The sequence below is a fragment of the Uloborus diversus genome, chromosome 9, assembly GCF_026930045.1.
Source record: "Uloborus diversus isolate 005 chromosome 9, Udiv.v.3.1, whole genome shotgun sequence".
NCBI lineage: Eukaryota > Metazoa > Arthropoda > Arachnida > Araneae > Uloboridae > Uloborus > Uloborus diversus.
The window spans coordinates 44,916,666-44,988,754 of NC_072739.1; the positions used below are offsets into that span (position 1 = coordinate 44,916,666).

Sequence of the window (72,089 nt, forward strand, 5' to 3'; positions counted from 1 at the left end):
CCTGCACACTTGAAAACGTCCCAGCATGGTTAGGGAGCGCTCTCCCAGAAATTTCAAAACTGAAGTTCAAAAAACCCATGTGTAGGCTTTGATGGCGGTAAGAAAAAGGATAGGATCATAAATCTTCCACGTATTACTTTTACAAAGTAGAAATGAACGACTAGTGTCATTCTATCATGGGAACATCAACAACGGCCCCTGGTTGACATCAGCCAATGCTTCTGACGTGTTAACCATCTCCGTCACTTACGAACGAGAGGGAGCGATGCAACTATATATATATATATATATATATATATATACAGGGGCGGACTGGCCAGGTCGGCTAGTCGGGGATCCCCGACTGGGCCACTTGAAGCAAATTTTTATTGAACTTAATACATTTAATTCACATCTAATATTTTTAAAGCGTAATAATAGAAGAAAAAATGAAATTTGTTCACTCTATGGGAAAAAAAGTATTTAGAAGCAGGAAGCAGGTTAATTTTTCTGCCATCCTTAGCAGGAGTCAAAGTAAATAGCCGAAGTCCACATGGTGCGAATGTTTTCCTCTCTTTGTCAACATTTCCTCCAGTTTTTAGAGCTCTGGGGTCCATGGCTCCCACATTGAGGAATCGGGAGGGGCCAGAGAAATTAAGGTCCAACATGGCCTGTAAAAGGGCCCGGGACGAAAGAAGAGCTTTCAAAATCTTATATTAGTACGTCTATTCCCAACGATTAGCCTGCACCACTAGACAAAGCGACCCCGACCCTGCTATAAATGTGTGGGCCATGCTTTGGGGTGTTGATACATTTACAAGGTTGGGGGGGGGGGAGGAGAAACATCTGTTGGCCCGGTTCCGAGCCTGAAGGGGGCCAGAGATTTTTTAAATGAGGGGTGAAATATACAGTAGCGACGTAGTGGTTAACAAAATGGAGTGGGGCCCGTAAAAGTCATTAATAACGGGCCTCAAAAATTTCTGTACACGCCCCTGGCCTAATATTCACTGGTTGCGTCAGATTCAAATAAATGCTGTCAGTTGGCAATCGATTGCATTAGTCTAATGTAATTTATCGCTACACGAGTATTTTTATCTCAGAATCGCATCGGGAAAGCAAGTCTGCACTACGATAAACTGAATCTGAACCAGGACAAAATTTCAACTTAGAAGGGCGATTTCCTGAACATAGGCGGATTTAGGCCTGGGTTTCAGGGGGGGGGGGGCAAGAGTTTTTTTTTTGAGCAACATTAGTTGTAATCAGGGCCAGATTTGGACTTAACGGGATCCCAGGGTTGCCAACCTTGGAGAAACAATTTGAGGAACATCGTGCTGATTTTGTGGAGTAATTTTAAATTTTGCGGAGCACAGGGCCGTATCCAGAGGGGGGGGGGGGGCCTGACGGGCCCGCCCCCCCCCGAAACCCAAAATGTTTTGTACCGTAAAACAGAAGGTTTTTTTATTTATTTATTTATTTTTTTTAAATTCCTAATGTCAAAAAAGGAAAATAAGTTTTTTTTTAATTCTTAATTTTGCTACTATTCAAAATTTATAATATTTTGAAGAAATACAGAAAAAGCAGTTCTAGTGCTCATTAAGCCGCAAGGCACACTTGAAATTTAGACCTTTAATTAGGACTTCCTGCTCTCTTTCCCAATTCAATTCAGGGCAGTCCAGCGTTAAGGCAGGCCCTTTGTGAGTTCGTTGTTTTTCAAGTTTACCAAACTGACTTCTGTGCACTTCCTCCTCCAGGGGCGTGCACAGAAATTTTGGGGCTGTCACAAATGTCTTTTTTGGGCCCCCTCCATATTGTTTACCCATATTTTCAACCCCAGGTTTAAAAATATTGGGTCCCATTTAAGCTCGGGCCCGGGCCAACAGGTGTCCTTTCTCCCCTCTGTGCACGATCCTACCCTCCTCCCCCTATAACTCTTATAAAACTTACACTGTACTGATTTCGATCTGGGGACTCCCCAAAGACTGTGCCCCTATTTTCCGATTAGGCGAGTATCTTGTTACCAAGATGTGCCAAATTCAGCTCCTTGATACATCCTGAGTAAAAAAATGCAAAAATCACGATTCTCGCGTTTTTGTAGCATAATTTTCAAGATCATTTTTGTGACTGATATGTTTCATGTCTTGCATTTATTTAGTGCCGAATTCAGTATCATGGAAGTTCTTTTGTTATTGCTTGTTTTTTTTTCTTACCTCTACTGCATACTGTTAATACCTTAAGTATGAGAAAAAAAATAACACTTACTCTACTCTCTTTCACTTTCTGCACTACTTGTGATTGAAAAAAAAAGTTTGTTTCGAGAAATATTTCGTTGCATTTATTTTTTAACTTAAAACGGGTGTGTCTTACAAAGTTATAATCATTTTGTAAGACTGTACAATCAACTTCTGAAAAGTGTAAATAAAGAGCTTCAAATAATTTCAACTGTTCGAGAGTCTTTGAAAATTATTTAAGTTTTTGAAATTCCTTGAAAAGTTCTTCAATTTTGTATCTTATCAAGAAAATAAAGTATGAATTGTCCAAATGGCTAGAATATTACTCTTCTGTTCTTATTTTCTGAATGTCTACACCATTTCTTTTAAACTATTTTGTAGAATTTTCATACTGTAGGGCATTAAATGAAAAAAAAAAAAAAAGGGGGGAGTAGGGTTAGTGATCAAAAACAAACTTCACTAAAAGTCGATATGAGCAGATGACTGGGTGCTTCTCTTTTCTCCTCTCTCGCTTTTCCTCTCTGTCCATTAATTTCCTTTATTTGTCGAGCAAGCAATTTTTATTTTGTTTCTCCAGGGAAAAACTCCCGGACCCCCTGAAATTATGGATGTTCTACATCCGACTTAAAGGGACACTCTCCTGTTATCCTTACCACTACAAGGTGAATAAGAAAAATAATAAGAAATCAAAATAAAATAACAACAGTCCAAACAGTGGAATCATTAAAAATAGAGACAAAAAGTCTTCTATGTTAACATTTTTATGAGTTTGGTGTGTCTATGTATATTATATGTGTGTGGGTGTGTGTTAGGGCAATGTGCTAATCCGGGCCCCTCCCGAAAAAAATTTCTGGATACGGCCTTGGCGGAGCAGTTCCAGAATTTTGTATAAAAATCAATAAAATTAACTAAAACCACTTATTTGATTTTTTTAGAGCTTTAATAATTATTTTAAGCACTAGTATGAAAATAATTATTTCTAAATTAATAAAACAGCTTTATACACAATTTCAATCCTTGAATATAAGCATCTTTAATTCCCCATATTTACATGTTTTTTATGATGAAATAGCAAAATTTAAGCTGGAAAACTTCGGCAGGGAAATGCGGAGCAAAAGAACTTCTTTGCGGAGCCGCAGAGTTTCGCCAGTTTTGAGCAGCAACTCCGCAAAATGCGGGAGTCCCGATGGTATTTCAGGTATAAGGTCCCTTTGTATAAAGTCACGATAGTATTAAGTCTACAATTGAGGACTTTGATGCCCAAACTTTTCCTTTTTTTAAAAAATTCATTTTTGCGTGCGGAGAATTGGTTGATCCGATTGGTGCAACAACGGGTCACAAATGTAAGATTATACCTTTGCTTTGTAGTAAATAATGTGGGAAAGTTATTAGCCTTTCGATCGGACACTAATGTTATTTATTGGTCTGACCAAAAATGAGTGAGTCTGGACTTACCTGGTTCTTGGTTTTGGCATCAAGGCCCAAGAAGGAAATTGTGTATTACAGATTTAAAATGGTCCGGGACACATTTTGAAAAGAAAAATGGTATTAAACAACTAAGAGTTTTGAAATTTTTTGCACTGATTCACCATCAGTTTGATTCGCAAAATCATAACATAAATATTTAAAAAATATTCAAATTTAGTTATTGTTTTCTAAAAAAATGGGGTTGCTTTAAATTGCTAAAACTCAAAATATTCTTGGTCAATTTTCAAATTTGTTTCAAAGAACTATCACAAATATTTAAGTTTTAATTTTCATTCGACAATTTAAAAAATATTAATTCAATAAAAAAATAGAAAATATTTGAAGAAAAATTCAAAAATACTTCTTTTTTTTTAAATCATATTTTTTTAAGTAATGAATTTTTTTTTTTTTTCGAATTCACCGTATAAAAATTAAAGTAAACTGTTTGAAAAAGATATCCCCCAAATTTAATTACTTTATCAGTTCTTGACTTATAAGAGTTTGAATGCGAAAAATTGCATCATGGAGAGAAACGCGTTTGAAGTTTTAAAGTTAAATATAATATTAGTTTAAAGAAAGCAACAAAAATAATTTTATTTTTCGTCCTAATTAAGATAGCTTAGAATTTCACTTATAAAAAATTTCATTTGAGAGCTTCGTGACCCTTTTATTTGCAGTATAGCCAAAAATTGATTTCAGTATGAGAAATAAATGCCCAGAGAGAACTAGTGCTTCTTCCAGACCAAAAAAGGGGCAGTCCGCTTTCAGATAAAAGTTATAAAAGGGTCGAGAAGCTTTGTTGAATAAGAAAGACGCTTCTTTTACTTTTTGGTATACTAGGTACATACAAAGTTGCAAGTGTTTTCAATAGTAATTATTTTTAACATATTAAAAAGCTTTTTGATGTTTAGTTTTAAAGGTAATGCAAAAAACATTAAGATATATTCTAATCAGATTCTTGTGGATAAATGATTGAAACGAAAGAATGACGTTTCGAGGACAGAGTAGAGAGTTAGCTTAAAAGCGGAAGGGCACGATGCCCTTCTAAAAAATCTTGGGGGAAACCTTTCTTTTTTCTTTTCAATGTTTCCAAACATATTATAAGATTATATTTTAAAAATTTCGAAGGAGAGTCGGCAGATTTCGTATAGTAACGAAATGTAGTTTAAAATTGGGTCAAAGTATGTTTCAGTTTTTAAATACTTCCAAATGAGATCACTGACCCTCAGATTCTCTCAAACGTGACCAAAGTTAGTTTTGCGTTTTTTAATAGTTCAAAGTCTAAACGTTTTTGTAGAGAGCTCCCTATGCTGTTCCATTAATTTTACTAAGAGTAGCCTAAAATTGCATTTCTAAAACTACCCATTTCGGAGAATTTCTGGGAAGAGTCCCCGACATTCTATTGTAAACAAAGATAGACTAAAATGGATTTCAATTTTGAAAAAAAAAAAAGTTAAGAAAACAAAATTGTGGGGGAACCCCTTGTTTTCCCTCTCCTTTAACGCTACCGAAAATTGTAAAATTGCCTTTTTGACATCAACTTTGAAAATATCGCTTGGACGGGAACTAGAACCCCGTGCCCCGATTCTTTTCTTAGGCCTATATAGATCAACCAATTTAAAAAAATTTCCGGGGGGATTTACTGGGTTCCTCATTTTTTTCCTCGTGTCCTTCCTATGTTGTCACTATAGAAGCCTAAAGACGTGCCGTTTCAGGCTTATAACCATAAGTATCCTTTCAAGGCACATAACAAATCTGTCAGTGTTAGCTATATTTTACGTTTCGCAATTTTCTATTTTGGAACTTTAAATCTTGATTTAGGAACTTAAAGAAAAATAGGAACTAGTAGTAGTTTAATGTCTTTGCTCGACTAATTTACAAAAGTGGGCCAAAATATTCTTTTGGCGACTGGGCAAAGTCAGCCAGTCCGCCCCTGTATATATATCTTTCAGCTGATAAATTTCCCCGACACATAAAAATGTCTTGCTCACACTCACAACATAAATTTATAAAGTTTTCTTTTTTTTTTTTTTTTTAAATTGGAATTCACGGGTGCAGAATACGTCCGATGCGGCAATTTAGGATCGGGGGAAACTTTGCAGATGATTTTTTTTTTAATTTTCCGATTTTTTTTCCTCAAGTGTCTTATGAATGCATTTTCTTTTGCATCACCACTCTTTATAATTTCATTAACTATTTGATGATAAATATTAGGAGATTTTAATTAAAAACATGTATTCACTTAATTTACTTTTTAGATACCTAGTTCTACAAACTACCAGTTCATTCTATTAGTTTTAAAGATGCAATTTTTTTTTTCCAAAATTATCTATTCCTATAGTAATAGGAATGAATTGTTATCTGAAACATAAAACATATTGTAAAACTTTTTGTTAAATTTTCACGTAGATTGGGGATATGTTGGCAGTAAAAACATTTTCTGCACCCCTGTATATATTATGAATACTAGAAAACCATCGCAGACTAGAGATGTGCGGCGACAAAAAGATGATTCATTTCTTTTCTGCACTTTTTTTTTTGTGATGAAGACTAAAAAAAAAAAAAAAAAAAAATCACTTTTCATGAGATAAACTCTCGATTATTCATACACCTTTGCTCTTTTATATGCTATATTTGTATATTATACTTTTTTTTTTCTTTGAACATGTGAAAATATTCAGAAGTCACTTTATTTAATGCTTAAAAAGTAAAAATTTGCAAAACTAGACAGGGTCCCCATTACCATCCGAAAGTTCCTTAGCAGTAAACTGGAAGCTAGTTAAGCAGGGTCCGGCGTTGGTTTGCTTGTTGCATTCAACCAATCATAATCCTTTGCATTAATGTAATTTTTGATGGAGAAATCAATAACAGTCAATCAGTAAGCAATTAGCACTATGCAGGTGTTTCAATGTAAAACCAATAAAGAAGCTGAAGGTTACAAATCGAATTAAACATGTGGCTAATTGTGACTGAGTAAATGTTATTACATACTTTTGAGAAATGGATTTAGTTAGTGTTCTGAAATTCGCCCGGGGAACCACAAAATAGGTTATTCAGATTTTTAAACTTAATTTTCACCTACAAGGTGCTTAACATTAAATTGACAGTTATCAGAGGCTCATAGCTCCGATTCTACAAAACAATTTTGAATAAAACTTCAAATATATATATATTTAGCGGGATTAGGGTAGAGGGAAAAAAATCAAAATTGTATAAACGCTAAATCAGTGGTTCTCAAACTTTTTCAACTCGCAGTCGACTTTGAAGAATTATAATTTTCTCACGGCACCCTAAGCCTATCCTTATTATATAAGGTAAGTGCGTCAAATAAGGACACACTATGGTTGCTCCAAAAATTTAAGCTTAAATTTTGTTTTTCATCAGTTTTAACAATGAAAGGCGATTTGGAAAATGGGTCAAATAAGGTCAGCCCTGAGTAAGTATTACTTCACACAAAGTAAAAAAAAAAAAAACTGCCAGAAAATACTATTAAACAAAAAAAAAAAAAAAAGAAAAGAAAAAGTCTTTAAACTTATTATAATACATATTAAATCACAGTGTTGCCACTCAATTTTGGAAACAAAATTCCCTGTGCTTTCCTTCTATGCAACATTACAAACAAGTGTACACTGCTATTCAACAAAGAACATTAATATCCTGATAGTTTCATCACGGTGTGGGGGAGGGGGGAATACTAATGATATCTCAGAAAGTTTCTTATCTATTTCCGTAAAACTTTTTGTGCATGTTTGTCTGACTTAATTTTATGATCTGAACCTAAATTTATTTATTTTTTTAAAATTATTAATTTCTTTGTGAAATTTTATAAGTTAATATCAAAGTTTTGGGTGAAAATATTTTTTTTTTAATATTAACTTTTATTCTTAGTTAAAATTTAGGTTCAGATCATAAAAATAAATCAGACAAACATGCATGAAAAGTTTTACGGAAATACATAAGATACTAAAATATCATGCACGCAAAACGAGAAACTGGCACCTGAGAAAAAGCGGCTTAAACAGCTTCTGTAAACATAAATCTCTATAGGAAAAGTTATGCATTTTCCCGATAACTTAAAAAGTTTTCTGCGTATGGTAACAAATAAAGTATAAAATTGTTCAGAGTTAATTTATGCATAACATATATATTTTTTCCAGAAAATTTTGAAGGTTAAGAGTCCTTAGACCCCTTAAGCAGTTGGCACAAAAAATGAAACCTTGTTCCTCTTTAGGATTTATTTGTTTGATAAATTAATTAAAACCATTTAAATATTAAAGGTTTCCTTGCTTCAGAGAAGCCTGGATTCAAAATTTTCATTATGATTACTATTAACATTACTGTTGCACGGTAACAAAATTTGTAACAATGGGTTTTGGATTTAAACATTTAATGGGGAAATTAAATGAAATTTGCAGTTTTCCATTGTAACCGAAATAATAATTTTATTTTAGAATTTTAATTTTTCAACGTTAAGTTGTACCTTAAGATTAAGCAAATCATTTAGTGAAATCCCGAAGTCTCTTAACACCAAAAATGCATCCGGCTAATAAATATTCTTTCCGAAGCAATTGCCTCACTAAACATGAAAATCACCATAAAAAGTTAAGCTCTAGTTTTAAAGATATAGAGCCAACTAGGGTAGTGATATCTCACTAATGCTCTTTTTTTCTAGGCAGATAGAAGCACCCCCATGGGACTGATTGTCTTCTAAATTTCGACCCTTGGTTTGAATAGAAAATCTCACTACATAAAACCAAATTCGACTTCAAAAAATTTAAATTCTGCGAAGAGAAATGCCACGAATGAGCCTCTAGTAGAGCCCTCCATTTCCGATTCTACCAATTCTCATTCTGCTGGGAATAATGAAGAACTTCATGAAAGCTGTGAATGAGAAAGGGAAATTTTTAAGAATATAAATTGAAGCTAAGGAGAGAATTTTTAAGGGCCCTTCAAATATAATTTTTGAAAAAAAAAAAATTGAAAGGAAAGAAAAAAAAAATCTAAGAAGCCTTCAAGGGTGTATTACAAGAATAAGGCTTGCCCCATAGACTAATAATAAGAGTAGACCGAGCTATGGCAACCCTTTTGCTGCTCATAAACCAAACCATGTGACTGGTGGATATCCTAGCAACAGCGGGCGTTGAGCGTAGCAGACGATCAACGCTCGCGAGAAATAAAATAAATAGAATTGATGGAACACGGAAGAATGATCTTTTATGGAGTCCGATTTGTAAATTTGTTATTCTAAGATGTAAATATTTTGTTAATATAGTGAGTTTTTCGTTTAGATAGTACTGTGCACTTTCTTTAGTCAATTTCAATAACTCTTTTAGCAATTAAAGATGCAAGCGCCGAAAAAGAATCGGCAAACGGTAAGATTTTTACCTAGAATTTCAATTTAAGATACCGATTAGTACATTTTTGCATTAACGCAAAACGTTTACGCCATTCCGTTCACGCCAACGCTGACTTAGCACTTCCAAATGAAATAAAAGTTACTGAAAACTGTGATCAAAAACCAATTACTAATGTCAAAATAATGCAAAACTAAAAGAAAAACAGTTCAATCTCTACACCTGGGGGGGGGGGGGACTTATAATGAAAACACATTACGTATTAAAATTTCATGTCGAGTTCCAAACTAGAGATAATGTTGCCATCTAGCAACCATGCTGCCAAAGTTTTCGCCAAGCCTTTCCACCAGTCACATGATGTATCCATGAACCAATTTTTTCATCAGCAAGTCTGAGAAAGCTCGGTCTACTCTTATTATTAGTCTATGGCTTGCCCAAATGAAAAGTGGACAGGTGTGATAACATCAGAATGAATGATTCCATTACAGCGCGACTGCACAAGTGGGGAATATGGAGCAAAGGGAAATGTTCAAATATTTACTCTGCTTTTAGCTCCACCTGCCTAGTAAGATTCTAACTATGTAGTAACACATGTAGTCTATTCCAGTCAAAAAAAAAATTACCTCGAAAAATCAAATAATATGATACAACAAGCAAATTTCAAAAATTGATACTCATATTGTAATACTTTGTTGTAGGTCAAAAATTATTTTTGTTATTAAATGATAAAGTTATTGTTACTCATACTTTAAATATTCAGACCAACTAATATACCGTGCAGAATATACGGAATAGTTTGAACACCTTTCAAATGCTTTGTACAGTTAGTCAAGTGCATCCGGAGCAAAGCGAAAAATAGTCCATTTCATTTACTTATTCAAACTTTATAAAATCATTTACATATTAGATAATTAGTTGTTCCATTTTGTCTCTCACATTCATTTATTCACTTATTTTCTTCTCCATTTGCTATTTTACTCATTCATTTAATTTTTCTCATGTATTAACTTATTTATATATTTGTTTCATTCCTTCTTTTATTTACTCATTCTACCAAAAATATCTTTAACAATCGAATAGAAAATATTTCATTCGAAAAATATTTTATATTTCACTTTACCCCATGAAAAAATAAGGGAAAAATTTCCACATTTTTTTAAAGGCACAAATTTACTGTCAAAAATAAAAAATGTTTCAGTGCAAGTTCTATTATAAAATATAGTGTTCTTTCTTTATGTACCGTAATTTTCAAAACAAATTTCCAATTTGTTCATTCTGAAAAAAGTAAGTGATCTTAACCATTTCACTTTGCCTCACATTCCCCTATAAAAAAGGATGGTATGAGCAGGGGCGTGTACAGGAATTTTTGGGCTCATCACAAATGATTTTTATGGGCCCAAAGTTGTACCATCCATAGATGCGTCCAGATCAGAACAACAGCGGTAGTACAGTTTCTGGTTGCGGAAGGTGAGAGTAATGAGGAAATCTATCTGCAAATGGTAGCAGTGTATGGCGACCACTGTTTAGTTCGTACGCCTGTAAACAAGGGGTGTGAGTTTTGGAGAAGGGCGGCAAACAACATCGGATTTACTTTTTCAAATTTACTTTCTGCTATGCTGTCAGCAAAAAAATTCTCAACTTTTGATCTGACATCACGTCAGCCGTGAAGAGCAAAAAACACGTGATTGACTGTTGGGTGTTTAGACACTAGGGATTTACGATTGCTCACCAGTTATTTATCACATTTAAAAACGGGAATTGCTTTCCCGGATTGTTTGAATCAGCAAGTAAAATTTAAGTATTTTTGAAACATTCCAGCTTTTATGAATCTCTCCAAGAACATTAAAAATAATTGCTTTGCCAGTACTGCTGAGACCGGGCCACGCAAACATCGCGATCATCAATGATTCCATTGGCTTCATTAATGAAATGATAGGAGCTAATCAAAGGATTAAGACCCATGAAATCAGTGACAAACTCAACCTGAGTAAAGGAATGGTTCACGCTATCCTCCACAAACATCTGCGTTACAATACCCTAAACAAATGCCTTTGGGCAGTTTTGGAAAAATAAACATTGTTAACATTTATTGCACATAATTTTTTTTTTTTCCCCATTTGAAACAATGTGTGGTTGTGCACCTTTCTCCAGTGGGCTCTTGTGTATCTTGAAAAGAAGAGCTAATAAACAAATCTGCTACCATATTCGTTATTCTAGACTCAAAATTAATTGGAATTGACTTTTCAAAACCAGGAAGCAGACAAAAGGTTCTTTTTTGTTGTGTAGTGTTATCAAAATGTGATGTTGTGAGTACAAACTGCAAAAAAATATATTATCACAAAATATGTTTTGAGATTACAAGGAGAATTTTTATCAGAATGTTACTCACAAAATTTGTGTCTAAATGTAGGTAAATCTTTTCTTCTTAAATGGTCTTGTTTTAGAAAAAGTTTTGATAATACACTGAAGCACCGTTTAAACGTTTTGGAAGGGACTATATGAAAAAGACGATGAAATGAAAAAAAAAAAAACGTACAATAGGTATACGTCAATGCATACTAGACTTTGTAGGAACAAATTAAAAAAACATATAAACAGTGCTTCACAGTATTTGATATAAATGTTTAACTGTTTTTAAAATTATACATTTTTCTTTAATTTTTACATGTTTTCATTAAATTTGAGTAAAAATAGATGCATGATTTAAAATTATCTACAGCTCTATATGAAAAGTAAAAGCTCCAAAGCAATAGTTTAGTACAATGTTTCAACAGTGATTATAAAATGATTCTTGAAAAAACCTCACAACAGCCCGGGCTTTTCATCTTGGGGGGAGAGGGCGGGTTTAAAAAAATGGGCATTTGATCATAAACCCAGGAGAGCTGGACTTGTATGAAAAAATGTTTTTCTTCAAATCCTGATTCGGGCACAAATACATTGAAATCTCTATTCAAAGGGACTGGGACCAGAAAAATGTTATGAGACAAGGTGTCCCTCAAAAAAAAAAAAGAAGTTTTACTGTATCTTCATTTTGTAATTTATCAGCAAAATCAGTCAATGCACATTAGCCACACCAGTCAATTTCAAAGATAATCACGCTCGGGAAGTTACTGACATAATATCAACATACTTTATTGCATGTCGTTGCTATTAGTGGAGATGTAATTATGAAGTGAAATTAATTTTTTTTTTTAACCTTTGAACTGACTTAAAATGACCAGGGGGGCGCTATAAAGATTTCTGGAGGGATTTAAAATTTTTTCTTTAAATTTATTTATTGACTTTTTTAAATTTAAACTATTGATTTTATTTTTTAATTTTTTGTGTGTATCTATATGTGTATATTATTGGCGTAGCAGAAACTTTTATAACAAAATAATAATTATTATTATTAAAAATAAATAATATTTTTTAAAAAGAACAAAATAAAAAGGGCTGAAAATAAAAAGTGAAGGGCAAAATGGTCGAGAAAAATGGGGGGGGGGGGGGGGAGGTTAACACCCTTGTCAATGATTAAATTCTATGTGTAGAGGGTGCACATGGTTTACACTCATTTCACCAATTTTGACTAACTCCATTTGAGTACTCTGTTTTGAATGTGCACATTGGATTCGATAACTGATTATGACTAATTATTATAAATCGATTGTGTGATAGTGTAGTGAGGACACGCTTGGGATTCACATAAATCCTCTGACTTGAGTCTCTCTGGTGTTTTGAAGGTAACACCATTGAGTCTGAAATGTTAAAATCCAATTCAAACAAAATAACCACAACAACACATTTAACACCAATGTATAAATAATCCTTACACACACATTTCATCTTATATTTATTTCTTTTTTCATCGACATAAGAAGCCCTAACCTTGCTTCATCTGTAATGGTAGCTGTTGGTTCAGGTGCCATAAAGTTCAAAAGATATGGATGAACATCATACCTGAAATGTCAATGCAAGTTTTATTTGAAAGTTAAATTTAAGAAAAGAAAAAATGTCTTTAAATATGTGTAATTTACCTAAGCTTTCGCCCTTTGCTAGCTTTGGTATCCACTTTTTTTCTTATTTTGTTTCTTATTTTCTGAATTTCCATTTGTTTCCTATTATGAAAGTATGAATGCTTCAAAAATTTTAAAGTAAAACTAATAAATATAAAAAACACAGGAAATAAAAGGATTTTGAAATAAAATTGACATTTTTAAAATGAAATTTGAGGTAATTTGGTAATTACAGGATTCCCACTCCAAAATGGAAATCAAAATTAAAGCACCCTACTTTTTCTCCAACTAGAGATTCTTTGTTTTCTCGGTTGATCACAGTATTTTCATAGTTTATGCATTATCGTCTCTTTATACCTGGTTCCTGAAGATCCCAGTAACAAATGGGAAAATACAGAGTATAAATTTTAATGAAACTTAAAAACTAGGACAACAGTGTAAACGAATATTGAGACCAAAGAGCAAAGTTTAAGCTTAGTGCAGTTAGGTGAAGTGAAATGAAAGGATTTGAAAACCATCTACAGTGGTTTTGTGAAGCATCTTGTGATTCTGGATTTTGTAGAGCAGTCCAATATTGCGTTTAAAGATTATTTTTAAAAACAGACCCATGTTTGTGTTTGCATTTTGATAATTTAAAACACCAGCATAAAAATAATTATTAGGATTCAATTAATAAAATTAACTAAATCAAACTCTGAGCACAAAGAACTTTAATTTTTCATAATCCACACATATGTGATTATAATTTCAGAAAAAAAAATAACACAAAAGAAAAAGACTGAATAATATTGAAAGTCTTAAAGTTAGTTAAAATTTCAAAAGACTTTTAATTATTGTTAAAAAAAATACAATAATACAAGGGAAAGGAACAAAAAAAAAAAAAAAAAAGTACATGAGTCTGCAAATTTTTTTACAGCAAAATTGGGAACTTATGCAATGGCTTAAAAATGCTTCTTTGATGAATTTTGGCAAGAAATGCGAAGCAAATCAACTTCGTTGTCGAGTTTCAGTTTTTGCAAAAGGAAACAGAAAATGGGAACAGAGAAAGCTTTTTGAAAACACAGTAGAAATTTTCATTAAGGGACGGTAAGGGGACAATATAGTTTGTTCGTTAAATTAGGTTTTGAGCTGGGTTCAAAAGTTCTTTCGCATAAAAGCTAAAATTGGAGGAAAATTTTTAACAAAATGCTGAAATGTTACATGTTCTCATATCTTTTAAATGTCATCTCCAGTTGAGAATTAAACCCAAATTTCATCCATGATATCTTGTTTTTTTTAAAAATGAACTAGGGGACTCTGCCCCCTGTTTGCTAACGCTCACCAACCCCCCAAGATTGCTTTGCAATCTTATTTGATTCGCAAAGGTTTAAATTGTCAGTTAGAAAGAAACAGATTAAAACGCATTAAAAGCTCCCTTTAAATCAAAAAGCACCCCTTCCCTGGGTTTCAAAATAACTTGTACCAACTTGCAGAGCCGTAAGGGCTAAGGGGCTCCTGAGCATTGCAAAACTGCAGTTTTGTATATTTATGGTCTCCGTAATATATAATGCTTTTTAGCCTGGGGCTTGAAGAGTTGAGCCTAAGATTTTCTGTTAAAATCGAAACCCTTAAATTTTGTGAATAAGGGAAAGAAGAAACATGCAAATCAAAAGTACATAAATATGGCAAAGCCAAATAAAACATCAATACTTTTAATGGATTATTCGAACTTAAATTTAATAGCTTGTAACTCGACTATAGGTCGAGTTAGATCTGGAGTTAAAAAAAAAAAGGCGCTCTTTTCAGTAGTGTCAAAAAGAAAACTGTAAGACAATTCCTTTGCTTTTTACTGATAGATTATATGAAGAAAGTAGTGCCTAAATTTTAAATAAAGGAACATTATATAAAAATATTAAATAAAGGGACAATTCCTTCACTTTTTATTGATTTATTCAATGAAGAAAGTTGTGCCTAAATTTCAGCTAAGCCTAAAAAAAGTTAGAGCTAAAAACGCAAATAACTCCCGGCGTAATTAAGTTAGAGCACTGAAACAAATTGGGTAGAACGAAGAAAATTCCGCTCTTTCCAACGATATATAATATTAATATATGCAATATGTGCAAGTAATCTTTCACCCCAGGGGCGGCAAATAGGGGGTTCAAGAGGGGGCGATCGCACCCCCAAACTTTTTGAATAAAATGATAGAAAATGGGTGAATTCAATTTGTGTAAGTTAGAAATCAATGTTCATTTTTAAAAATCTCGCTGATTCTAAGTAACTATTTGATAAAACTCGACACATTCCCAAACTAGAAAAAGTGTTTTTCGTTACTTGGATGATGACTTAAAAATTCATGAAGTATTTTTCGGCCTTTTTAGAACATAGGAAGTTGATAGAGAACCATGGTTAATTTTAACTGAAGAAGACATTTCCTCATATAGGCCAAATATTTCATACTTGTGTGCCAAGTGTAACAATGGTATGTCCAATATGAGAGGCTCGTTCAAAGTGGTGTGGCTGCAAGGTTTTCACAAGAAAATTCCTTGATATTTTACATTCACTTTCACGCTCATTTTTTTAGTGTATATTTAATGAGTGTTCATCCTTTCGTCTGCTAGAAACACGTTTCAGCTGCTCAATGCATTATATGCTTTCATAGAAACTTCTCAAAAATGTATGTGATTATTGAATTAAAAAAACCATATTAACGAATACCTTTTATGGGCTCTGTAATAATGCAATCTCGGAGTAACACAAGATGGTCTTCAAAAGTTAAAACCATAAAAACATTTCTCGATAACTTCAAAGCAGTGATTTGACGACTAGAAGAATTATTTTAAAACAATTGTTTCAATGGTGAAAAAGCTTATATCATCATTTAGCATGCATGTATGACTTCATTTGAATTTTTATTCAATTTGTATTGGGGAAAGTTTTTGAAAAATGCTTTACTCTATCAAAACATCTTCAGTTCGCTACCCTTAATTTTCAGACTATTCAAGGCACAGTTCAATCTACAATTGATCTGTGCACCATACTACCATAGTTCAATCTACAATTGAAACTGAAAATTATGTTTTACGTAGATGTATATTTCAATCAAGCGTGAAACTTTTCAAAAAAATTCTTCCTCCGAGCCAATTTTAAAAAGACGCAAAAAAGCAAAAAAAAGTGACAAAAATCTGCATATAATGTGAAGTCAAACATTAATTTTTCAATATTTTGTATGAAGTAATACAGGGTTCATACCCTTTAGGCAGAAAAAAATTCAAGCACTTTTCAAGTACTTTTCAAGGTAAAAAATTTTGTTTTCAAGGCAATATCATAAATTTGTACTAAAAATATTGTATGCAGAGTTCATTTACTACAAACACATAGAAATAAGGCAATAATACAAAAAAGTATAGGAAAACAAAATTGCTTTTTCTACAACGAGAGACACTTTGGTGAAAAATCTACTGCGTTGAAAGTTCTTCTGAAAATGTTTGAAAAGTTTGGTCATAAAGAGAAGCAGATACCAAGAGGTTTAATTTTGAGGTTTTTCAAAGGTTGCAGCAGTCAGAGGTTTGTATATTTTCTAGAATCAGCAAATTAATACTTTTAAAAAAAAAACTTTCATAAGTGCTTCAGGGTTCATACCCTTTAGGCAGAAAAAAATTCAAGCACTTTTCAAGTACTTTTCAAGGTAAAAAATTTTGTTTTCAAGGCAATATCATAAATTTGTACTAAAAATATTGTATGCAGATTTCATTTACTACAAACACATAGAAATAAGGCAATAATACAAGAAAAGTATAGGAAATCAAAATTGTTTTTTCTACAACAAGAGACGCTTTGATGAAAGATCTACTGCGTTGAAAGTCTTTCTGAAAATGTTTGAAAAGTTCGATCATAAAGAGAAGCAGATACCAAGAGGTTTAATTTTGAGGTTTTTCAAAGGTTGCAGCAGTCAGAGGTTTGTATATTTTCCAGAATCAGCAAATTAATACTTTAAAAAAAACCTTTCATAAGTGCTTTTAACTTTTATGGGAAGAAACTAAAATACCCAAGTTCAATGGCATTGCCAGAGAGGAGTTTTTGAAGTCACTCCCCCCCCCCCCCCCCGGTTTCAACATTTCCAATATCTATACAGTGGTTTATTACAATATAAGGGTGGTTAGGACAAAAACACTACCCAGAAAGTTATTTCAGTTTGCACTATTAAGTTCTAAAAATATTAGGTTTGCAAATCATTTATAAGTATGCAAATCAATTATTCGTATGTATTTATTAGCTGTTCAGCCAATAAGGCATTTCAACTGTCCTCGAGTAAATTTAAAAATTAGGAAGTAAGAAAAGTTTATGAAAGTCCACAGTCCAGTCTCTACACCTCAAAATATACAAAAGCAGCTTAAGCAGTGATAAATACTCTGAATGCAAACTTGAGCCTATTCAGCTTTCATTGATTAACTTGCAATAGACAATAAATGTGCAAGTTCAGATTTATAGAGCCATATTTCGAAATTGAAAAGATTCAAAAGAAGTTGACATGTATGATGACAAAAGTAGTTTTATTTTGGGAAAAAATGGGCTATTGTTGAAATTAGAATTTAAATTTAGAAAGGCAATAATATTCAGGTGTAATTGTGATTTGTGAGTTCATAAAAAATTACCTGAAAGTTTCAAAGAGCAAAATGGGGCGGGGGGGGGGGGATAATTTTTAAAACTAAGACCCCTATTACTTGAATATACATATGTACAACAATAACTTTTGCTATGCATACAATTCATAAAATAGTTTATTAAGTCAAAATATTCTGCATAGAAATACCATGCCCAGTGCCTGTTGATAACCAGCAACAGGCACTGGGCCTAGCTAGGCTGGTACTGGTCAATTTATTAGATCCAAATGAAGATGAAAGACCCTCCTTAAGCTATCTACCCCTTTGCTGATTAAAGCCTCTTTCAGTAAGCTCCAAGTACCCACAACCATAATAAAGTAGTAATTTTGAACATTTGAGGAAAAGGGGAAAATTGGAGATATAAGGAGGTAAAAGCATAAAAACGAACACTACTGGATTTCAAGTGAATAATCATAACACAACCACCCCTGTTAAACACCTTATTTATTTTAGCAGACATAAAAAAATGATGTACTTATAAATAAAATTATATAAATCAACTTTATATTTAAAATACAAACTTTAAGTTAATTTGTTAGGTGCTCAACTGCTGAAATTTAAGTTTTTTTTTTTTTAAATCTGTTATGGCCAAAAATTAGTTAAAGATAATCATTCAAAATTACAAAAATAAATAAGCAAATAATTAAACAAGACCAAGGTAATAAATTCTTTAACTCTTTAGTTATTAAAATAAAAAAATAAAATAAGCTAATCTGATGTAGCAGTGTCAAAATAACTACTAATTGCCAAAAATATAAAAATATTTACAAAATGCAAAAGGATTGAAATCTCAAACAAGGGAAGCAAATTTTCGCGAATTAAGTTTAATGTTGTCATGTTTCCCATAAAATAAACTTATATTTTACTGAAATTAAACATAAAATATGCTAATCTACGGTAGCAAATATGAAAATAACATCCGATTAGTGAATATATTTAAATATTTGCAAGATGCAAAAAGATTGAAATTTCAAACACGAGAAGCAATTTTTCGCAAAGTCTGAGTTCGTTCGACGTGGCATGTTTCCCATGAAATAAATTTATTTGTTTTTCATTAAAATTAAACAAAAAATATACTAATCTAAGGTAGCATATGCGAAACTAACATTTGATTAGCCAAAATATTTAAATATTTGCAGGATGCAAAAAGATTGAAATTTCAAACACAAGAGCAATTTTCCGCGAAACCCGAGTAAGTTCAATGTTGTCATGGTTTCGAAATTAATTTCTTTGTTAATTAATGAAATTAAACAAAAAATAAACTAATCTAAGGTACCATATGTCAAAATATCTTTCGGTTGTAAAAAACATCAAAATATTTACAAGATGCAAAAGGATTGAAATCCCAAACACGGAAGCAATTTTTCGCGATGTTGCATACTGAACACATGTTCAGAAAATCGCATTGATGAAATACTTTTTTAAAACTTCTAAGCACAATTCGTTGATTTTTGAGAGAATTTAAGCACTAAGAAACTTTTTCAAGGTTTTAAAACTTTTTTAAGGTTTTCAAGCACTTGAAAATGAACTTTCTTTTTTCAAGCACTTTTCAAGGTTTTTCAAGGGCGTACGAACCCTGTAATAGATTCAGTTTCGAATGAAATTAACACAAGATTTGATGATAATTATTTTTCTGTATGGTTGGCTCTATATTATCTGGATTGGATTTTAAAAACGAAAAAAATAAAATATTTCAATTATGAGTAAAATTTATAGCATGAGGCAAGGCAAATTACAAGTAATATACTGACAAGGTCGGTTCTCACATCCAGAGACTGCAGTTTCGTCCTTGCTATGAACTCATCAGTCTGGAATAGTGCATAACAGAGCTGGAGGCAGATGAGAATAGATTATTCAAAGATGAAAAATTAAGCACCTCACAATTTTTGAAGTTGTCTGGGTGATTTTGAAGAGCAAGATGTAAAAAGTGTTTTCATATACTTTCCCCATGGTTTAGCTGGATATTTTCCCCATGGAGACCGATTTCAGGACAGATTAGAGTCATTAAAGTTTGAAATTTTTAATGACTTATTTATTAATGACCGGAGAAGAAATGTTGTTGCATTTTTAAAATGAAAAAAGTACTAAAAGCAATGAAGTTATAATTTCTAGGGGGGGGGGGCGAGCCCCCACTTGCCCCCCTATGGGCGCCCTTGGCTAGTAGAGAAAGATTTTTTTATGTCTCAGGAGGATAGAAAATTATTTTCGAAGCACAATGGGTAAAAAATTCAAACGAAGTCATACATGCTAAAGGGCATGAGCATTTTCACCATCTTCTCTATTTAGCTCTACTGGCAAAACAACATGACACTGGGCACTGATACATTAGTAACACAATTCCCTGCTCTTTCGAATTCCAAAATTCATACAATAAAACTTTTCCAAAAGGTATTAAAACTTTAGTATCGAGATCTTTTGTATGATAACTTATTAGAAAATGAATCAAAATTTTAATTGTTTCTAAACACATTTCTAACACAATAAAAGGTTTAATGTGAATAAAACGCTAATTTTTATTCATATCAAACCAATTTTATGACCACTTCCCGTTAGCTAATGTGTGTTTGAGACTGCACTGTGGTAATACATGTTTAAGAAATTCGACCCCCCAAATGAAATGCTGAAATGCCGCCCCTGTTTCACCCCCTTATTCTGGAATTTACGTGAAAATTGGGCCCAAACTGGAATAAAATGAACCCTAGGCAATTTATGCAAAATTTGAGCTTAAAAATTTATTACAAAAAAAAAAAAAAACTAATTTGAATTTTAAAAAATAAAACCCCAGGTGCACACCCCCGAGGCTTGAAGTAATTTTGTACAAATTTTCAAGGCTGTAGCTGCTATGGGGTCTCCTGGACGCTTGTCCGCCACCGACTTCCTTCCAGAATTTCTTTGAAACCTTACTTTTACTTACTATAAAGCGAAAATAAAAATTTTTGGATTATGCTTACGATTGAGAAAACACGTGTATGGTTTTTAAAAATTATAAGTCCCTTCCTCCTAGTTACGCATTTATCGAGGGGACATGTTGCGAGTTTAGAATAAGTACTGTCGAATTTTATAGTAATTTAATTATCTTTGCTGAAATTTAAAAAGTATTAAGTTGTTGAATGTTACCTGTTCAAAGTAACACTCATGATATATGTAGAAGAATTTTTCGTTGTAATAAATTCTATGGGTGCTTTTAAAAATTTAATTATGTCTCTTGTTACCTTGACAAAAAATACATTACTGCCTAACTGTATATTTCTATACTTAAATAATACTAAATAAATCGGTAACACATATGAGAGAGGATTAAAGTACTCTTCACATTGAATTATACATTTCAATATACAACATATAAGGAATAAATACATCCATTTTTACACTCACACATACTAAGGAGAAACAAATATGGCTTCTCAAACACTGTAGCTAACTACGATAAAGAAATATTTTGCACATAAAAAATATTTAATTCTCTGGAGTAACACTCATGAATTGCACTAAAGGACACAAACTGCATTGAAATTTTAAAATGTTAGATGAGCAGTTCAGTAAAATTAGTTTCAGCTCTGTTTAACCCACCGATGGTCCGGGGTCATGCGTAAGATACATGAAAGTCTTCCCCCATAAAAAATTTTTTTGGAGTAACTTGCCATCTAAACCAAGTGCCCTACCTTCTATCAATGCCTAGCTACTGCCCTGCGCCTCCAACTGTTTGACAATGAAAATTTAGCATGAGAAAAATACAGCTGGCTTTTTGTTTAACAACTTTTAAGGGACCACAAAAAATCGTCCTTAAATGGAATGCTTTTAAAACCATAGAGGACCATCTGGACCCGTGAAAAGCCGTCATTAAACAGAGAGCCAACTGTAAGTATAAAATGCTTTTGAAACATGATGACTAGGGCGTGATAAGATGTTCAAAATTATCAAAGAGTTAACAAACAAATATTACTTTTTTCTTTAATGCACAAAAAATGAAAAAGCTGCCTGAAAGCGTACAAAAAAAGATAAAGTTTATGCAAAATTTCTGGTCAAGACAAGGAAATTTCCATTACTAGCTAACTAAAGTAATTGATAAATGCTTATTAATTTAAATATTTACATCCATGAAAAAGGCAGTGAATGCAATGAATTTAATATAAAAACAATGCCTCACTACATGTTTATGCCAAAAAAAAAAATATCAACATTAAATTGAATGGGAAAAGTCAGAACACCACACTGTCAATCGTTTTGAAAATCAACCACTTGCTTCATTCTACATACCAGAGTAAAAAAAGTCAGTTAATTTTTTGAAAAAAAGTGGACCTTGCATTCCAGTAAACTCAATACTACTTACACATAAATAAATTAATTTTAGTAATTTTTCTCCGAGACTGTACTTTAATTGGAGGTAAATAGATGAAGGCACCTATTTAAAGGGATTGGGACCAAAAAAAAAAAAAATCCCTTACGGTGAGGGTAAAAGACGGTAAAAGAGGTGTCCCTTAAGGAACATAATGTAAATGATATTAATTTTCAAAAGACAAAAAATCAATTTCAATCAATAACAAAGTAACCTTAGTAATTCATTGAAATGTCAAATTTCAGTAAAAGAAATCTACAAAGGGATTCGAAATAATTAAGAAAGAGAACTAAAAAAAAAAAAATATGAGAGAATTTTAATATTTTTAAGACTTGCTTAAAAAAAAAAAAAAATCAAAAATAAAGCACCTCGTCTAATGATAAAGAATTTTTTTTTTTTTTTCAATATTAAGCACTCAAAGGGCTCTTTGTAACACAGCACTAAAATAAAGCACTTAAAAGGTTTTCCCCCTGCAATTAAAAAGTAAGGCTTCTCAGATTAAAATTCTTTAGACTATAAATGAAAGAGATAATGGTTTTGATTTACCTTAAGACTGCTGAATCCATACCAGATCTACTTTCAATAATATCTTTGACAAGTTGACGATAGAAAACATCGTCGTCGTAGATTTCCGGATCATGTACCTGCAGGAGAACATCTTGTTATGACAACTGTAATGAAGTATGAAGTGAAAAGGGGGGGCGCTTGAAAACAGCGCGAGAATCGAGACCACAGGTCTATTGTACTATCCCCACTTAGACTACTAAAGGAGCCCAGTAACAGAAATAAATCTCAGCAGTTGCCTAACCGAAATTCTAGGCAGTTCCCAGGGATCTACATAGTGGTATCCCAAGTGCTCAAATCTTTGTGCAGAGTAGAAGTCACATTCACATAGCACATGAATAGAGCTTTCATCAGCCATATGACATCCTCTACACGAAGGGTTGTCGATAACACCCATCAGATTAAGGTGCCTATTAAGAGAGCAGTGTCCAGTTAGTAACCCAACAGACTTCTTGATCTCATTCCTGCTCAAGCTAAGCAGTTCCTTGGACCTGAGCCAGGGAGGCTGCTGGTTCAGAGTCTTGGCCTGTCTTTGAGACTCAGACTGAAGCCACAGGCCATAAGATTCATCCATAAGAAGGTTCTTTGCAGTAGTCCTTACTGCATTGTAGGGCAGGCAGAAGACAGGCTCGGGTCCCATAAACGTTACATTGGAGCCCTGTTTAGCTAACTGATCTGCCAATTCGTTACCTAAAATGTCACGGTGACCAGGAACCCAGTAAAGGGAGACCCTATTACTGCCAGCTAGTCTTACCAGTGCATTATGGCACTCCCAAACTGTTTTGGTAGAAAATCAGTTACGATTGAGAGCTTTCAACACAGCTTGGCTATCAGAGAATTTTCTGATAACCTTCCCGCTTAGGCCTCGATCTAGGCAGTTGTTTACACAAGCCAATATGGCTAAAGTTTCTGCCTGGTAGACAGTAGCTAGCTTCCCTAAAGAGAAGCACAGATTAGTGTTATTGCTGCTGCAATATGCACCAGAACCAGTTCCAGACGAAGAATTGGAACCATCTGTGAACCAGATTTCGTGTGCATTGCCAATGATATCCTGTACATCCTTCCATTGCTCTCTGGACGGAAACACAATGTTATAATTGGCATTAAAGCTGAATTGTTTTAACATCCAGTCAGAAGGCATCATAAAGTAAGGATGCTTACTAGTCTTTGCACTCAGTTTATCGTACAGAGACAGGTAACAAGGGGACTTCCAGAGACCCATGAGCTTGAGGCGGTATGCACACAGAATCGCCTCCATTTACACTTGCTTATGCAACGGAAGAAGGCCTAGAAGTAGATCAAGGCTATGGGAAGGAGTAGTTCTCATGGCACTAGTGATAGTAATAGTAGCCATCCTTTGTACTTTGGTGAGGCAACCCTCAGCCGTAATGGTACAGGTTTTACCCCACCAGGCAATTGCCCCATACGTAACCGTAGGTACAATTACTCTAGTATAAACCCAGTGAGCGATTTTTGGAGAAAAGCCCCAATTGATACCAATTGCTCATCTACAAGACCAAAAGATTCTCTTGGCCTTATCGGTAATTTGCTTAAGGTGAGAATTCCATCCCATGAGATTTGTAACAGTTTCATGGAACCTACCCTTAATAACAAGGGTTATGTCGTCCGCATAGCCAATGCAGTGCAGACCTTTGCGACGAATTCTTTCCAGAAGTTCATCAACCACCAGGCACCAAAGCAAAGGGGAGAGAACGCCCCCTTGTGGGCAGCCACGGCAGTTACCCACCATCATAGTTCTGCCCAGCATGCAAGCTTTTGCCATACGGGTGTTAGCAGACTATTAACCCAGGTACATATCATGGGATCAATTTCCTTGTGTGCGAGAGAATCGTTAATAGTCTCAGTAGGGACCTTATCAAAAGCTCCCTCAATATCAAGGAAAGCAGCGAGAGCTACTTCTTGTCCATTGACTGCATTATCCAGAGCTGTTGTCAGCTCATAAAGTGCAGTCTCAGTGGACCTTCCAGGTTGATAAGCATGCTGGCACTTAGAAAGAGGGCTGGTTATCAAAACACAATCCCTGATGTGCCTATCAATCAGTTTCTCCAGAGTTTTTAGGAGAAAAGAAGTAAAACTGATGGGTCTAAAGGCTTTCGCCACATTGTAGTTTGGCATGACAACTGTAATAATATAACATTATTTCATATTTTAAAAACATGTGACCATACATTCTGTTGTGGGAAGGTAAAGTGCAGTATCTGCAGAAATGAGATTTTGAGATCATTTGAACAAATGCCTTTTGGATTCCATACCAATAATATGGAAAAATGTTGGAGTTAGATGTTTTTAATGTGCTATATTTTCAGCAGAAACCAAATTCGCAAGCTTGTACACTACAGCTACAGAATACATACCAAAAATGCAAAAAAAGGGAGAAAAATTTTCAGATACAGCGTTTTTCCTTCCCATGGCAGCATTCTAGTTGCTATTTTACTGACAAATCACAAAAATTGTGATGCATTTTAAACAGAAATAACAGGTTACTGCAGCATATTTTTAGGTGCAGTAATTTTATTTTTTATGAAAAAGATTTTTATTCTTAGGAGGGAAAAAAATCAATTAATTTGTTTCCCTATAACAACATATTTTTACTACTTTCATTGGGGTCATGCCTGATCGATACAAAAACATCAGTGTATTTAACCAAAATCCACCGGATAAAGTTCCCCCCGTTGGTTTGTAAAGGGAGGGGAGTGCAGTTTATGTAGCCTGTTATTTGTTTGTCCATTAGTCTGTTAGGACTTTTGAGAGAAAAACAAACCTCTTGGCTGTCCAGGCGGGAAAAATTGGACATCTTTATAGTTCTACCAAAGCAGCAAATACAGTGAAACTTCAGTAAGTCAAACTTCGATAAGCTGAATTTCATCGAGTCCATATAATTTACATGTATAAGTCGAATTTTATTTCATAACTAACCTCAAAGTTGCCTTGATAACGTAACTCTGTAAGTCATTCGTTTTTTTTTTTTTTGCTTCACCAAAAGTCTGAATAAAAAAAGAAACCGGCGGCGTTGCATTGCAACAAAAGGCGCCCAGACAAACAGTGAAACTTAATCTCCGAAACCTATTATTCAGGTTTTCGACTCTATACAACTCAAATAGTTTTTTGTCTGAACTTTTCATTCAGTCCCTTAGTACTTTAGTATTTTCAATATAAAGTTGTTTCTATATCTTCAGAGTACTTCTTTTAAGCCGAAGTTTTTCCGAAAGTTTTGTTTTCATTTTACATATAAAAAAGCAGCCAAAATATGAAAAAAAAAAAAAAGGTTTTTTCCTCTTTTAAACAAATTGCTTTGCTTATCAGTTTGCACTTATTTACATTAGTGCTTCTTAATGTGCAGTGTTGCAAGAATGTGCAAAAATTATCTGATTTTTGCCTGCGGCTGACAACCTAAAATTTTTCATTGCCGACTTATCTTTGAGAGACTCAAAATTTTGGCAAAAATTAAAAAAATAAAGTTAAGTAGACCTTATTTTCCTAGGGTATACGCCAAAAATATCCCCAGGCAAAAATGTCAATGGCCCAAAATTTGCTCTGGTATTGGAGATTTAAACGCTTGAGAATGCTTTTTAGCATTAAATTTGAGAAAAAATGTTAACTGCCTTTAATGAATGTCTCCTTTGAAGATGGGACTTGCTAAATGAGTTTCTTGTAAACTCCTAAAAATGTTCTCCTGTCTTGAATTCTCAGCTATTTTCCAGGAAATAGCTTACACACAAACTCAGTGGTTGGAAAAACTACATTTTTTTTGTAGCGAACTACAACTACAACTACTTTATGAAAAATGTAGTTAACTACAACTACAACTACTTTTTTCAAAATGTAGCAACTACAAACTACTTTTGAAATGTAGTCGCTACTTCGCTACTTTTTAAAAAATAAATAAATAAAAACATACACATACACACCGTTTGAGGATTGAACGAAAAGAATTCAAAACGTGGTTTAGACTAATAAATTGGCTTATTTGAACATGGAATTTTACTAAGAATTATTTATTCTTTCCTTCCTTCAATTAGCCAATTTGTCATTCGAAGCATTTTTACGAATACAGTGAACCCTGTGTAAGTTGGCCACTCGCGGTGCACCAATTTAGTGGTCAACTTAAACAGGTGGCCAACTTACAAAGGTGGTCAACTTCAGGTTTTACTGTATTCGCTTCAGGAAAGGATTAAAAGTTGAAAGAATTCAACCTTCAAATTTTTAATCCATTCCTAACAGTGAATATGTAATTCAAGAAGTGCAACTTGGCTACTTGAAAATGTAAATAGATGCAGTCATAATTTAATTTAAATTTTACTCATACATACACATTCATAAAATTGATTTTAGACGATGAAAAAAACATTTTTTAAACAAAATTTAACTATTATTACAGGAGTTAATCTTATAGAGAACTTATATTTTTTGAACTAATTAATTGGTTTTGATCATCAAGTTAGTGGTCCGGACCTGGACTCTATCTCCCACCTTATGCCACTGATAAAATGAAATAAAAGCATTTTTCAATTTTACCGAAAGTCTCAAAAACTAAAATTTTTAATAATTGACTTTTATTAGGTTAATGTATCAACACACTCAATCAGTTTTAAAAAAAAGAAAAGAAAAAAAAAAGAAATAGAAAAATATGAAAAACGGTTCTAGTATTTATAATCGAACATTAATAAATATCCGAAATATGAAATAAAAGCTTACTTCTCTTCAATGTACAATTTTAAACTACAGTGAACTCGCGCGGCAACGCGATTCGGTTTATGCGGAGTTTTCCTCGAGTAACGAATTTCGGAACTAACGCGAATTCCTCACCCGCAACACACTTAATATTAGTTTCGTGAATAAACTTTCCCTTTAGCAATCACTGAAAGCGGAAGTTCCCCACACCGTACTAGTCGAAACATCGCTTTGTCAGTGTACAAGTCGCTCCGCTTCTTTTTCATTCTAAATATGAAGTTGATGATACATCACTTCCCATAAGTTTATCTGAAGTTCAAAAATTGAGGGAAAAATAGAAAGTTTCTGGCAACTAAACAAATGTAAAGATTTTCGATATGCTAGAACAACTAAAGAGTGTGTAGAATATAATTACTGTATCCACTGTACAGTACTATTGTAATGTTGCATTTTATTATAGCTACATACTATATGTACCATACTGTTTCAATTTATTTCATTCTCCTCCATTGAGTTTGTGCATCCTAATAGTGCTTTTATTCAATAACACAGCTTATTATTATTTATTTATTTTTAATACAGTAAGATTTCAGTTCTCTATATTTAAATTCGGTAATATGAAGTTAAGAAATGGGTTGAAACAGTTTGAGGGATGTTTTTAAATGTCAAAAATTACAGGTATGTTCATGGAAAATCGTATAGACACTTTTTTGAGCCCCCCTCCCCCACCCCTCTCTCAGAAAACGCAAACGCGGTACTAAATTGGCAGTTATCGCTTTTTCTTTTCTTTCTCATGCTCTATTCAAGGCGAATATTTGGGAAATGTGAAAATTTCGATGCCAAACAAACTAACGGCGTCATAGATGGAACAAATGGCACGAAAATAATATGTCTGAGGTCAGCTCAAATTTTTCAGTCTTACAAATTTGATTGGTGCAAGTTACACTTGCGTAAAACTTGCACCCGTCAGATTCGCTTGAAACCTCCTTTTTTTTTTGAAAATTTATTTAAAAGTAGTTTCCAGAAATCGCTACAAACTACTTTTTTTTGTATCGAACTACTCGCTACTCTACTTTTTTAAGAAAGTAGTGCGCTACGCTACAAACTACTAAAAAATGTAGCTACTACAGTAGCGTCGCTACTTGTAGCGCGCTACTTCCAACCACTGCACAAACTTACTTCTCGTACTTTACATTAGCTTATTTCACGTGACTCACTATATGGCAACTGTAAAATGAACAGATCTGCATCAAAAGTCGTTGGGCTGATTGATATCAAGGGGCAATTTTGACTGATCAAAAAAAAAAAAAAAAAAGAATTTAATAATTTTTTTTAATACAAATTTTGAAATAAACTTTTTGTGAAAATTACTGATATGATGGAAAGAAAGTCTTTAAAATTTAAAACTAAGAGGAAGATATCTAATTTATAGGAGTGTTGATTCAAAGTTTTATTTTCAACTTGGACGCATTTACAGGTTCTGACACTTGCTGAATTCATTTTGACCTTTTTTTCCAGAAAAATGTGTAAGTGTTTGTGCTAGACTGATTTTTTTATCCCTTTGTAGCCACTCTACCTCAAAACCTAGCACGTGAATTCAAATGAAATTTGGTAATTAATGTAATTTAGAACCGATTGATTCTTGGGGCGAAATTCTGTGTGTACGGGGAGAAAAATGGAATGTTTTCTCTGGCATGCGTGACGTGACTGCTACATCTCAAAAAGTAATACAAATATTCAGACAAAACTTGGTCTGCTGGTATATTTTAAAGGAAGAGCGTGCTGATTTATTTTTTGCATCAATCACCTCAAAGGGATTGCGCAGCAGAATACACTTCGCTGTTTATTATGACTGCAAAATTTTAAGAATTAATGAAAGAATTCCAATGAAAATTTGGTTAAAAGTGGAACTAAATGGAAACAGGTACTACTTTCGCTCTAATTTGACCTTTATCATAATTTGCTTGAGTTACATTCAGCTCAATTTAAAAAACAATGAAAAATTAATTAAATTTAAATATTTTCCTAAGGATCGCCTGCAGACTAGACAAGACAGAGAGAGAGAAACAGGTTGAGCAAGATATTGAAACAACTTAGGTTAAGCCAAGTAGCCTGTTTTTATTTTTGTAGGACTTTAGCTACTGGGATAGTAAAGGTTTACTCATTGAAAGGTATAGTTCTTCTGCAAATGATCTAACATTTTTACTTTTTTTTTGTACCAAGATATATATATATACTGCCATGGGAAGGTAAAGGTCCCTACCTGAAGAAATGAGTTTTTGAGATATTTTGAAGAAATGCAGTTTGGATTTCATACTAATAAGGATATGTTCGAATTTGACATTTTTTTCATGCTTTAGTTTCAGCGGAAACTGGATGAGCAAGCTTTTACAATAAAACTTGAAAACAATAGATGACAAAAATGCTAAAAAGGAAGAAAAGAAAAGGAAAGGGAAAAAAACATTAGAAAGTTGCAGATACTGTTCTTTTAAGACTTCTCTGCAAAAGTGAACTGGAAATATAACCCTTTTTAAAAAACATTTGAAATACAAGTTTAAACCTTTAAAACCTTTGGTAGTAATTTCATTGCTGGTAGGTGATTAGAAAAATCTCAACAATTGAAAAAAAAAGAAAAAAAATTATCCTGCCATTATCTATTGTTTAATATATATAATCCTTGTAATTAATTTTTGTACATAAATGCATGAATTTTAATTTTTTTCAAATAGCCGGAATATTTACAACAGCCTCTTAAAACGCCTAATAGAATAAGAACAACAGTCCCTACAATCATCAATTAGAATAAATACAATGGTCTTTGAAAATTCACATTAGAATATGGACACAATAGTCACAAAAAATCATTATTTAAACACAGCAACCTATTTTCCGCGAAACTCGTACTTACATGTTGGCACACTTTTATTCTTCCATTATTTTATTAATTTTTAACAGCTTTTCAATGAATGTTCTATTTTAGATCCTGACAAATAAAAAATCAAATGCTTATGCCTTTCCGATCTGATGTTTCACTGAAATTAAAATCACAAAAAGAAAAGAAAAAAAAACAAAAAATAAATTATTACAATTTAAAAAGCTATCCTACATTAGCATATAATAGCTTCCAAACTGAAAAATAATTGAAATACTTAAAGGATGCAAAAAGATTGAAATCTTAGTCACAGCAACTAATTTTCCGCGAAGGACGTGGCTCCATGTCCGCACTTTATTTTTTTTTTATTCTTCCTTTTTTTAAAAAACAGTTTTTCAATACATATTCTATTATAATTCAGAAGTAATTGAAAAGCAAATGTTTATTCCTTTCAGTTCACAAAAGCAAAAAGAAAAGAAAAAGAATGAATTTAAAAAAAAAAAAGAATGAATAAAATTAAGCTAAATTAGCACAATTAAAAAAAAGCTATCCTGCAAATGATAGCTTCTGAACTTATATATAGCTATCACTTTACCGTAGAGTTGGCAACACGGAAGGCTTAGGGACTATCTCTCCCCCCCCCTTTCGCACAATGGCTCTTTGAAAAAATAGCACATAGGGGTTTGGTATGTTGCAATACACTTCTCATTGACAAAGCTGCTTTCTTTTAAGCCATTTTTTTGTCATTAGAAGCGATCTGATTGGTCAATCTGCGTATGTTTGTTAAACAAAATTCAGCATACTGAAATCTCGTTTTAACAGCCTTCAAAAGTAGGATTTTCATAACACTCACGGGGGAAAAAAAAGAAGAGATTGTAGAGACTTAAAAATGAAAATAGATACTTCAGTGACACTCAAAAAAAAAAAGAGAAATAGCGAGAAAAGAGACTACATAAAATACACCCCCAGCTCAGTCATTCCATCCGAGGACTGCAGTTTCGTGCTTTTTAGCACTCATCAGCCCGGAATAGGAAGTAACTAAGCTGGAGGTGGAAAACCTTTTAAAGGAGCCAAGAGAACCAAACAAACTGGTAGCTAATGTAGAATTAGCACACCAGAAGAGCGACTGCAGCAGTGGTGCGGTTCAACTCAAAGACTGAAGGCAAGGCTAGGTATTTTTCAGTAAGCTACCCCCTATTCCGGGTTGATGATTGCTAAAAAGGATGAAACTGCAGTCTTCGGATGGAATGACTGAGCTGGCGGTGTATTTTATGTATTTCTGCCTGAGCCTTGGCTTAGTGCAGTAACTTACTGCAAAAAGAGACTAGTTCTGAGGCCTGTTATTAAGCTAAGATAAACAGTACACAAAACGTCCTATTTCAAGAATTTAAAAAAATATCCAATAGAAGAATAAAAACGGTCCTTGAAAAAGTCTTCACATTTCCTAAAATCCTCCTCTAGAGTAAGGACAAATCCTTAATCGTCAGTGCCATTGTAGAATGAGGACCTTTTACAGTGACCACAATTTTACATGGCGATATTTTGAAATAGGGACATGTTAGAAGGGTGACAATTTGACCCCAAAAGCCTTTTAGATTCTACTTCTCTGCCTGTAGGGTTTTCTATTTAATGTTACTTGAATTTTTTCTTTACCTGTTGATTCAGGCCACGTAAAATAAGCAACAATACGCAAATCAGGCTATGTAAAATAAACAAACCTACAGGCAAGGAAGAAGCATGTTTTCACCGAGGCATATGAATTCGGTAATGGTGTAAAAGTAGCTTTGATTTATAACTATACTTTGTTCTACTGTAACTTGGCAGCACTGGGAAAAGCAGGGGTCAGAGTTAAAATTAAAAAATTCCAGGACATTGAGACTTTTACAGAAGCCTGTCCAAATCGGTCCGACTTCCTCTTTGATGCTTCAAAATCATTCGAGGACTATTTAATGAAAGAATGAACTTTTGCTCAAAGCAATGTTTGATAAAAGAGTTTTTTAATACCCTGTTTTCTTTCTGGTAAGTAACATTCTAATATCCTATGCAAAAATAAAAATTTATTTTCTTTCTTATACAAACTCTTGAACTTATAGAATTATATTATACAGTATTTATGTAAAATATATGTTATCTTTATTACATTTTATTACTTTTTATAATGACTGAAACTGATTATAAGTTTAATGAGGTTCAGTCATGGTGTTTTATTTTATTCCATAGTTTTGTTTTCTTGTTCAATAAGCCAAATTTTCAATAATTCTAAATTGTTTTTTGCTCTCCCTGCAACTTCAACTTATCGGAGTTTCACTGTACATAAATTAAAATTGTAAATGATGCAACTTGATTCCTTACTAGTGGCACCCGCACGGCTATGTGCAGTATCCTAGTATGCAAACCAGCCACCTGACACCCACCTGGCTTTCCTACTGTGAAAACGGAGCTTGAAAAAAATAAACAACCTACGTATAATAGTAATAATATAACACTATGCTTAATAATATCAATAGATTTTAATTTAAATATCTTTACTAATAATAAAGCAGAAAGTCTCTCTGTCCGGAGGATGTCTGGATGTCTGTAGGATGTCTGTGACGCGCATAGCGCCTAAACCGTTCGGCCGATTTTCATGAAATTTGGCACAAAGTATGTAGCATGGGGGTGTGCACCTCGAGGCGATTTTTCGAAAATTCTATGTGGTTCTTTTTTTATTCCAATTTTAAGAAAAAAAACTATCATAAATTACGAAATTATCATAACGTGGAACCCTAACATGGGCACAAGCCAATGGGCGAGGGACGAAATTATCATAACGTGGAACTGTAACGTCGGTACAAGCCAATTGGCGAGAAAATTCACCATACATTATTTGTAAATATACAAGCGAATCAAAAGACCTTTAATTTTTCTATTACGGACGAAGCCGTGCGGGTGCCACTAGTAATAAATAAAATACAACTTAATTCTGAATAATTTGCACACAGGGAAAAACCCTACTATTAAACCAGTAGTATTAGTATTCTTTTTAGCAGTTTTTTTTTCTCCTTGCGCAATCACTTGACCAAAGTAAGGATAATAAGTTGCTCATAATTTCGAAATTGCGTGACTATGAGAATGAGTTATTTTTGTTGCCATGGTTGCAAATAGTTTTAGTTCTTTCAAGGCTTAACTTAAGCATAAAACTTAACTCTGCGAACTCTAGTTAGTCTGTGGGGCGAAGGCACAAAAGATGCTTAGAAACATGATTTTGTATGCCAATTTTGGGGACTACAAAAAGTGATATTTTTCTGAGCACTTAGTGTCTACAAATTAAAAAAAAAATATAACAAACAAACATAAATTGATTTGCTGATGATATAAAAGTTATGAAGATTGTAGAGAATAAGGAACAAGTAAAACAGCTTCAAGGGGATTTAGATCATGTTACTAAGTGGGCAGATAAGTGGGGTATGGCAGTTAATGTAGGGAAATGTCAAGTGCTACACTTAGGTCATGGAAATAAGCATACGAGTTATTTACAGGGTTTGATCATTAGTCAGGCAGAAAAAGTTATTGATCTGGGCATCTTCATAAATCAGGATGTCAAGTGTAGTCAACAGTGCAACATTGCAAGCAACAAAGCCAACAGAATGCTTGGGTTTATCAATAGATTTATTGCAAACAAATCTAAGAAGGTTCTTCTGTCTTTATATAGGAGTTTAGTAAGACCTCATTTAGAATATGCTGTTCAGTTTTGATCTCCTTATCTCAGGAAAGATATTTCTGTATGGAAAGGGTTCAAAGAAGACTAGTAAGTTACTAGACTAGTAAGGGGACTTTCAGACTAAGACTATGATAACAGACTTAATAGTAGGGTTTCCAATCCCGAAATCCCGAAGAATTTTTAGCGGGATAAATCCCGCGGGGTTTTGACGGCAATATCACAGGATTCCCAATCCCGCAAATTTTTTTACATTCAAGTGTTTTCCAGCCTTTGCCGCTCATAAAATGATTTCAAAAGCATCATCTGAAGTTTGAATCTTCTTTCTCGTATATCTGCAAGAAGAGCAAGTAAAACTGTGTCTCATATGATTCACCGTCGGCAATCGATGTACCGTTTCAGAACACAATAAAAATAGAGTATATTTTTCTGAGAATGAATTGGTATTATCATTTGAAATTTCAATTTTCATATGTTCATCAATTAAGAAAATGCATAAGCATTTTAAAAACCATCACTAAAATTTAAAGCTGCCGCCAATGTTTGTTCTTCTGATACTTTGATGGAACTTTTATTGTTTTTTAATTAATTGATACATTTATGTGGCGAATTATTTTACATTTTAATTTATCTTTGGCTCGATTGCAGTAACGTGGTAGCTTCTTAATACTGTTTAGTTTTGATTTGGCGGATTACTAAATAGCTTAATTTAATTTTCCAATAATTTTTTTTTTCATTTTACTGTCACTTTTTATGCTACTTAATGGATTTTTTTCAATTTGATCTTTAGAAAATAATTTAAAAGTTTGTGGAACTTTTAATGCTTTTTTGGTGGTTCAATTTATTTTTGTGGCGAAATGTCTCCCCTTTAAATTTCCTCACAATGCGTAAACATTTGAATACCGTTTACCATTTTATAACAGGTTTTTATTTATTTATTTTTTCAACAAGCAAATGCCAGATTTTCTTTTTTTGAAATTTTTATTAGCATGTTTTTCCTGGTGAATTCATTATTGTTTCAATGTACTTTTAAATGATTTAAATTTCTTGTTCTTTAACATACAACGTACTCCTTAATGATATTAATTGTAATGTATAATGAATGATATTAACGATCAGTTTCATGAATTTTTTTTGATATGTTTTCTACATAATTTTTTTTAACATAATTGTATCTTTGAGCATTCTATTAGTTCCTATTGTGAAAAAAAAAATCAAATTGAGCCATTCACCATTTTCAGAATATGTCTTAAAAAATAACTAATTTTGAATTAAACTTTAAAGTAAGAAAAAAAAATACTAAAACAGGGTGGCGACAGGAACTGTGAAAAAAAGTTCCCTGACTTTTCCCTGATTAAGTTCACCAAATTTTTCTGATTTATGTTACCAATGATAATAGTTTCCTTTCTTAGCTGTACTTGAAATCCATTGTATGTTTGTATAAAATGCAGTATTTTAAACGTTTTAAGTTGTGTAAAGTTGTTGAACTAGATATATTTTAAAAAGATGCTACTTTTTTTAATAAAATGGTTTAAAAAACACATATTAAGACAATTTTTTGGGAAAAAAAACCCTACAAAAGAGTAGGTATATTAAATTTTTCTACATGGAAAGATTATAGAAATTTTTTTTAAAAGTACTTTACTTCCAGAAACCACTTAACATAAGAATTTTAAGAAACTACTAAAATCACTCTTAAAAACATATGTGTATTTATGACAAAACTAAAAAGTAATTGAAATTATTTTGAACTAAATTTTCAAACAGTATAATAATTGTTGCAAGAATAACAAGTAATAGTGAAAGAATGGAAGTAATGTAGTTATTCTTATACAGGGTTCATACCCTTAAGGGAGAAAAAAATTCAAGCACTTTTCAAGTACTTTTCAAGGCAAAAAAATTTTTTTTCAAGGCAATGTCATAAATTTGTACTAAAAATATTGTATGAAGATTTCATTCAATGCAAACATATAAATAATAGGTAATAATATACAAAAGTAAAGAAAAACAAAATTGCCTTTTCTACAACAACAGACTCTGATTAAAAAAAAGATCCACTGTGTTGAAAGTTTTTCTGCAAATGTCTGAAAAACTTGGTCATAAAGAGGAGCAGGTCCTACGAGGTTTAATTTTGAAATATTCACATTCAAAGAAGCATATTTTATAGAATATGAAAGTTAATAATTATAAAAAAAATATAAATAAATAAAAAAAGAACCTTTTCTGAGTGATTTTAATTTTTATCAGAAGAAACTACAATGCCTAAATTCAATGGAATTGCTAGAGGAGGTTTTGATTGATAGTGGTTCATACACATATAAGGGCGGTTAGGATCAAAAACACAACCCAGAAGATAATTTCCGGTTGCACTAAGTTTAATAGTATTAGACTTTTGATAATTATTTATGGGTATCAAAGTATAAATCAATCAATCGATTTCATACAAAATCACCTGTAAGTTTCACCGAGCTAATCGGGGGGGGGGGGGGGGGGGGGGGATAATTTTTAAAACTAAGACCCCTATTACTTAAATATACATGTGTACAGCAATTACTTTTGATACATATAAAATTCATTTCTTATGTTAAAATAATTTATGAAGTTAAAATATTGCACAGATAAGTGCCTGTTGATATCCAGCAACAAGCAAAGGGCCTAACTAGGTTGGTCCTAGTCAATTTATTTGACCCCGATGAATATCAATGACCTTCCTTAAGCTATTTACCCCTTTGCTGATTACAGCCTCTTCTGGTAAGCTGTTCCAAATGCCCCACAATCCAACAAAAGTAGTAATTTTGAATATTTGAGGTAAAGGGGGAAAATTGGAAGTAGGGAGCTGAAAGCATAACAAACTCTACTGGATTTCCAGTGAATAACCAAAACACAATCACCCGTGTTATATACCTTAATTATTTTAGCAGACATAAAAAAATGATGTACTTATAAATTCAACTTTACAAAATTGTATAACTCAACTTTATCATTAAAATACAAACTTTAAGTCAAAATGTTAAGTTCTCAATCGCTTAAATTAAATTTTTTTTCAAAAAATCTGTTACAACCAAGAATTAGCTAATGATAAAATTAAAATCAAAATTGCAAAATTAAGCAAGTATATATGTAATTAAACAAAACAAAAATAATTAACTTTTTAGTTATTAAAAATAATATAAACAAGCTAATCTTATGTAGCATGTGTCAAAATAATTTAAAATTGCTAGAAAATATAAAAATATTTACAAGTTGCAAAAGGGTTGAAACCTCAAACAAGAGAAGCAAATTGTCACAAATTAAGTTCAATGCTGGCATGTTTCCCATAAAATAAATTCATTAATTTTTTACTAAAATTAAACATAAAATACATCATAAAATTAAACATAATCTAAGGTAGCATGTATGAAAATAACATCTGATTAGCCAAAATATTTAAATATTTGGAAGATGCAAAAAAAATCAAATTTCAAACACGAGAAGCAATTTTCCGTGAAGTCTGAGTAAGTTCAACGTTGGCATGTTTTCCATAAAATAAATTTATTAATATTTTACTAAAATTAAACTTAAAATATGCTAATCTGAGGTAGTATATGCGAAAATAACAATCGATTAGCCAAAATATTTAAATATTTGCAGGATGTAAAAAGATTAAAATTTCAAAAAAGAGAAATTTTTCGCGAAATTCGGGAAAGTTCAATGTTGTTATGGTTTATAAAATAATTCCTTTTTTAGACATGGAAATTAAACAAAAAATAAACTAATCTGAGGTACTATACGTCAAAATAGCTTCCGATTGTAAAAAACTTCAAAATATTTACAAGATGGAAAAGGATTGAATTCCCAAACAGGGAAGCGATTTTTCGCGATGTTGCAAATCGAACGCATGTTCAGAAAATAGCATTAGTAAAATACTTTATTAAAGGTTTTAAGCACAATCCGATGATTTTTGAAAGAATTTAAGCACCAAGAAACTTTTTCAAGGTTTTCAAGCACTTGAAAATGAACTTTTTTTTTCAAGCACTTTTCAAGGTTTTTCAAGGGCGTACGAACCCTGTTATATAACTAATTGACATATTTATGCAAAAGAGATGAAACCATTTGACATCCATTCATAGGAAGCATTTCTCTAATCAAGAACATAGGTTTTAATGAATGAATACAGCATTTTTACAATAAAAAAATAAAGATATTTACTTAAGTACACAAGTTAAAATGATTTCAGTATGTAACGAAAAAAGTCTTATATTGCTTTTGTAACAAACAACTTGAAACGAAAAAAAAAAGCAATTAGTTAATTTCAAAATACATAAAAGAAGAATGCAACTTGGTTACAAAATAAAAGACTCATTTAAATTTGAAGAAAAGAAAATCCTTATAATCTGCAATGACAACAAATAGTATAATGGCGAAAAACAAAGTTTTTTTGATTGAAAGTTCAATTTTAGCAATTAAATTAAAAGTGCGAAGTAATAACTTTTTTAAGCTTTTATCAGTATTAATTTAAAAACCAAAGACTTCTTCTTGAAATCGTGATTACAGTGAGCTAATTACCTGGAGACAATGGAATAAAGGCAAAGGAACTAAGACATTAATGAAGGCTTCCTCTTTGCCTGTATAGTTGTTTATTTTACGTAGCATTGAAAGCATGAAAAGAAATTTCAAGCTAGGTAAAATAAAAAACCTAACAGACACAATCTTAGGAAGTTCATCGTGTGGTTAATAAGTAAGATTCAATACTTTGACTTTGAGGGAAAAAGATGCACAAATATGTGGCAGTGTATAATCGCACTTCTTTAATTTTACTTTTCTTTTTTTTTTGAACAGATAGTTGGTGGAAAATGCGTAGGGAATTAAGATACTTAATTTTGTAAAGCAAAAAAAAAATTTCCTTCATAAAATCAATTTTCCCTGATTTTTTGCTATTTTTTCGAAATTCCCTGATATTTCCCTGATTAATAAAGTTCCCTAACTTTTCTCTGATCTCCCTGATCTGTCGCCACCCTGTAAAAGCTTTTTGAATATTTCCATAAATATATTTATCAACCAACAAAAATATCCGGCGTTGCCTGGGTCAGTAATAATTATGAGAAACAATCACTACTTTCATTTGTTTTCTGTTTTAACTGATAAAATATATTTATCAGTTGTGCTTGATGAAGCATATGTAATTAAGTTTTGCATAATGAAAGTAAAAAAATATTTTTTCTTGATACAAATTGTTGAGCATAGTTCATATGTTTAATAGACAGTACAGTTTCATCCATAAGTTTTATAATATTATTAATGTTACGCATAATTTCATTCAGAACCAAATTTCTTCTCGCCCCCCCCCCCCAAAAAACAGTATTTCCGAAACATGTTATTCACATATGTTTTCAAACAGAAAACTTCTTTTTAAGCTCGTTTGAAATTGTTATTAAATGTATAAATTGCAATAAATGCTAACTCCTATTTATATTTATTGAAGGTTTGCAGTTACATTACTCAAATAATTTTGAAAATGCTTCATTGCGAAAAGTTGGAAGAATTTATCAATCTTTTTGCATACACGGAATTTACATTGATTTAACTAGATAAACATCTTCCTCAGCTTATATTCATGTGATTTTGTTTCAAAACTTAATTTTTCTTGAAAACAAAGTTTCATATTTTTTCACTTTTTACCTAAAATATTTTTTCATATACTTTTCTCCCAGGAAGAAAAAATCCGCTTTTAAATTAACTCACATACTTTTGAACTCAATTCTGGATACCTATTCTCTTTAAAAAATAAACTTATCTCATGTTTATATAGTTAAAAGTTGCCACAAAATCCAACAGATGTCGCTGGAGTCTGACCGGGTTTTTTGTTTGATTGATTGATTTCATACTACAACTTTTATTGAAATGACTGAGCCTGATAAGACGCGCATCGAGTGAAGCCTTGGTAGTGCTTTACAATTGTTGTACGGAATTCAAGAAGACTAATAAAAGTATTCAAGTAATAAAAGCAGTCCCTCCTAAAAAGCACAACTTTTTCTCTGTCATTAAAATTTAATTTTTTGAAGAATAAAGTTAATCCCATGGGATCCTGGGATCTCGCGGGATTGGCACTTTACAATCCCGAAATCCTGCGGGACTGAATTTGGCGCAGCATTGGAAACCCTACTTAATAGGCTTAATATGTATAGCCTGGAGCAAAGGAGAGTCGGAAGGGACATAATTCAGTTGTTTAAATTTATCAAATGAAAGATGTTAACGGGCTAAGTTTGTGCACAGAAAGCAGGACGAGGGGTCATTGTTTTAAGCTATTTAAATCTCAGGCGAATCTGAAAATAAAGAAAAATTAGTACTTTAAGCTGATAAAGATAGGAAACTGCAAAAAATTTAAAGAATTTTTCTTCTAAAAACTACGAGAATTATAATTCAAGGAAATAGTGGTACCACTGTTTAGCTATTAAGTTGCGACTTTACTACGGTCGTGGGCACTTGGAACAGTTTAAGAGGCAGTAAAAAGCAAGGGGGATAGCTTTAAGAGGGATATTGATCTTCATTGGGGACTTATAAACTGACTAGGACCAGCCTAGCTGGGCCCAGAGTCTGTTGCTGGTCATCACATTTGTATTTGCATATGTTGTACAGACCCGTTGTTGTTCTTTGAAATTTCACTTAAATGAGCATAAAAATTGCGTGAAAAAACAACAGTTGAACAGGTCTAGTAGTGCTCAACATTGCTGGGAATCAAATCACTCCTTTGATTTTAATTCTTATGGTATTATCCAGAAATGCCCAAATTCTTCAGATCTTGATTTTTAGGAGTCTTTTTACATTCCGAAGAATGGGTATAATCTGGTTAATGACCTTAAAGCAATTCTGTATTTTTCGGCAATTTGGCTTCCCTTCCCCCCTATAACTAGTCCCCCCTCCCCCCACTTGTTCTTTGAACTACTACTATGGTTTTAGTCATACAGGTGTTTTTGTTCTGTCCTTGTTAATTATTTTTCTTTGTCCATTTCACGTTTTATTTTACAAATATTTAGCAGTTTGTTTTGCTGTCTTTCCAACATTTTTTCAGGTTTTTTCTGAATTATGTTTGTTTTTACCTTTTGCTAAATGTTGCAATTAAATCTGTACAATTTTTTCTAACAAATTTATTGCTAATTTATTTTTTAGCAGTTTCATTTTGTCAGCTGAATCATTATGGAATTTTGATGAAACAGGGTTCATACTCAACTTTGAAAGTTAAAAGTAAGGAGTTTTTAAGTAGTTTTGCAGGAGTTCATTTTATTTTTTTAGGATTACTTTCTTGTTTAAGGATACATGTTTTAAAAATATTTCAAAAAAATTATGCACAACATCCATAGACATTGCATCCATAGACAGTGTCATGTCTTTTATTGTGTTTTGAACAAACTACACATCTCTTTCTAAGTTTTTTGCCACCTTTTTCAGTGCACCATTATAGAAAGCAACTGCAATAATTTATAGCTGTTCACTGTTATTGTCGGAAAGATCCATAGATGGACCAGTCACGACTTTGAATATTTCCTCCTCCGAAAGATAACACAGCTCTTTTAATCATAGCTACACAAATGGATCTAAAAGTAAATTCCATGTCAGAATATCTCCTATTAAATCAACCCCATCCTAAAACAGAATTAAAACTGTAAATAACCACTTCAAAATAAACTACATGTTACCCATTCTGACATCCGAGAAAGAAGTGCTAATATGCGAGAGTAATCTTTTGAAAGGAGCATGGATAAGTATCGCTATCTGTTGTGATAGTCAATATTTTGTTCCAAAAGAACTCAAATTAGCGTCAGTTGGTCTGCTGAGTAGGAATCGTTGTGACGCAAGTAAGCATCGCTCAGGTCTTAAGAGCATCTAGCACTGATGTTTTTGTGCGTCATTGGTCCCAAATGGTTAAGCTATTGACACCCAAAACTGAAAAAGCAATTGTTCCCTTTGGAGTCAACATATGGACCAAAATGTTCGATTTCGCCAGTTACTTCCTGAGATATAGCAGGCAAGCATAACAGAAGAAATGTTTGATTGCTCCACGCCCCTTAGAGGAATTGGCACCAAAAACTAATGGCATCAGTTTACATGGGGGCAAGCACATATATATATATAACAAATTTTGTTTGAATTTATGCGTTAGTTTTTGCTTTAGATAAGCCACAAAAAAAAAAAAAAAAAAGAATGGTCACACACATACACAGACATTTTCCAAAAATGATCCAGATTGACTCTGCACACCTCAAAACGTGCAAATCCATCAAATTTCAAAAATTATCACAAAACCAATACCTTTTCTTCTGCATATTATAAGAATTATTTTAAAAGCTATTACCATTGATGGCTAGGCAGACTGGAAACTTCACTTTCCAAGTTATACATTTCTGGATTTCTTTGAGAAAGCTCAGCTTGCAAAGTCAGCAAATTATTCAATAATTTCTTCACACTATTGTACCCTATTTTTGGAAAAGTAGAAAAGAATAATAAAAAATTAATAAAGTATTTCTTAAGTTTATTGCTGAATTATAACTAAATTGCATCTAACAACTTGAAAATGTCATCCTAATAGCATTTACAAATAAGAACTAGTATGTTGTGGCCATTACGAAAATTTCTTCTATATTTTTCTTTTTTTCTTCTGATCTTTCCCCATGATTGACAAGGAAGCAATATTCCCAAAAGAAAAACAAAATTACACATGCAAAAACTTGACGACCATCCCAATGTCTGAATAATTGCAAAAGCAAAGCAAGGAGCGAAAGTTGAAAGTTATTTTAAAAGCCTTGCTTGAATTAATTACAAATATTTTATTTGTTAACAAACATAAGATAGCAACATTTAAAAATTTTAAATCATTGAGATAATATTTCCGAAATTAAAATCACGAGAAATACGCAGACGACAATCTATTACGATTTATCTTTCTTATTGTTGCATTAATAAAGCTATTTTTATTCGCAAAAAAAAAAAAAAAAAAATCAAATCAACACTTCCTTGAGCGATTGGCGTCAAAATTGAACCAAAGCCTGTTTACATATGGATTTACATTTATTCCAAATTTCATCCAGAACGTAGCATTACTTCTTGAGATAGGGCACTCACAATGGAAAAAGAGAACGTTCGATTGCACCACCCTCTTTTCAGCTGTTGACACCAAAATAAAATCAGCTCTTATACCCACTAAGCACTACTTGTCAAAAATTTTTTTGTTTCATTCCGTTCATTATTTCTTGAGATACAGCAGTCACAATTGATTCGGCCTGTTACTTCCTGAGGAATAGCAAGCACACCTAACTCAAAAAATGTCCCATTGCTCCATCCCCCTTGGAGGAATTCGCGCCAAAAACCAATGGGCACAAGTTCACATAGGGGCACATATGTGTACCAAATTTCATTCGATTTCATGCGGTAGTTTTTGCTGCAGAGCGGCCATAAAAAACTGGTCACACACAGACGTAACACACACATGGACACACATACAAGTCGAAATGGACTCAGCACACCTTCGAATCCGTCAATTCAAAATTCGAAAATTTGCATGAATCCAATACTTTCTTCTATATATTAGATATAGAAGGAAGCAAAAAGGGAGAGATTTTGAAAATGAACTACAAATCTCTGTTTTGAAGAGAGTATGGTAAAATTTTATTTAATAATGCAGTTAGATTGTTGTTTTTAATCTAATGCTTAAAATTTTGCTCTATGATAAATAATTTCACCCCTAGATAGCTTATTCAAAATAATGAATAGCATGTCTTTAATATCTTTTCCTGTTTGATTTTTTTAATCTTTAGTTTTGAGAAACCATATCTGATTTTCACATAAAGCTCTGATATCTACATACATATGTGTATATTGTACAAATGTGTGTACACACATTAAATGAAAACATATATTAAAATTTTAAGTTAAAATAATTAATGTTATTGATAGAATTATGGCCACTATATACATTTTTAGTTTTAGTGAGAAAAATGGCACACAGGGAAATTAAATTATCTTACAGTTTACAGTTAGTGTTTTCATTTGGGGTGTAAAAATTATTAATTTCTTAATGCATTATTTTGTGCAAAAAACTTCAGAATTTTTCATTTTTTTTTTCAAATAGAAAGAAACCCCTCCGTTAAAAAACAGAAAGGTGAGGAGGTAACAAGACGTGTGAAATCACGAATTCTGGTTGAAATAACTTTTTTATTACAATATATTTTTTTATGTAATACAGCCTGACATGTGACAAGGGGAGAGGAGGGGTTAATGTAAAATTTGACACCTTATGATGAAGGATGGATCAAATATGTTGAAAAAAAATGACATCACCAATGGACAGTCCTTTATCAGTACTGAAAGTGTTATAATAAGAAAAAGTATACAGTACAAATTATCTTTGGAAACCAATTTAATATCACTAACCTTTGCTTTGATTTTCCATAAATTGAATTCCTCCTTTACTCTGTAAATTTCTCCATGAGTCAAACTGAGGTAGTTTATTCGAAAGAATCAGCAACTTCTGCAATTTTATGCGAGATTCACAAAGCTTATTCCAAACAGCTAATTAAAAAAATAAATAAATAAGAAAAACACATTTGACATCACAAAAAATACATTGACATTACAAAAGTTGATTTAACACTTTCCAGGCCAAGTGCGATGTAAGATAGCTCTTATGTCTGTTTTCATAGTCTTTAACCTCGAGGTGAAAATTTAGGCCAAATGTAAAACCCTCTAGTACACAAAATTAGCATAGATTTGCATAGCTTGTAAACAATCTTTTGGCAGGTTTTTAAATTATATGAATTTTAGGTCAGATATTTAAATTTTTAAAGGTAACACTGCAGAATCATTGACATCACTTTCAGAAAAATCATTAAATACATATAAGAGAAACTCATGTGGTGATATGTATGGTTTCTAGGTATAAGTTAGGATTAACAAAATATTTAGCACACAATAAAAAATATATCAGGGTATAACATTATAATACTCAAAAAACTAATGAAAATTTATGGGTACTCTAATGTGTCAAAATTAAAAACATGAACAAAATATTAATCAATAGAAGATTTATAACTAGAACCCAGACTATATATGCAAATGGACATGCAATTACTTTTTTTTTTTTTTTGGGGGGGGGGGGGGTGCATCAAATGCATAGAAATATCAAATTTCAGATTTTTTTAACTTCAAGAAAATTAGAAAAAAAAACATTTCTCTTTCATAAACACGGAAAAATTCGAGGGAAAATGAAAAATTATTTCTTGGAAAATAATATTTTCTTTTTTTGGTAGTAAATGAGAAGAACAAATTGTGATTTAGTGTAGCATATTGATCAACAGATATGCATTCCCTTTTATCCAGAATAACCTTTAACAGGGTGTGACAGGAACTGCGAAAAAAAGTTCCCTGACTTTTCCCTGATTAAGTGCACCAAATTTCCCTGATTTATGCTACCAATGACAATGGCTTCCTTTCTTCACCCTACCTGAAAATCATTGCATATTAAATAAAATGCAGTGTTTAAAATGACTTAACTGTTAACTAAAAATATGTATTCTCCTTTTTAGCCTACTTTCCCAGTAAAAGTCAGAGAAAGAAGAAAAAAGCATGAAAGAAGGCTTATTGTATCTTGAAAATATGACAAAAAACAAAAAAAAATTCAAAAATAAAAAAAAAAAAAAATAAATATCGAAAAATTAAAAATTGGAAAGTAGGGTATTGAGATGGGGGAGTCTGTCAGTCTGCCCCCCCCCCCCATAACTTTTGAGTGAATAGTCGGATTCGAACAATTTTTTTTTGTTTGAAAGATCTCGGCAAGGACACCTCATTCCTACGCTTCACTTTTTGATTTGAACTATTTTTTGTTTAATTTTGAACAGTTTAAAAAAACTTAACACTTTCACCTACAGGGAAATTCAAGGCAATTCCGAACTGTGAGGCAAATTTGCTTCAAACAGACTTTGTAGAAAAAAGCTTTTGATGAAAACCTTGTATATAAAATATCTTTTTGATTTGAACAATTTTCTGTTCAATTTTGAACTTTTCAAATCCCTTAACATTAGCGCCTACGAGGAAACTGAAAGTCTATGTAGATTCTGCACTTAAAGGCAGATTTACTTCAAACAAATTTTGTTGGAAATAGCTTGACGACAAGCTCCCGACAATTTAGGGGTACCTGACTCCGACTCCTGTGCTCGACAATTAGCAGGGTTCATACACTTGTGGTTAAAAAAAATTCCCCGACTTTTCCAGGTTGAAAGGTTTTCCAAAAGAAATTAAGGGAGCTACTTATTAATTAAATTCTTGCATGTTTAATATATACAAACCTTGTTGGGATTTAATTGCTTTTCCCTTTTCAATCTCCTTTTTTTCGTCCATGTCAGGGACCTCTGTTAATAAGAAGAAAAAGTTAAGAATGGTATAGAAGCTAAATCATTAAAAAAAAAAAAAAAAAAGCATATATTACCTGTTTTGCAAAAAAAAAAAAAAAAAAAGGCATTGAATTTAAATACTTTATAAAGATAGCTTTTGGAAGGACATAAAACGCAAGTTTCAACTTAACTAAATACAAAGACATTCATTTACACTATAATTGGCTCACTTAGTATGAACACATTAAAAGTAAAAATAAAAAAAATTTAAAAATTTATTTTTAATGCATATGAAACACTACTATATTACACATAAACACATAACTTGCTAATTTCTGATACAAATAAAAATAAGTTTCTCAAGGCGACAACTATATTTTAAGCTTCAAATACCTGCAAACAATTGAGTTCAATGTTTGAAGACAAAATACACTACAGTAAGGTGATTCCGCAGTATTTGTAGCCTGATATGCTTTTAAAAAAATTTCATAAAAATCAATGGTATTATCATACTTGCCAATTTTTGAAGGGAAAAAAACAGGAGATTCCACTAGAGTAGAGACGTACCGAGTAGTACTTTGGCCGAGTAGCCGAGCACTCAGCCTTTCACTACTCGGCCGAGTACCGAGTTCCAATTATGTTTTAACAAGAACCACTGAAAAACACGTCACGAATTTTGAACTCATTGGAAACAGAGGCGGCAAATAGGGGGGTCAAGAGGGGGCGGTCGCACCCCCAAATTTTTTGAGAAAATGGGTGAACTTAATTTATGCAAGTCGGAAATGAATGTTCATAAAAAAAAATCTCGCTGGTTCTCAGTAACTATTTGATGAAACTCGATACTTTCCCAGACTAGAAAAAGTGTTTTTCGTATTTGTATGATGACTTAGAAATTCATGAAGTATTTTTCGGCTTTTTCAGAACATATAACAGTGATTGAGAACCATGGTTAATTTAACTAAAGAAGACATTTCCTCATATAAGCTAAATATTCAGACTTGTGTGCCCAGCGTAACGATGGCATGTTCAATATGAGAGGCTCGTGCAAAGTGGTGTGGATGCATGGTTTTCACAAGAAAATTCCTTGATATTTTACATTCACTTTTATGTTTTTTTTTAAGTGTATAATTATTTAATGAGTGTTCATCGCTTTCTTCTGCAAGAAACATGTTTCAGCTGCTCAATGCATTATATGCTTTCATAGCAGCTCTTAAAAATGCATATGATTATTGAATAATAAATAATACCAAAAAAACATATCAACAAATACCTTTTATGGGTTCCTATAATTATGCAATCTCGGAGTGACACAAGATGGTCTTCAAGAGTAAAAACCATAAAAACATTTCTCTATAACTTCAAAGCAGTGATTTAATGACTGGAAAAATTCTTGCAGAACGACTCTTTCAATGGTGAAAAAGCTCATGCCTTTTAGCATGTATGACTTTGTTTTAATTTTTATTCAATTTGTTTGTATTGAGGAAAGTTTTTGAAAAATGCTTTACTCTATCAAAACATCTTCAATCCGCTACCCTTATTTTTCGGACTATTCAAGCCTCAGTTCAATATACAATTGATCTGTGCACAGTTCAATCTACAATTGAAACTGAAAACAGATTTTACACAGATATATATTTCAATCAATCGTGAAACATTTCAAAAAAATTCTTCCTCTGAGCCAATTTTAAAAAGACGCATAAAAAAAAGTGACAAAAATTCACATGATGATGTGAAGTCAAAAACTGTTTTTTTTAAAAATATTTTGTATAAAGTAATAGATTCAGTTTTGAATGAAATTAACACAAGATTTGATGATAATTATTTTTCTGTATGGTTGGTTTCTATATATTATCTGGATTGGATTTTGTAAACGAAAAATAAAATGATTCAATTATGAGTAAAATTTTTAGCGTGAGGCAGGAAAATTACAAGCCACCTACCGAAAGACCGTTATTGCATCCAGAGATTACAATTTCGTCCTTGTTACGGACTCATCAGTCTGGAATAACGATTAACAGAGCAGGAGGCATATGACATCTCATTGAAGCTGAGAGCGCCGATGAGACTAAATTATTTGATGAGTAAAAACTAAGCCCCTCACAATTTTTGATTTTGCCTGGGTGATTTTGAAAAGCAAGATATAAAAAGTGTTTTCATACATAACTTTGTTACTTTAATTAATTTTTAACTATTCCAAGCAGCTCAGCTAGTAGAGAATTTTTTTTTTTTTTTTATGTTTTAGGAGGTTAGAGAATTATTTTCGAAGCACAATGGGCATTAAAAAAAAAACATTTCTATTTAGCTGTACTGGCAAAACAGCACGACAATGGGCACTGATAGATTAGTAACACGATTCCCTGCTCTCCCGAATTCCAAAAGTAATGCATTAAAACTTTCCCAAAAGGTATAAAAACTTTAGTATCGAGATGTTTTGTATCTCTACATAGTATAAAATGAAGTCTCCAAAAAGCGTCTGTTTGAACTACCCGGCCGATTTTGCTGAAATTTTCACAGTTTGTTCCTTTAAGTCCTGAGAAGGTTTGCAGACCAGTTCGAAAACAATTCGAGGAATAGTTCTTTTTTTTATTCCAATTTAGGTCCAATTTTCACATAAATTCCCGAATATGGGGGTGAAAAATTACTCGATAGTAATATTATATATCGTTGGAAAGGGAAGAATTTTCCGCGTTCTACGCAGTTTGTTCCAATGCTCTAACTTTATTGAGGCGGGAGTTTTTCACGTTTTTAACTCGAATTTGTTTAAGCTTAGCTGAAATTTAGGCACTACTTTCTTCATTAAATGAATCAATAAAAAGTGAAGGAATTGTCCTACAGTTTTCTTTTCGACACCATTGAAAAAAGCGACATTTTTTACTCCAGAAATATCTCGACCTATGGTCGAAAAAAATAGCTTCTATCTTCAAAGGAAAAAAAAGTTTAACGTTTTTAAATCAAGTTCGAAAATGTCATTTTGATTCAGGTTGTCAACCATTTTATTTTCGCGTTTCCACGATTACAATTTTTGAATCCATTGTTTCAGCATTGGAAAAAGCGACCTTTTTAACTCCAGATCTAACTCGACCTATGGTCGAAAAAATAAGCTTTTATCTCGAAAGGAAAAAAAGTTACAAGCCTTTTAAAATCAAGTTTAAGAAATCTCGATTCCATTCAAATTGTGAACCATTTTCTTTCGCATTTTAATTCCTTAAACTTATTTTATTTTGTGTTTCCATGGTTACGCATTTTAAATTCATCTTTCTGGATTTAATTTCTTAAAAGTATTTTAATATCTGTCGTCAATGTTTGGAAAGGAAATCATGATGTTTTTTTTTATTTATTTACGCTTGATTGTTGAATATACGTCACTTGCCACAATTTTTATTTTCAAGGTAGACCGGGCAAAGCAGCTAGTGATAACATATTAGAAAGTGAATCAAAGTTTTAATTGTTTCCAAACACTAATTTTTATTCATATTAAACCGATTTTATGACCACTTCCTGTTAGCTTATGTGTGTTTGGGACCACACTGTGGTAATACATATTTAAGAAACTCGACCCCCCAAATGAAATGCTGAAATGCCGCCCCTGATTGGAATAGTAGTATAGTAGGCTCGGTACTCGGCCTTTCACTACTTGGCTGAGTACCAAGTTCCAATTATGTTTTAAGAAGAACCACCGACAAACACGTGACGAATTTTGAGCTCATTGGAATAGTAGTATAGACCTCCATGTCCAAAAAATAGATTTAAAAAAAAAAAAAAAAAAATCCAGCTGAAATTTAAATATGCATTAGAGGCCATTCATTAATTACGTAAGGAAGATTTTGGCCATTTTTGACTCCCCCCCCCCTATCTTACATAAAATTCCATTTCGTTTTTCAGAAAAAATAACGATTCTTATATCACTAGAATCGTTATTTAATTCACTTTTTTATATATTTTTTAAAAAACTTTTTGGTGCAAAAAAATATTTACTAAAAGGAATCTAGACTGACTGACAAATACTTTTTGAAAAGAATGCGATACTAATAAAAAAATAAGACAAGCCATTTACAGTGCAATTCTTTTATTATATTTTACACTAGTATTCATTCTTTGAAAAACAAGTAAGAAACAGTTACCTTCCAGAAGCAAATGAAATAGGATCCCTGCCAAAGCACTTGGCCGTGCTATTTCTAATGTAAAATATTGACATGAAAAATATTACCTAAGAATGGGTCTGACCGCTCCCCTCCCCCTCAGGACCCTTACATAATGAATGGCCCCTTACTGAAAAAATTTTGTTTTGTGTCAATAATTTTATTACAAAGTTATTTTTTAAATTAAAAATAAACACATACATAAAAGATAGGATCAATCAAGTTGGAATTAAAACAAATTATATCAATCTATACTTCTCGTCCGCCATACGTAAATAATTTTTAAAAGCAAATGGAACAACGTTAAAAGCAAATGTGCAGGAGCACTGCAGACACACGTTTCTGCATTACAAGGAACATCTTTTTCAGTGCATAAAATGTGAGCTAATGAATGTAAAAAAATCCGACTTTTGTCAGATGTCTTCAAATTTATAAGCTCACATTTTGTGCATTGAAAAAAGCATTTCTTGTAATGTCAAAAAATGGTTCTGCACAGTGAAAATTGAAAATCTGTTGGAAGTCCTGATATTGAGCTTTAATGCTTTTTGTTTTTACACAAATGAATTTACTTAAACAAGAAGTTGTGCGAAATTTGTTAATAAATAAATTTTTCACTTTTGAAATGAATTGCCTTAAGTTTGTAGAAAAGTTCATTTTTCACTTCACGGAGCATTCTTGCAGAAAGAAATTAGGTCCAGAAAATTTGTTGCAGAAATTAAAATAAAATTCTGTCACAGGGCACCTGACTAGAACAAAAATAGATTGATATAATTTGCTAGCTTTAAAATGTGTTTTGAGGTCGGAGAATTTTGACACACCAGACAGCTTAAAATTGAGTTGTTAAAACCCTCAAAAAATGTCACATTTTTCGGAAAGAGCAACCGAATCTTACTATCCCTTAATAACACCAAATATTCCAAAAGTGTAGTTTTAGGTCTTGATTCTCGACACATTTTCAAGGGATAACGCCCACTCCATTACTTCACATCTCATCTTGTAGCCTAATATGAATTTTTGAGTTTTTATAACTACAATACTAACAAATTCCTAAGGGCAGTCAAACCCTGACCCTTCCTGTAATATTGGTTAAAAACAGGGTTTAAGCTGGGTTCAAAAGTTCTTTAGCATAAAAGCTAAAATTGATGGAAAAATGTTAGCAAAATGCTAAAATGTTACACATTCTCATATATTTATATATGCCTCAGTGTGTTTCATCTCCAGTTGAAAATAAAATTCATATTTCATTTGTGACATTCTTGAAGAAATAAGTACAACAGCAGTTCTCTGAAAACATAAAATAAAAAAAGAAAACATGATTGGTGTTTAGAACGTTGCAGTTCCCTCCTCCTAATAAAGCAGTTTTTGGGGGGGACATAATGCTGGATAAGACTAATAGTTATTGAACTTAATTGTAGTTTAAACATCTCAGCTAAGATTTTAAAAAGATTAAGTTGATTATCGCCATGCACGCTTCCTCTCTAGGATCATACATTTCTTCTTTATTTAAAAAACTAATTTATTTTTTATGTGAGCAAAAAAGCGAAAATGCATTGGTTTATTTTCGCAATTCAGATAGTGTTTTCGCATTATGCGAAAAATGCGACCGTAGCGGAAACCCTGGTTAAAGATAGACTAAAGAAGTATAGGACATCAACTTCGAACATTAAAATTCCTATTTCATCCAATGTCTCCAAAAATAGCTTAAAGTTGAGTTTTTGAAACTTAAACTTCAGGAAAACTAAGGGTAGGGACCCCAGATGTGCACAAAATCACCTAAAGTCATCACAGTTGGCTCCAAATTTCGGTTTAGAAATTTCTGAGGGAAGACCGCAAAATCCTTTTTTTCAGTGGTGAAGAGCTTAAAATGAGCAACAGTTTCAAAAAAGATTTCAAGTGGGAAACCCCCCTCCAAACTCTCTCTAATAGCGTTGTCCGTCAAACAACGGTAGAAGTCGCGTTTAGTTAGGTTTAAGTAGCAATTACAGAAAGTTCACTAAACAATCAAGCCAGCTGGGTTGCCAATGAGTGATTTTCAGATTAGCAGGCCTTTATACATGTAATCGAACCAATTGGCAGTCAATTTTTTTTCAATGCAAGGAGAGTCAGTGAATATTAATGAAAAAAAGAAGCCCTGAGTCGGAGTTGGCCTGTTTTCGAGCAACTGCGACTCCTTTACCCTAAAACCAGCCCGACTCCGACTCCACAACCCTGGAAAAACCATCTGACTTCCCAACATTTTTGGAGACATTTGGAAACTTATATCAAAGATAGCTTACAATTGCGTTTTTGAAACTTCGGCATCGAAAAATTTCCAGAGAGCTCCTGAACGTTCCCTGTTCTCTTTGACGTCATCAAAGAAACTAAAATTGATTTCAAGTTTGAAAATATTTTGGGAGGAAAATCCAGTATTTGTTGGAATTAGAGGAGACCCTTACACCACTAAGATATAGCTCACATTTACTTTCTTTTTTCGGTTTTGTTGAAAAGCTTTCTGGCCGGACAGCGCCCCGGAACCTTCCTCAATATCTTCACGTGTCCAAATTGCTTTTTTTACACTTCAGTTTCGGAAAATTTACTTGAGAAGACCCAACCTCCGAACCTCACCAAAGAATGAATAAAACTATTTTTTATTTCGAAAAAAAAAAATCTGGAGGGAGCTCCAAGCATTTTTTTATTAAGCGTTAGTAAAAATTGCTTAAAATTCCAAATTTTGATTTAACTTTTGGAATTTTTCGGTGGTGCACTGAATTCCTCTTTTTTCTTCTGCAAGAAAAATAAGAAGAGAAAAAAATAAGTTTATTTTCTTGTTTTTTAAAATCTTATTAAAATACTTTTGACTCTAATGTGTCAACTATTTCCCATCAAAAAAGGCAGCAAATTGAGGAACCGCCCGGGGTGGCAGAAAGTGTAGCTACGCCACTGGTTATTTGTATAGTATTTAAAATAATTGTAACAAAGAAATTCTGACAGGGGTTCAGCATTTAACTTTTTGACCCAACACTGCTAAAGAGCACAGAATTTCGTTTAAAACTTATAAACTCCGTGATTTTTACAAAAATAAAAAAAAATTTGTTTGTTTACTTCTTAACAAAGATTGTTTACTAAACATCGAAAATTTGAAAAATCAGATTCCCGTAGCAGATGCAAAGAGATCGCAATGCTCAAACTGAAGGAAGGCATCAAAAGTATAAAAATGGCTTGTAAAATAAATATTTTTGATGAAATTACTTCAGAATTGCATTTTAGAGTCCTATGTTAAACATATCATAAATAAATAAAGTAAAAAATAAACCATTGATTCAGCATTTTAATTTGTGACTTCTAAAAGAAAATGGAATTCCACTTTAAAAACTTCAAATAAGCGTTGTTACAAAAATAAAGAGACTTTTCATTTATTTGCATCCTAATGAAGCGAAGTTAGCTTGAAAAAATAACAAAATATGATTCTTATATTGGATGTAAATTTTTCAAAATTTAGGCATATAAAGAAAAAAACGGTAAATAAAAAAGTTCAGTAAAATTTAATTATCCCTTTTAGCATCGAAAAATCAAGCCCATATAACTTTCTCCCAAAATAACGGTTAAACATCACACTGCCAGACTCTAAGTGGTTATAAGTTTCAAGTTGCTTACCCTATCTGAAGCGATCACATTTTCTCCCCACCCCTACCATCATTTGCAGTTTTAAGTTCACTTCGCTGCATATTATTGTTTATTAAACCATGAGTGGGGAGAAGACTCCTATTCAGAGAAGGTTGACGCTTTTTCAGAGAAGTTAACAAAGAAACAACACCGCTACATAAAACAAACAAGCAAAATTATAAACCAAACTGACTTTCAGCTGTTAATTTCTTTCAAAGAAATCAACAACAAGCATTTATATTTATTTGGCCATAGTAGTTATTTATCACTTGCAGGAGTATCGCAAAAGTGCCTTTTTTTTCTTTTGCAAAATTAGCAGATTTTGTATCAGTTGATCCCTCTAATTTAACTTTAAAAATGGTAACAAACATTAGCGTTTTTATACATATAACTGTGTTATATGTACTACGTTATTTTGATTTGAGATTAGCTCTTTCTTTAAACAATTTGTGAAAGATGTTTTCATCCGAATTTTGTCAAGGGTCCGTTTTGGTTGATCAGGATTTTGTTAAAAGTCCGTTTTGGTTGATCGGAGTTTTATGAAGGATCCCTTAACGAACCCAAATTTCCTCTGGCCACACCCCTGACTCGGTATGTCTCTAGTTGACATGAAGTGAAATCTGTTCTTTTAATACAAATGTGATGATCAGCAACAGGATCGAAACCAAGCTAGGCTGTTCCTAGTCAATTTATTAGTCCCCAATGAAGAATAATGCCCTTTTAAAGCTATCTACCCTCTTGCTCATTGTAGCCTCTTTTGCACACTGTAATGGATACCCACAATCCTACTAAAGTAGTAATTTTTCTTAATTTATATGACATTAACATATTCATAAAAACAAGCAGAGCACATAAATATTTTACCATGGGGGTGACATCAATAAACTCTAAAAATATAACAGTAAAATGTTTTTAGTCTATAAATCTTCGTTTTGTATGTATCATTTGACTTTTCCATTGAGTTTAATTTCTACTATTGTAACATACAAGTAGTTTATTCATTGTTAAATTTTATTACTTTTAAGTATTTTTATAATCTAAAATTAGTTGCACCAATGCGTAATTAAAAAAATATTTGGATTTATTAAATTCTAATGTTAACACTCGTTCTATTTTGATTAAATGATTAATTCATAATGGATAATGTTTTAGAAATATAAACTAATTTTATTACATCATAACAATGAATTTATGCATGAAAAATCAATTGATTTTTCATTTCCTCCAATTACTTCCGGTGTAACGGACTGTTTACAAAAAAGGGAACAAAATAGCAACCTGCATAAGTCCCATAGCTTATTAAATAATTAGGAATACAACTAACTCTCTTTAAAATAATAATTAAATTTAAGAAAGAAAAAAGTTGTTTTGGAAAAAGTTATAAATTTGATCATCTGCTCTCTGGACTTTAACGAAGTTCAATGCAAGAACTTTCCCTAGTAATTGAAACATTACTTACACAATTAAAAAAAAAAAAAAAAGCTGTTGCAAACAAAAGAAGGAAAAAAAAAGAAAGATTATTTTTGAAGCTTGCACATTTTTTTCCCCCCACTCTCGCTGTTTTTTTTTTTTTTTTTTTTAATATAAGCCAACAGCAATGCATAAAAACCATGTCATACAAATTCAAAAGTTTTAATAAGCGTACACGAATAGTATATTTAAAGCCTGCGGATTTGTAACTCGTGCTTAATATTTAGAACTTGTTGATTCTTATCAAACACCAATTGGAGTAAAAGGAGCAATCACATAAATAACCAAGACAAACGCAAAAAGAAATTATATATGTAGTTTTTTCATTAAAATAGTCATTATAAAACCAAAGATTAATGTATAGCACAAAGAATTCGGACTGTAAAAGTCCTGAGTGAGTACGACAAAAGATTGAAGTACTTCAATCTGGGGTTCATCGATGCAGAGGTAGTCTTTTCCGGGATCTTAGCATATTCAGTGGCTTTTGGGAAAATAGGCTTTGAACAGCCATCTAGGCCTCTCTTTTTTGGGCCATCTAGGGGCCCAAATAAAACAATGAGAATCAAAAACCATAATTTAAAAGAAGAAAAATAGATAGCACACTAAATTTCAGGCTGCATGCAGCACCAAAAAAAAAAGTATATGACTTTTAAAACAATTTCTATCCATTTTAGGAACGAAAAAAATGAAATAAATGACTTAAAAACAAGCAATTTGGAGCAAGAGGAAGTATAAAAGAAATAACCGAAAATTTAAAGAAATCGGCAGTGTAAAACAATGCATTTAGCCTAAATCCATGCCGAAAAAAAAAAAAAAACTATCCGTTTCAAACAGGACAAAAAAATTTAAAAAATGACATAAAAAGAATAAAACTGCTACAAATGGTAATTATTTGAAAGAAATAAGAGATTATTTTAAGAGGGGTATTTTAAGAATCGGTAAATGAATGCTATAAGCCTAAAAAACTGACGTTCGATGTAAAACCATCAAATACAAATAAGTATGGACAGTAAAATCAACCAAAAAGTAACAAAATAATAAAAATTCGGTGCGAAAGAACATGGGAGAACTAAAATGCAATGAAATAATTTTTTTTTTAAAAAAGTGGGTCTTAGGACTAGTTAAGATCGGGTTTGCACGTGCTACATAACACGTGCTTAGAAATATTAATAAAATAATTAAAAAAAAGCAGGGGAAAATGCAGCGGCAATCAACATTTTATGATAAGTGACACAAGAGATTAAAAAAGTAAAAAAAAAAAAGTACTTACACGTAACGAGGAGCCGAGAGAGAAGCAGCTTGCTTGCGCAGGGGCAGTGAAACGATCATCCCTACCAACTCTTCGAAAGGACTGGGGCTAAGTCAAGCTAAAAAAAAGGGCTAGATCAAGTCAACGCATGGACGAATGGGGCTAGATTCAGTAGCGCCATCTGTAGTATACTGCCGTAAGCACAAATATGGTATCCGCACATTTTATCAAAAATTAATTACTATCGCTGGCCGGTCATTAGTAGTTTAGTTTACCTAAACCTCAAGTTTTTATTGGTTCATTTGCGAACGCAAAATATTAAAAAAAGCTTTAGGGTATAATTGGTGCATATTTCTAAGGCAAAGTGACAAATACTAAGCCTTTAATGTAGTATCTGCGCAGTTACCCGTTTTTTCCTAAGTTATTATGTAGATACAACTTTTATACCTTAGTAAAGTAGCATATTTAATAATGTAGCAGTTTTTGTAGCAGAGTACTTAAGTTTAGTTTAGCTATTAACTGAATAGTTGATAAAGGTCAATAATAAAAACTAATATAATTTTTTTTTTAAATAGATATGTGTTTTCTAGTCGAACTCAGTCTGTTGATCGCTGATAGTTAATGACGTCAATGGTGCACCAACCGATGCTCCATGGAACTAGAGCCGCACAGGCCGACGCATCAGCTTTAGTTTAGCCATTTTGGATCGGATTTTTCATTGCTGCGCTGCTAGGGTTATCACAGCAAAGTTTCGGGTTTCGCCAAATTTGCCGAAAATAATACTTTATTTAATAAACAATTCACGTGCCGCTAAGAATCGCTTGCAGTGTACAATCACCAAACTCGATTACTCGCCAGAAAAGACAACCACTCTATTACGCGCTCCGATCCAAAAAGGCTGATCTTAAGCTGATGCACCGGCTCGTATATATTATTTTCGGCAAATTTGGCGAAAGCCAAAACTTGGCTGTGATAACCCTAGAAGCGCAACAATGAAAAATCTGATCCAAAATGGCTAAACTTAAGCTGATGTGTCGGCCTATCTAGATAGCGGAACGATTTTGGTTGATAACGTAGTTACTTGCACAGATGATTAATACTTATTATTGCTCAAAAATGTCAATCAACCAGTTAAATCGAGTGGTAGCGCTATGCCAACGCGTCTGCGACCTTTTGTCTCATCTAGGAAAACTGTAACCGATGCTGGCACGTCGGTTACAGTTTACGTATGAAGTTCAAATAGAACTTCTGATGTTGCAAAAATGGGAGATGTATTTTTAAAGGTTAATAAACTAACTCAGCCAAAAACATTATTGAAAAAATAAAAAAGCGTTAGGGGCTAGATTCGGGGCTAGGTGCTAGATTTTCTTCTTCGGGGCTCAACGAGCCGAAAAAGGGATAGATCTAGCCCCAAAAGGGCTAAATTGGCAACACTGGAAACGATAGAGAGTAGGGAGCAGTGTTCCGGTCACAGTGAATGGGTCTTTCAATCGAACTAGTTCAGCTTTTAGTTCAGTAGAAAACAATCTAGTTCACTAGTTCGTTTAGTTCTTAGTTCGTTTAGTTCTTAGTTCGTTTAGTTCTTAGTTCGTTTAGTTCTTAGTTCGTTTAGTTCTTAGTTCGTTTAGTTCTTCGTTCATTTAGTTCTTAGTTCGATTTCGTTTAGTTCTCTTTCTCTCGTTCGATTTGGCAACTAGTTCGTTCGTTTAGTTCTTAGTTCGATTTCTTTAGTTCGATTTGGCATCTAGTTCATCAGTAGTTCTTTTCCTCATCTAGTTCACTGAACTAGAAATCTAGTTCCCTGAACTAAAAGCTGACTGTTTAGTTCAGTATTGCATCTAGTTCGACCAGTTTTCCTGCGTGTCTCTCGCAGTGCATCTGCTTTTCGTTCAGTCATTCAAGATTCAATGGAGCTATTGTTTAGCAGAGGCGGGTGGGGGAAAGTTCGGGAATATTCTTGACTTTCCTTTCAATTCAATCGCGATGCACGATGGATGTGGCGTGATTAGTGAAATAGGCGGAGTATGTGCGCCTCGTCACATGCATTGGGTGCGCTTATTTCAGAATTAAATTGACAGATTATTATTTTGTTTTTTAATTTAAACTTCAAATTATTTCCATTTCACAAATGGACTTTAAAATGAAAAGAAAAAGGCTTTGTAAAGAATTTTTTTTCCACTTTCGACAGTGCAAAAGAAATTAGGAACGACTTTTTTGTGCTTTCTAATAAAAATGTTCTGCCTTTCTTAAAACTCATATTTTTAACACGCTTTTATTAGCTTCACCTGTATGTATGTATGTATGTATGTATGTATGTATGTATCTTGTAACGGAATCTTGCAGCTCAAATTTCGCCCACTTCCTGCGATCGGATTCTTTTGAAATTTGGCACGCGACCTCACACCCGATGACAATGTAATATTCTATAATTAAATTAATTAATTAACTCTTTTAATTGTTAGTTTCCTCCAGTTTTAATCAATATTTTGGCATAAATCCAACAATGTGGAAAAGGAAAAATTTTAAAAAATACATTAAAAAATGCTCGCAAAAATTATTTTAAAATACCTACAAAAACCTTTAATTTTTCTGCATCAGACAAAATTTGTTCCAATGTTCCAAGGTAATTAGAACATGAAATATAATTGTTTTAAACCAATTTCATGCCAAAATTTAGGTAAGCCTTCAATTGGAAATTCATTGCTGATCAGATCATTGATGAACAAAACTTTTATTTAAATGCATCTCAAATTTTTAAGTATAAATATGATTTCCGCAAACATACATCAATGACTTACAGTAGCTTCCCATCGGGGTGCCCTTATCTTAACTTTAAGATATTACCTCGCACTCGTTTTATAAATAGTTTCTTCGCCTGATAATTCTCCAACATAAGACTAAAAAACAGAAAAATAAAATAATAGTTTTAAAAACTAAAAAAACACGCTTTCGTAGCAAAATGAACTAAAAAGTGAAAAATAATCTTTGGATGATAGTAGTTGACCAATCAATTAATTTCAATGTAATACAAAAGAGCGTGGGGTGCTATCTATTTACATTTTTACTTGGACAAGAAATGGAGGAAATTCAAGACAACTGATAAGAACCCCCCCCCCCCCCGCGCTTTTTTGTATTACATTAAAATTAATTGATTGGTCAACTACTATCATCCAAAGATTATTTTTCACTTTTTAGTTCATTTTGCTACGAAAGCGTGTTTTTTTTTTAGTTTTTTAAATTATTATTTTATTTCTCAATCCATTTGCACGGGTGTGAGATTTTTGCGCATAAATTTGCAGTTTTCCCCTGAAATTTTTAGGCATTTTATTGTGGTATATTCCAATAAAAGGAACCCTTATATGTATCATAAACGAAGCATTAACTTTCTAAAAACAATTTGTGTAGTATACAAATATTGACTTGTACGTGTTACGTCCGCAACAACGTAAAAATCATTGTTTTCAAATACAATAAAAATACAATATTTCATAAAATGAGTACAATATCATTTGCTCAATGTGTTTTGAAAACTTCGCAACTAGTCAAGTTTGTTGACCCCTTAAGTTTTTTTTTTATAGTTTTTGAATTAATCTCCGTAAGTTTTTATTTTTTTTTTTTTTTAACACGTAGTATATCGTTTTGGTTGTGTTAAGTAAATTATCACTTTTCAGTGCTGGCTCTACAATCTTTCCTAGTCATCGTTGTATATCTTTTAAAACTGGCGCCTTGTCTAAATTTTTTTTTTTTTTTTTTTTTTTGAGTTTTTATAAGGAGTTTCAACGAGAAAAACACAAATGAGGGTGCCCTTAAAAAGTTGCTGCCTGAGGCAAGAGGGCGTCAGTTTGTACCCCCGAATTCCTACAGTCGCTTTCAAGGCAAAATATTTCAACAAAATATTTGAGAGTTTAAAATATTCAAAAGAAAATGAAAAAGGAACACAATCATATCATAAAATACATTGAATTAAAAACCAATACAGTAAAACATTTCAGTTAATACAGCTCTGTCGCCATGAATTGTTTGCAGAGCAGAACCAGTAAATATTCTTAACGAATTAGTGGCGAAATGAAGGGAGGGGGGGGGGGAGAATAACTCGAGTAGTTAAATAAAAATCCTGGGCACGAGGGGGGGGGGCAAGAGGTAGGAGGCCGCACGTTCTGAAATAATTATGTTAAAATTTATTATTATTATTATTTAATTTTAACTTCTGCACACTTTTCTATTCCATAAGCGGGGGGGGGGGGCCCTAAGTCTGTGTACGCTATCGATTGAGAATTAAAAAATGCTCTTGACAGTAAATGTGAGGATGAAAACAAAAATGAATAACTCTGAAACATTAATTTTGGTAACAAGACCAACGAATCTCTAAAATGACGAAACTTTAACACAGAACATGAAGTGTGACGCAAAAAATTAAAAATCAGCATAAATACTTAATGGTAAAAGACAATGAGTTAAAAATAATTGTAAAGATGTATATATGCACTAATGTATTGCTCAAGGGGTCCCCCCCCCCTCTGAGCAAAGGCGCAACCCTCTAAAAATCACGAATCCCCCCAAAGCAGGAGCCTCCCCCGAAAAAAAGAAAAAATACCCCTACTACCCCTCTTCCTAAAAATTTCAATGGCGCAGCCTGTGCCATGACCCCCCCCTCTCCCCCAGGTTGGAACCCCTGATTGTTAAAAAATATTAGTTTTGATAATTAAACCGAAAAATATGAATAAATACGCGGAAATTCGCCAAAAAATATACATAAATATGCGAAAATTCAATCAGCCCAAATTTCCACAGCCCGGCAAATTGCCAAATGTATCCCCCCCCCCGGCCTTTAAAAAGGGAGAACTACCTATCTGGCAAACATGTGACTATATTTTCCCGCCAAAAAGCTCTGAATAGTTCATTTGAACTAGTTCATTGAACTAGTTCACAAGGTTGAGATGAACTAAACGAACTAGTTCCTCGAAAGGAACTAAAACTTGGGAGAGGGAGGAAGGGAAAGGTGCGGTTCGCAGTCGGGAGAGTAGGGTTGCCGTAGAAAGAGGAGCGCGGAGCAAAGAGAGCAGGGTTGGCGTCAAAGGCGGTTTAAATATCTACGATATCGAAGAATAACCTTAAGGCTGTTGTCCCAAGAGATTGGCGCCAAGGGAAAATTAATCTACTCAAGTAATGAAAATCAACAGCAAATAGTCTCCCGGTCTTTGTTGCATACGACGGGATTTTCAGTCTAGAATCGATTGAGATAATATTGTAGAAAAATTTTGCGTTTTTATAAGTTAAATTAATTTTAAATGAAAATCTCGCTTGGCGACAGTTTCAGAATAACAACCATACACGCACTAAAAAGTGAGCAACTTTGCGTCCTACTACAAATCCCGTAATAATATTTGGGAAAAAAACAGTTATCGATGATTCATAAGACTTTGAGGGTTTTAATGATAATTTTTAAATTTCATTTTCATCAATTTTTATATTTTAAAGTGTGGATGTTTTAAAAAACTTGTTCAATCTTCGGACATTTAGTTTCAATTTTCTCATGCAGGTGTCGCTGAAGTAAGAAATCTGAAAAATAGCGCTCTCTTGCTCTTTTCCTAATTTACTACCATAAATCACTTAAGCTTTTCCCCCCTTTTTCCCAACGCGTGCCACTTGCGAGCTCCGCCTTTCTTTAAAGTCTGATAACGATGTTTCCCGAGGGCCCAGGGAATCGACTCCCCATCGATAAGTGGTTGAATGCGTTCCTTTTGCTAATTTCAGCTTTTCACTGAGGCATTTCGCAATTTTTAATTTTGTCGGTCTGTATTTTGTTATTGTGAATGCCATTCATTAATAAAATGAAAAAAAAATAAAATAAAAGCGATTTTTTGGCTATTTTGAAACGAAAAGCATTTATATATGTTTTTTTATTTATGAGATAAATGATAAATCATATGTGAGCAAAAATTTTAAATTTATCTAAACTTGTCACGTTTGCTGTATTGTAGAGTTTGGTTTGAAGTTACCGGTTTAACGATTGCTTCGGTTTAGTCACTTAATAAAGGGATTTCTTCCCAGGAAAAAGCAGGCGCCATCAAATTATATGTCTTGTTCGATCAACACTCAGAATAATTTCTGAAATTTCAACTTTTTATCATAGTTTTCCTAAACATTCTTGACTTAATATCTCAATGAGAAAAAGTATATGATTTAGACAAACACAAACATCGTATATGAGCAATAAAAGAGAAAAACGAAAGAGGAAAAAATGTGCAGACCAACTCCAAGAATCTTTCCTGTTTTGAAAGTTTTAGGGTTGTGACTATTTTTCAAGAAAATGAGGAATCTCCTTTCAATAATGGTTTGGATAAGAATTTGATACTGTTAAATTTCTTCTTGTCTTCCTTTTCATTTTCTTTTTGATTTTCCCTCATGGAAATTGTTCATTAATTTACCCCAGTAGCACAACAATTTTGGCCAATATCGGTCGAGTATTCGCAACTCCAACGAACTATAGGGGGCACTGAAGTCACTGTCTAATGGCGGAATTGAAAACTAAAACAAACGCACATGGTAACGAAGAAAATGCTAAAAGTGTTGTGATTTTTGTTCGGACGTATGATTTTTTCGCTTTATTCTTTTTAAATTAATTTTCAAAGTCTTGTTGATATTCTGACCCACGTAGAAAGAAATGAGAATTCAAGAAGCATTACTAAACGTCAAACATTAATGCAAAGTACGTAGTTCATAGTTCTAAGCAGCCATTTTCACGATGTTGAATTCGATATTTATCAATTCTTGATAAAACTAAATAATAATTGTGGCCTGACAAGAATAACATTTATTGCTAGAAAATTTAAAATGACATTACAAATTATTACCAAAAGAAGATGATACTTCTTTGCTTTGCTTTGGCTAGCACTTGTTTTCCATTTGTAGCTGAGTTATTTCTCTTGAATTCCCGAATCGGTTCATTTAAAAATTTTCTGTTTCGATTTTTCTAATTTCTGAGTTACGATTTAATTGTGTCATGTTATGCAAATCATCAACAAAATTCTCACGGATATATGGTGGTAGTTTTCTTTTCAGTTGATTGACAATTATTTCTTTTTACTTATCGAATTCTGTAATCTTACTACCATTTTATTCCACTCATGATAAAAATTGAAAATGGTTTAACTAAAAACGCGAAATCTCGCCAAGGCTACTTTGCTCGCACAATACCAAAATTATAACCCTAAACAAATTTGGCGAAACCTTTCAGCTGAGAATAAAAGGAATAAAGTAAATTCTTTCTCGGTTATTCATTTTGTTCTACGATAATAAATTCAAGAAAATATTTTGCATACTGTCCATTCCAACTAAATGCTGCTGTAAAATATGGTAAGTTTAATTAATTTAAGATTAAAAAAAACCCCATATTCTTACAAATTCATACAAAACAATAAAATTTTTTACCTTGTATAACGTTATCCAAGTTTGTTAATCCAGTATTTTCGCTTTTACCAATTATTAAGGAAATAATGAAAACTAACATTATTTTGAGAAGCTCGAGAATACTACTAAGTGACGAATTAATTTCTGTAGCTGAAAGCAAACTAAGACACATCGATTGCGTTAATAAATACTCGGAACAAACTGCCTGTGTTTACGTCAACAGACACACGTGGAACGCTTCATTTGCAGTTTTGTAAATCACCGCAAGGTAGCGTATTCGAGCGCTGGAGTTCCGAATTGGCCAAACCTGGCGTGCGTCGTCGTATGTCGGACGATTTTACCCGATTTTGGCCAATACTGGGCAGTATTGGCATCCCGATACTGAAAAAGTGAAAAGGCTTTATAAAACGTTTTTTAAAAAGAAATTCTGTGTTTAACATAAAGGTAGAACTGTTCTGAGACTTTTTCCAGTAGATTTGGTATTTGAAACTCCTGATTAAAGAAATTGACAGACCTCGCAATTGGCCGATCTAGTCCAATACTGTATAGGCTTGGCCAACTGATACTGGTCAAATCAGAAAAACTTAATCAACGGTTACTTTTCAGAACATTTCGCTATTTCCTCCCAAAAGAATAACATGAATAACAGACATTTTGACGAAATTTAGCACTGCAAAAATATATTTGGAAATTTACGCTTCCTGTCTAATGTCCAATGCTGTCCGATACTCAGCAACATTGGTCATCTCAATTATTAAAGTGCATTCAAAACAGTTTTCTTGCAAAGCATTTTGAACTTCAATGCGTGGGTACAATTGGAAGAAGTTATTTTCCAATAACTTCGGCACCTATCATCCACGATAAAGTAATCTACGGTTTTCGCTTCATCCAACATTTGCCGATCTTATCCAATTCTATGCAGTATTGGCATTCGGAATTAAAATATTACTTTTAAAATAGTTTTTTTAGTGAATATTTTGTTCTGTAATGTGTTGATAATACTGGGAAAAATTATACTGAAATAATTTAGGAATCTATTATCCACAAAAACGAAACGTATGGAGGTTCGGTTCTGCCGACATTGGCCGATCGCATCCGATGCTGCGCTGTATTGTTATTCTGAATTAGAAAATTACTTTTAAAACAGATTTTTTGCAAGATATTATAAATTTTTATACGTAGGTACAATGAAAAAAAGTCATTTTACAATAATTTATCGATCTATAATACACGATACCGAAATGTACAGCGTTTATCTTCTGCTGACATTAGCCAATCGCATCCGATACTGTGCTGTATTGACAGTCTGAATTAGAAAATTACTTTTAAAACATATTTGTTGAAAGGCATTTTGAATTTTAAGGTGTAGGGTCAATCAAAAAAAGTCATTTTACAATAGTTTATCGACTTATATAATCCACGATACAATGTACGGCGTTCCACTTCTGTCGACATTGGCCGATCGCATCCAATACTATGCTGTATTGACATTCTGAATTAGAAAATTACTTTTAAAACAGACTTTTTGCAAGACATTTTGAATTTTAATACGTAGGTAGGATTAAAAAAAAAAGTAATTTTACAATAATTTATCGATCTATAATACACGATACTGAAATGTACGGCGTTTTTATCTTCTGCCGACATTAGCCGATCGCATCCGATACTGTGCTGTATTGGTATTCTGAATTAGAGAATTACCTTTAAAATAGTTTTCCTATTGGATGTTTGCTGCTTCTAATAAGTGGATAAAATTGAGAAAAATTATTCTGAAATAATTTAGGAATCTATTGTCCCCGATAAATAAATGTATGGAGTTTCGCTTTTGCCGACATTAGCCGATTCCATTCGATATTGTGCTGTGCATCCAGCGCTCTCTGATGACGCATGCGCAGAGCCGGGAGTTCTTTCGCTCCGCTCCGTCGAAGGACGCCATTGCTGTTATTAGCTTCATTAACTCGTTCTGTGGGTAAGTTTGAAATCGTTTTGTATATTGAATAGAATTGCAAATTTCTTTAAACTAGAATTTGAAATGTGTTATACTTTTTGCATTCACTCTTTGTTCAATACACATAGTGTTCTGAATACCCCAAATTTGCTTGTGCTGTGTTTGTGATTGTTTTATGATGTCAATAGCGTGGGGGGGGGGAGGCATTTCAATTAAAACTTTTTAGCATGTGCTGTCCTTTATTATAAATTGTTCCTTTTCACGTTTTGAGAATCGAGCTATATTAATGTTATCGCTAACTTACAAAAAAAAAAAAAGACGCCGAACTGTTTAGTTCTATATGTTACAGCTATTTTGCTTTGTTTTATATTTTCTTATCTTGGAGAGATTTCATATAGTACAGGGAAATTGCATTTTAGCTGTTTTCAAGCATCGAGCAAGATAAAAACATATAAAATATTATTTTTTTCCCTTGAAAATTCTTCCCGTGCTCTTGAAAAAATAAGTTAGAATATAGTTAGAATAATTGTCATTTACTGTCAAGTATAACGCTTATTTGTGAGGCAATATAAGTATTTAATTTATGTCAACAACCAGTCAATATATTTAACAATTCAGTTTTGAATCAGATATGTACAATTTCTGAACATTTTGAGGCTTCGAGGAAAAAAGATGGAAACTTAGATTCTTTACAAACATTTTTTTTTAATTTTAAACAGTGATGTTTTGATGAAAATAATTTCATGAATTCACAAATATTTTCAATATTTCAAGTGCATATAACATATTACTTTTCAGGGAAATCCAAACTCAGGAAATGGATAGGTACCGTAGCAAAAGAGGGTTGTAGTAAGTTTATGCTCTCTGACGCTGTTTTTTTTTTTTTCTGGTGCACTTAACAGTAGTTGGCACTCGACATCAGTTTAAGAAAGTAAAGGTATTGAGTTATTAAAGTAAGCAGAAACAGTATCTTTATCTCTGTTGTGCTGTGTATTTTCTCTGTATTGTGATTCCAGCGGTTTTATACTAAATTGTTCAAAGTTGTATGTAATATTAAATATTTATTTGCAATTTATTTGTGATTTGTGCTTATCCAAGTTATTTGAGATAATTGCAATATAATGGCTGGAAGTGAAAAGATACTTAATTCTATAATAATTGCTTAAAATTGTATCTGTAAAAATTATCATAACCACAAAAGATTACATTATCTAAAAGGTTACTTATTACATCATCCTACTTGCTGGAGTAGTAATTGCTTGTTAGTATTTTAGATAAAAAGCATATATGCCTTCAAGATTTTGATGCATAGAAAAATGCTCAACTAACTACATAGATTTGAGGAAAAAAAGAAATCTCTTCAACTAACGAAATCCCTATAATAGCATATCATAGTGTATGTTGTTATTATATTTCCTTATTTTCAAAAACAAAATTTGAAATGTTTTAATATTTTATATCTAAATGTGAAAAAGATAATTTATAATTATAAAGAGTATTTTGATATTATGGCAAATATGAGTTTAATGTAAACTTCTCATTAACATCTTTCAGTAATTTGATTTGTTTGCATCTGTTAAAAAAATTGACTTTTTCGATTACATAATTTTTAATTTTGTCTCAAGAATTATAGTTCAAGGTTAGGAACTTAACTTTAATAAAAGTTTAAATAGTTGTACAAGACTTTCAGTTGTATGTTGGCATGGTTCGCTGGTATAGGTATATCCGGTCTTGCATAATATAGACGAACGCGCGAACGGCGTTCGCAGAAAATTTTTGGCTCTGCAGAATTTTTTTTTTCAAACTGCTAATGTTGATTTAAAAAAAAAATTAAAAGGGAATTTTTATGAAAATCCCAGTTTAATTCTGTTAAAGCCTTTTAAAGCACATGGGCAGTTCTCAAAAGGTGGGAACAAACGCAGACCTCAACTTTGAAGCTTCAACACCAAATAACTTTCATTTTAATTAACTCAAAAATTTTTGAGTTAAACTATAATACTGTATAGAGACAAGAATTGACATAAATTATGGAAAAAATGCTCTTCAAATGCCCTTAAAAAAATATTTTCTTTGCTAAAAGGCACAATTTTGGACATACCAAAACGTTAACTGAGCAAATGTACCATTAAAAAAATTTTTTTTTAATTATTTCCATACGTTTCAAAAAAAAATTAAAGGTATTAATCTTACACTGAATAACTTTTTGTTAATATTTTACACAGATAACAAAAATAAAGATAGATTATTTACTTTGTAAACGATTTAAAAAAAACGTAACTTTGAAATTTGATGTATGTCCAAAAGTTGCGATCTTTAAAATGCAATTATTTGAGAACTAAGTATATGATGTTTTTGTTTTAAAGGTATTTATCGATCCTCAGAATCAATTTTTAATTGTTTAAAAGTGTTTTCATAAGCTTTTATGCAGTATCTTAGAAGAAAAATGATTTTTCTTAAACATACACGTGAGATGTCCAAATGGCGTTACGATCTTGATGCCGATAATTCTGTCCGTTTATTCATAATTTTTGATGATCCACTGTCTTCTAACCTCAATAGAAAAGGTTATTATAATGTTATCTTTTTTAATACATTGGTATTTTGCATAATTAATACGTTACACATTGAACAATGCATAAATTACAGTAGTAACATGGCTTTCTATGATCGAACGAAAGCCATTTTGCGCTAACATCGCCAAGCAAACTTCCGCTGGCGACAACACAGTATACGATACGCTAAAGGTTACCAGAGGGGAATTCCAGTCTGACAAATGTAGTTTATCGTCAGCTGTACCACTTTTGGCGACTGTATCACCTGCGCTAGCAATTTTTTTTTTTTTCCGCTTTTATTATTTTAGAATTCTTTTTCTCTTCTTTCTTTTGGAAACATAATTTAACGATCTCCAAATAGAAATACGAATTTCTTTCTTCAATAATTTTTTTAGACATCATTTTAATTCTTATGACATTAGAAAAAATATTCATTATTAAAACTGATGTCACTTTTTACAATTGTATTATTTTTAATTTGAAGCTTTTTCTTAACTTTGCATCAATTTCTTCAAAATCATTCCAAAACTTTATTAAATGTAAGGAGCAGCATGTATAGCCATTCAAGTATTTCATTAATATCCTCTTTATTATTAAATTGCAAAATTTAAAAAGTAATAAATAAAATTTTCATTGGAAAAGTTAAAAATCAGATTAACAATTGTCAAAAATGATGAAACTTACGTTATGATGATGTCCAAAATCCGTTACCTACAGGAAAGCAATGTCCAAAATCTGTTACCTACAGATTGCTGATTTAATTTGCTAATTAACAATTTTTACAAATACCTGCTGTCTTTTCATGTTCATATATTGTGTTCTAGGTATGCATACTATAGAATAAAATCAAAATTGATGTCAAATTCGAAAATTTTTGAAATTGCTCAAAGTTAACTTTTTTGTTCCCACCTTTTGAGAACTGCCCACATGTGTAAAGAAAATAATGGTTTTGGCAGTTTTCTTCAGTTGATGAAAAATAAGCAAACTATGTTATTGTAAAAAAATAAATAAATAAATGATTTAAAACACTTTTTTTTTCTCTCTTTCATATCTGAATATAAACTTAATTTTTTATTCAAGGGTGAGTTTGGCAAAATAAATATTTGCAGAAATCTTTCCAGTTAATATTTGTGTTCGTAGAAAGCTTTTCATTTTATCTAAATCTGGGTATATCTATATATGATATTTTTCATATTTATTTTTGGAACTAGGATAGAATGCACTGTAATTTGGTAAAAAATAAAATGCATACTTGAAACATAACAGTAATGTTTATTATTTAGGTTTGTTTAATTACTGCCTTTTTTTAATATCTATGTGATTTTCCTTGCCAGAGGTTCAAGTTGTGCCGACCGTATGACCTCTTGATCTTTTCAGCAGGGAATCCTCTCTCATCAGACTCTGGAGATGAATGATACCTGTTTGTCCACACAACAAAGGATCTTCGACCGTCTGGCTTCGAACCCGCAACCCTTTAGTCCACTTCACTGATCCATGATTTGGTAAGTTTGCTCAATAATAAAACCAATTATAAAAAGTTTTTGTACCGCAATTTTTTTAATTTTCTGTCGGACCAGTGATAAAAACCTTCCAATTGGGAAAACATAAAATTAGAGCAATGACTAAAATGTACACATATTGTTAAAAAATAGACTCTTGTCCAATATTGAGAAAAATGTGTAGTCTTTACCTTTTTTTTTTGGTTTTTGGATACAATTTCACTTATAGCAGAATCTGTGCTAACATTTTTTTGCAAATTTACTTCTTGGTTGGCAATAATAAATTAAAATAGCTTTCTAATTTTTTAAAATAGAAAACATTTATCTGTTTTTGGAAATGTTAAAGCATTTCCATGTAACATAGTAAATTTATCTATGTTTAGAAAAATTATTAAGCTGAAACAATACATCTAAATTGATAATTTCTTTCCTGATACATGATTTGGGTCATTCCAAAGTTAATGCAACATTTAATGTCCAAGACTTTAAGTTGTAGGGTAGTTCTCAAAAGGTGAGAACAAAAACATTGCTTTTGAGCCATTTTTAAAATTTTGGAATTTGAAATCAATTTTGCTTTTATTGCATAGCATGTATACCTAGAACATCATACACAAACATAAAAAGACAGCAGGTATTTATGCAATTTAATGAATAGCAAATTTAATGATCGGTCTGTAGGTAACAGATTTTGGGCATATAGTTGTCCGGTAGGTAACAGATTTTGGACATCATCATAATCAGGGCTGTGGAGTCGGAGTCGGGCTAATTTTGGGGTAAAGGAGTCGGAGTCAGAGTTGTTAGAAACCATGTCGACTCCGGGGCTCTTTTTTTCTTTCATTTTCACTGACTCTCCTTGCATTTTTTAAAAACTGACTTCTAATTAGTTCGATTACATGTATAAAAAGCTACTAATGAGAAAATAACTGCCATTATGGCAATCAGCTAGCTTGAGTGCTTACCGAACTTTCTGTAGCCGTCCCCTAGTTTTCTTGACTTTTAACTTAACTATAGCAACTGTCAGCAGACTGTTTTGTTGCCTAATATTGTCAAGTAATCACTTTCAAATAAAAATAGAAACATAGTGTTTTGTTCAATCTCAGTTATAAAATAGTAAAAGGAACATAACAATTTAGTTAGACGAGGCCCGTAGCTCAGGTGGAAACTTTTGAGAATGATCCGCAAACTCAGATAAGTTCTGGCGAAAATGCACAAATCCAAAAGATCCGATGAACTAATCGATTTTTTGTTCTTTATTAAGACTATTTCTATAAGCTTAGTTCTCACTAAAAAGTATGGAACAAAATAAGTGTAAATCATTTCTTGGTTACAACACTCAATAATTGCAGTTAATCTTAAAATCTTCATATGAAGGTTAATTCTAAAGCAGCCAATAAAATTTAAATTAAAAATTTAGCGAAGAAGAAATATAGGTATAGTAAAAGCTATTCGTACACATTTGTACACCGCCGAATTTTGTGTAAAATTAGCTCCTGATGTATATGGGCCCTATATTTGTTGAAATTTTATTGATGAAGTATAATTTAAAATATATCCGGGAAAATTTTCAGAATTGAAATATTTATATTTTTTATAAACTCTGAAATTAACTTTGGAAGTCACCTACCAGATGGGTGTCACCCGGGCCAAACCACCTCCTCTCAAGAACTTTGCCGGGAAAAAAGCTTTTTTTCTCTCAAGTTACAGCTTTCAAAAATTGAAAGCACACGATTTGATCAATATCTGTTTGTTAAACATTAAAGGGGGGGGGGTAGAATTACAGCTAATCCTTTTAAATTTTTTTAAAGGGATTTTTAAGTCATCTCACTTTTAAACTCGTAACTATTGGAAAATTTGAGTTTTAAATTGAATTTCCAACGTTGTATGTGTCTTGGGTTTACAATAAAAAACACAAAATACAAAATTTTCATAAAAAAGAATTAATATTTCAATCTCTGTGTAGAGGTTTTCCCCCTTCCCCTGAAGAAAAAAAGGGAATT

The 72,089-nt window shown here is 32.4% G+C and overlaps 1 long non-coding RNA gene across 2 annotated transcripts; it reads right to left on the minus strand.

The window, feature by feature from the left end:
* Positions 1–12,841: 12,841 nt before the first annotated feature.
* Positions 12,842–56,801, minus strand: LOC129229784 (uncharacterized). 2 transcript variants are annotated; one of them, XR_008581115.1, is made up of 7 exons: positions 56,705–56,801; positions 46,139–46,201; positions 44,229–44,366; positions 42,154–42,274; positions 22,546–22,643; positions 13,045–13,125; positions 12,842–12,967 (listed from the first exon to the last, which is right to left on the minus strand). It is a non-coding gene; the product is annotated as an uncharacterized LOC129229784 (long non-coding RNA). The 2 variants fall into 2 exon arrangements; XR_008581116.1 differs by lacking the exon at positions 56,705–56,801 and adding an exon at positions 55,855–55,911.
* Positions 56,802–72,089: the final 15,288 nt, after the last annotated feature.